General features: G+C 45.8%; 2 protein-coding genes and 2 non-coding genes across 6 annotated transcripts; 3 read left to right on the top strand and 1 right to left on the bottom strand.

The window, feature by feature from the left end:
• Nucleotides 1-26,955: 26,955 nt before the first annotated feature.
• LOC141111170 (uncharacterized) lies at nucleotides 26,956-37,157 on the bottom strand. Of its 3 annotated transcripts, none has more exons than XM_073603213.1 (4): nucleotides 37,009-37,157; nucleotides 32,355-32,513; nucleotides 30,412-30,508; nucleotides 26,956-28,727 (listed from the first exon to the last, which is right to left on the bottom strand). In XM_073603213.1, the coding sequence occupies exons 3-4, from the start codon at nucleotides 30,477-30,479 to the stop codon at nucleotides 27,203-27,205; spliced, it is 1,593 nt and encodes a 530-aa protein (XP_073459314.1). In that variant the 5' UTR covers nucleotides 30,480-30,508; nucleotides 32,355-32,513; nucleotides 37,009-37,157; the 3' UTR covers nucleotides 26,956-27,202. The 3 variants fall into 3 exon arrangements, with proteins under 3 accessions (XP_073459314.1, XP_073459315.1, XP_073459316.1); XM_073603214.1 differs by having other exon boundaries at nucleotides 36,937-37,107; XM_073603215.1 differs by lacking the exon at nucleotides 32,355-32,513 and having other exon boundaries at nucleotides 37,009-37,147.
• On the top strand, nucleotides 37,122-50,919 carry RPL27A (ribosomal protein L27a). Its single transcript, XM_073603217.1, has 5 exons — nucleotides 37,122-37,226; nucleotides 42,354-42,417; nucleotides 45,004-45,079; nucleotides 46,681-46,855; nucleotides 50,755-50,919. Exons 1-5 carry the CDS (start codon nucleotides 37,224-37,226, stop codon nucleotides 50,881-50,883), a joined length of 447 nt encoding a protein of 148 aa, XP_073459318.1. The 5' UTR covers nucleotides 37,122-37,223; the 3' UTR covers nucleotides 50,884-50,919.
• On the top strand, nucleotides 42,141-42,272 carry LOC141111567 (small nucleolar RNA SNORA3/SNORA45 family). The gene has a single exon (XR_012236454.1). It is a non-coding gene; the product is annotated as a small nucleolar RNA SNORA3/SNORA45 family (small nucleolar RNA).
• LOC141111566 (small nucleolar RNA SNORA3/SNORA45 family) lies at nucleotides 44,625-44,756 on the top strand. The gene has a single exon (XR_012236453.1). It is a non-coding gene; the product is annotated as a small nucleolar RNA SNORA3/SNORA45 family (small nucleolar RNA).
• Nucleotides 50,920-71,271: the final 20,352 nt, after the last annotated feature.

Raw genomic sequence — 71,271 nt, 5'->3', positions numbered from 1 at the left:
GGTGGAGAGGTAGGAGGACATCCTTATTTCCTTTATACCTTGAGGTGGAGAGTTAGGAGGTCATCCTCAGTGCCTCAATACTTTGGGGTGGAGGGGTAAGAGGGCATCCTCAGTGCCTCAATACTTTGGAGTGGAGGGGGAGGAGGGCATCCTCAGTGCCTCGATATCTTGGGCTGGAGAGGTAGGAGGGTATCCTCAGTTCCTTAATACCTTGGGTAGAGAGTTAGGAGGGCATCCTCAGTGCCGCAATACTTTAGGGTGGAGGGGTAGGAGGGCATCCTCAGTACCCCGATATCTTGGGGTGGAGAGGTAGGAGGGCATCCTCAGTTCCTTAAAACCTTGGAGTGAAGAGTTAGGAGGGCATTCTCAGTGACTCAATATTTTGGGGTGGAGGGGTAGGAGGGCTTCCTCAGTGCCTCGATACCTTGAGGTGCAGAGGTAGGAGGGTATTCTCAGTGCCTTATTACTTTGGTGTGGAGGGGTAGGAGGGCATCCTCATTGCCTGAATATTTTGGGGTGGAGGGGGAGGAGGGCATCCTCAGTGCCTCAATACTTCGAGGTGGAGGGGTAGGAGGGCACACTCAGTCCCTCAATACTTTGGGATGGAGGGGTAAGAGGGCATGCTCAGTGCCTCAATACTTTGGGGTGGAGGGGTAGGAGGGCTTCCTCAGTGCCTCAATACCTTGGGGTGGAGAGGTAGGAGGACATCCTCAATTCCCTAATACCCTGGGGTGGAGAGTTAGGAGGGCCTCCTCAGTGCCTCAATACTTTGGGGTGGAGGCGTAGGAGGACTTCCTCAGTGCCTCGATACCTTGAGGTGCAGAGGTACGAGGGCATCCTCAGTGCCTTATTAGTTTGGGGTGGAGGGGTAGGAGGGCATCCTCAGTGCCTTATGACTTTGGGGTGGAGAGGTAGGAGTACATGCTCATTTCCTTAATACCTTGGGGTGGACAGTTAGGAGGACATCCTCGTGTCTCAATACTTTGGGGTGGAGGGGCTGGAGGGCATCCTCAGTGCCTCAATACTCTGGGGAGGAGTGGTAGGAGGGCCTCCTCAGTGCCTTATTACTTTGGGGTGGAGCGTTAGGAGGTCATCCTCAGTGCCTCAATACTTTGGGGTGGAGGGGTAAGAGGGCATCCTCAGTGCCTCAGTACTTTAGGGTGGAGGGGTAGGAGGGCATCCTCAGTACCCCAATATCTTGGGGCGGAGAGGTAGGAGGGCACCCTCAGTTCCTTAATACCTTGGGGTGAAGAGTTAGGAGGGCATCCTCAGTGGACTAATATTTTGGGGTGGAGGGGTAGGAGGGCTTCCTCAGTGCCTCGATACCTTGAGGTGCAGAGGTAGGAGGGCATTCTCAGTGCCTTATTACGTTGGTGTGGCGGGGTAGGAGGGCATCCTCAGTGCCTCAGTACTTTGGGGTGGAGGGGGAGGAGGGCATCCTTAGTGCCTCGATACCTTGGGCTGGAGAGGTAGGAGGGTATCCTCAGTTCCTTAATTCCTTGGGGTGGAGAGTTAGGAGGACACCCTCAGTGCCTCTATTCTTTGGGGTGGAGGTGTAGGAGGGCATCCTCAGTGCCTCAATACTTTGGGGTGCAGAGGTAGGAGGGCATCCCCAGTGCCTTATTACTTTGGGGTGGAGGGGTAGGGGGGCATCCTCAGTGCCTCAATACTTTGGGGTGGAGGGGTAGGAGGGCATCCTTAGTACCTCGATACCTTGGGGTGGAGAGTTAGGAGGGCATCCTCAGTGCCTCAATACTTTGGGGTGGGGGGATAGGAGGGCATGCTCAGTGCCTCAATACTTTGGTGTGGAGGGGTAGGAGGGCTTCCTCAGTGCCTCGATACCTTGGGGTGGATAGGTAGGAGGACATCCTCAATTCCCTAATACCTTGGGGTGGAGAGTTAGGAGGGCATCCTCAGTGCCTTAATACTTTGGGGTGGAGGGGTAGGAGGGCTTCCTCAGTGCCTCGATACCTTGAAGTGCAGAGGTAGGAGGGAATCCCCAGTGCCTTATTACTTTGGGGTGGAGGGGTGGAGGGGTAGGGGGGCATCCTCAGTGCCTCAATACTTTGGGGTGGAGGGGTAGGAGGGCATCCTCAGTGGTTTATTACTTTGGGGTGAAGAGGTAGAAGGACATCCTCATTTCCTTAATACTTGGGGTGGACATTTAGGATGGCACCCTCAATGCCTCAATACTTTGGGGTGGAGGGGTAGGAGGGCATCCTCAGTGCCTCAATACTTTGGGGTGGAGGGGTAGGAGGGCATCCTCAGTGCCTCAATACTTTGGGGTGCAGAGGTAGGAGGGCATCCCCAGTGCCTTATTACTTTGGTGTGGAGGGGTAGGGGGGCATCCTCAGTGCCTCAATACTTTGGGGTGGAGGGGTAGGAGGGCATCCTCAGTGCCTCAATACTTTGGGGTGGAGGGGTTGGAGGGCATCCTCAGTGCCTCAATACTTTGGGGTGCAGAGGTAGGAGGGCATCCCCAGTGCCTTATTACTTTGGGGTGGAGGGGTAGGGGGGCATCCTCAGTGCCTCAATACTTTGGGGTGGAGGGGTAGGAGGGCATCCTCAGTACCTCGATACCTTGGGGTGGAGAGTTAGGAGGGCATCCTCGGTGCCTCAATACTTTGGGGTGGAGGGGTAGGAGGGCATGCTCAGTGCCTCAATACTTTGGTGTGGAGGGGTAGGAGGGCTTCCTCAGTGCCTAGATACCTTGGGGTGGATAGGTAGGAGGACATCCTCAATTCCCTAATACCTTGGGGTGGAGAGTTAGGAGGGCATCCTCAGTGCCTTAATACTTTGGGGTGGAGGGGTAGGAGGGCTTCCTCAGTGCCTCGATACCTTGAGGTGCAGAGGTAGGAGGGCATCCCCAGTGCCTTATTACTTTGGGGTGGAGGGGTAGGGGGGCTTCCTCAGTGCCTCAATACTTTGGGGTGGAGGGGTTGGAGGGCATCCTCAGTGCCTTATTACTTTGGGGTGAAGAGGTAGGAGGACATCCTCATTTCCTTAATACCTTGGGGTGGACAGTTAGGAGGGCACCCTCAATGCCTCAATACTTTGGGGTGGAGGGGTAGGAGGGCATCCTCAGTGCCTCAATACTTTGGGGTGGAGGGGAAGGAGGGCATCCTCAGTGCCTCGATACCTTGGGGTGGAGAGGTAGGAGGGTATCCTCAGTTCCTTAATACCATGGGGTGGAGAGTTAGGAGTGCATTCTCTGTGCCTCAATACTTTAGGGTGGAGGGGTAGGAGGGCATCCTCAGTGCCTCAATACCTTGGGGTGGAGAGGTAGGAGGGTATCCTCAGTTCCTTAATACCTTGGGGTGGAGATTTAGGAGGGCATCCTCAGTGCCTCAATACTTTGGGGTGGAGGGGTAGGAGGGCATCCTCAGTGCCTCAATACTTTGGGGTGGAGAGGTAGGAGGACATCCTCATTTCTTAATACCTTGGGGTGGAGAGTTAGGAGGGCATCCTCAGTGCCTCAATACTTTGGGGTGGAGGGGTAGGAGGGCATTCTCAGTGCCTCAATACTTTGGGGTGGAGAGGTAGGAGGACATCCTCATTTCCTTAATACCTTGGGGTGGAGCGTTAGGAGGGCATTCTCAGTGCCTCAATACTTTAGGGTGGAGGGGTAGGAGGGCATCCTCAGTACTTCGATACCTTGGGGTGGAGAGTTAGGAGGGCATGCTCACTGCCTCAATACTTTGGTGTGGAGGGGTAGGAAGACTGCCTCAGTGCCTCGATACCTTGGGGTGGATAGGTAGGAGGACATCCTCAATTCCCTAATACCTTGGGGTGGAGAGGTAGGAGGGCATCCCCAGTGCCTTGTTACTTTGGGGTGGAGGGGTAGGGGGGCATCCTCAGTGCCTCAATACTTTGGGTTGGAGGGGTAGGAGGGCATCCTCAGTGCCTTAATACTTTGGGGTAGGAGGGCATCCTCAGTGCCTTATTACTTTGGGGTGGAGAGGTAGGAGGACATCCTCATTTCCTTAATACCTTGGGGTGGACAGTTAGGAGGGCACCCTCAGTGCCTCAATACTTTGGGGTGGAGGGGTAGAAGGGCATCCTCAGTGCCTCAATACTTTGGGGTGGAGGGGTAGGAGGGCATCCTCAGTGCCTCAATACCTTGGGGTGGAGAGATTGGAGGGTATCCTCAGTTCCTTAATACCTTGGGGTGGAGAGTTAAGAGGGCATCCTCAGTGCCTCAATACTTTAGGGTGGAGGGGTAGGAGGGCAACCTCAGTGCTTTATTACTTTGGGGTGGAGAGGTAGGAGGACATCCTCATTTCCTTAATACCTTGGGGTGGACAGTTAGGATGACATCCTCAGTGCCTCAATACTTTGGGGTGGAGGGGTAGGAGGGCATGCTCAGTGCCTCAATACTCTGTGGAGGAGTGGTAGGAGGGCACCCTCAGTGCCTCGATACGTAGCGTGGAGTGGTAGGAGGGCATCTTCAGTTCCTCAAAACTCTGGCAGACTGGTTGGTGAGTTGAGCTATGGAATGTTCTGTTTTTGTCTTTCATATGATAGCCCTTCCATGTGCTCCTTGCTGTGAAGGCCAGTTATATGTTGGGGCAGGGGCAATTTGTTGGTTACTGGTGTAAATATGGTCCGGGGACACACTGTACACCTTTGCTGCCATTGTGCTCTTGCTGGGTGTCCAGTGTGCTCCTGTTCCTTTAAGGGGGATTGGGCTGCCTCCAGGCCCACCTGCCCCTCATCTATCCATTTAACGCATGTGGAGACGCTTATAAATTCAGTAGCGTTAGGACTGCAAGCATACATAGGGTGCTGTGAAGAGGCCTTGCAGCTTATGCATGCATTTGCAAATACGTGCTAACTAAACCCCTGTTTTTAACGCAGACTGTTTGACACTTTAATTTGGTCGGTTGGCAGACTGGTTGGTGAGTTGAGTTATGGAATGTTCTGTTTTTGTCATTCATGTGATTGCCCTTCCATGTACTCCTTGCTGTGATGGCCAGTTATAGGTGGGGGCAGGGGCCATTTGTTTGTTACTGGTGTAAATATGGTCCGGGGACACACTGTACACCTTTGCTGCCATTGTGCTCTTGCTGGGTGTCCAGTGTGCTCCTGTTCCTTCAACCACTTGCCGACCACCTAACGCAGATATACTGCGGCAGAATAGCACGGGCAGGCAAAGTCACATATGAGATACGTGACTTGCCTCCCGCCCACAGCGCCCAACACCCCCCCCCCCCCCCCGGTGCCTGAGGCGGTTGAACCCACCACTTCTGCAGCACCCGTACTTCCCCCATTCACTGGCCAACCCGGCATTCAGGTGGAAACAGTTGATTTTACGTCACTTGATTTTTATTCGATGTTTTTCACCGAAGATCTCTATAGATCTAATGTTGACCAAAGCAATTTGTACGCTGGTCAACACATCGCCCCTATTCCCCAGTCCAATCCGTGCTGAGGGGGAGGCCATTGATTCATGGCCACCCCCTCGCGATCGCTCCCGGCGAATAAGAATCTTCCTCTGCTGCTGTAATGCAAACAGCAGCAGAGGAAGTGATGTCATCTCTCCTCGTGTCGGTCTTTTCGTTCTGGCGCCGAGGAGAGAAGACATCAAGTAAGTGCACCAACACTGCACATTACAGTAGAACATGCAGGCACACTTTTCACCCCCCAGTCACCCCCCGATCACCCCCCTGTACCCCCTGTCACAGTGACACCAATAGCAGTTTTTTTTTTTTCATGTGTTGGTGTCATTTGTGACTGTTATAAGTGGTAGGGCAGTTAGTGATAGGCCCTTTTAGGTCTAGGGTACCCCCTAACCCCCAATAAAGGTTTAACCCCTTGATCACCCCCCGTCACCAGTGTCACTATGCGATCGTTTTTCTGATCACTGTATTAATGTCACAGGTGACGCTAGTTAGACAGGTAAGTATTGCCCTCCTACCTGTCAGCTTTTTATAGCGACAGGGACCCCCATATACTACCTAATAAAGGTTTTAACCCCCTGATTGACCCCTAGTTAACCCTTTCACCAGTGATCAACGCTGGTTAGTTTGTTTTTTATAGTGTCAGGGCACCCGCCATTTATTACCAAATAAAGGTTTAACCCCCTGATCGCCCAGTGGGTGATATCAGTTAGGTTTTAGGGTCAGATAGGGTCTGCGTCGCCCCAGGCAGCGTCAGGTTAGTGCCAGTACCGCTAACACCCACGCACGCAGCATACACCTCCCTTAGTGGTATAGTATCTGAACGGATCAATATCTGATCTGATCAGATCTATACTAGCGTCCCCAGCAGTTTAGGGTTCCTAAAAACGCAGTGTTAGCGGGATCAGCCCAGATACCTGCTAGCACCTGCGTTTTGCCCCTCCGTCCGGCCCAGCCCACCCAAGTGCAGTATCGATTGATCACCGTCACTTACAAAACACTAAACACACATAAATGCAGCGTTCGCAGAGTCAGGCCTGATCCCTGGGATCACTAACAGTTTTTTGGTAGAGGAAGTCACTCATCTGTCAGATTCAGGCTCAGAATACGATCCTGTAGACGACAGCAGCTCCATGACAGATAGCTCTAACAACGGAGTTGTGGTCCCTGCCAAGATCAGGCGTACCCGACCCCGTTCTTCTTCTGCTGTTGTTGAGGTGCAAGAACCGCAGGTCCCTCATATGGAGCAGAGCAGTACTAGCGCAGCTATTCCTTCTGGTGAACTGGCAAGCACCAGCGGCCTAGTACACCCCGGTCGTAGACAAACCAGCACTGCAGTAACACTTGGTGACGTGGCGAGTCCCATAAGTGCAGTTCAAGCTGGTGAGGTGGCAAACACAAGTAGTGTCCCGCTGCCACCAAGAAGATGAACACAGGCCCGCCGTGCCCATAGTGCCCTTCCTGCTGCATTCGCCAATCCTAATTGGGAACCCACCACTTCTGTAGCACCCGTACTTCCCCCATTCACTGGCCAACCCGACATTCAGGTGGAAACAGTTGATTTTACGTCACTTGATTTTTATTCGCTGTTTTTCACCGAAGATCTCTATAGATCTATTGTTGACCAAAGCAATTTGTACGCTGGTCAACACATCGCCACTATTCCCCAGTCCTCCCTTGCCAGAGATTGGAGACCAATTACGGTTTCCGAATTTAAGCTCTTTCTGGGCCTATCCCTCAACATGGGCATAACTAAAAAGAGTGAGTTGCGGTCATATTGGTCCACTGACCCAATTCCCCATATGCCCTTGTTCTCTGCCTCCATGACCAAGGCACGATATGAGCAGATCTTGGGGTTCATGCATTTCAACAACAATGAACTCTGTCGTCCTCGTGGAGACCCTGGATACGAGCGGCTCTAAAAAATTCGGCCCCTCGTAAACCACTTCAACCAACGTTTTGCAGACTTGTTTACTCCCCATCAAGTTGTCTGCGTTGATGAGTCCCTGATTAAATTTTCTGGCCGCTTGTCATTCAAACAGTACCTTCCCAGCAAGCATGCCAGATACGGGGTCAAGATGTATAAGCTCTGTGACAGGGCCACAGGCTATACATGTAGTTTTATGGTTTACGAGGGCAAAGATAGTCACGTAGAGCCGACAAACTGCCCTGACTACATAGGAAGCGCTGGCAAGATTGTGTGGGTCTTGGTGTCACCCTTATTCGGAAAGGGGTACCACTTGTACGTGGACAATTATTACACGAGCGTGCCACTTTTTAGTCACTTGTTTGATCATCAGATTGGAGCATCGTGGCACCATGCGACCTAATCGACGGAGCTTTCCCCAGCGGCTTGTAGATTCCCGTCTTAGGCTGGGGGAGAGAGCCTGCTTGAAGTGTAATAACTTGTTCACTATGAAGTGGAGGGATAATAAGAATGTTTTCGTTCTTACCTCCCTTCATGCAGACACGACGGTCCAAATTACTACGGCGACTGGTGTTGTGGAGAAACCCCTCTGTGTCCACGAATATAACCAAAATATGGGAGGGGTGGACCTCAACGACCAGTTGTTGGCGCCGTACCTAGTTGCCCGTAAGGCCAGATGCTGGTACAAGAAAGTGTCTGTTTATTTATTTCAATTGGCTTTGCTGAACGCTCATGTGCTATACAGAGCTTCAGGACAGACTGGATCCTTCCTTAAATTCCAGGAAGAGATTGTCAGAGCCCTTCTGTTTCCAGATAGTGCTCCACCTCACCATCCCCAACCAAATGCAGTAAGCCAGCTGCATGAGTGGCATTTTCTTTATGTCCTCCCGAGTACCCCTACCCAACGAACCCCCCAAAAAAGATGTTGTGTCTACAGCAAGCGCGGATATAGGCGTAACACCCGCTATTATTGTCCCTCCTGTCCTGACAATCCTGGTCTTTGCATTGGTGAATGTTTTGAGCGCTACCATACACTAGTTGAGTATTAGCGTAGGGTACAGCATTGCACAGACTAGGCACACTTTCACAAGGGTCTCCCATGATGCCATCGCATTTTGAGAGACCCGAACCTGGAACCGGTTACAGTTACAAAAGTTACAGTTACAAAAAAAGTGTAAAAAAAAAAAAAAGAGTAAACAAAAAAACACAAAAAAATATATAAAATAAAAAACAAAAATAGTTGTCGTTTTATTGTTCTCTCTCTCTCTCTCTCTATTCTCTCTCTATTGTTCTGCTCTTTTTTACTGTATTCTATTCTGCAATGTTTTATTGTTATTATGTTTTATCATGTTTGCTTTTCAGGTATGCAATTTTTTTTATACTTTACTGTTTACTGTGTTTTATTGTTAACCATTTTTTTGTTTTCAGCTAAGCCATTCAGCTGCAGCACGGATTTATTTATCTTGACAGCAACAGCGTTTGCTCCCACGATACATAAAGCCATGACTCCAGCGCTGTCAGAGGTGATTTCACCACCACAGTTAAAAAGAAGAGCATATATGCCGAAGCATGGGGGCAGCAGGGTCGGAGGAGCGATTTGCTCCTACCTTTTGCGGGTGGATGCCCCCATGCTTCGGCATATATATGTTTTAGGCACAGGTTGCGTTAAAAAATGTTTTATTTTTTACTATTTTTTTTGTATTTGCTTTGCAGGTATAGTATGTCTTACTGTTATACTGTAATGCTACTTTGTTTTATTGTTAACCATCATTTGCTTAGCAGGTACGCCATTCAGTTGCAGTGTGGATTTATTTATCTTGACAGCAACAGAGTTTGCTCCCACAATACATAAAGCCATGACTCCAGCACTGTAGGAGGTGAATTCACCACCACAGTTAAAAAAAAGAGCATATATGCGGAAGCATAGGGGCTGCAGGGGCGGAAGAGCGCTTTGCTCCCAACTTTTGGGGCGGATGCCCCCATGCTTCGGCATGTATAAATGGTGCATGTATGCCCATCATTAGAAGTTGGTGTATGAAGGGAGGTATTCTAATGGTGGGCATACCCACGATCAATCTCTTTTTTTCGTTCAGCCCACAGGCTGCATGAAAAAAAAGATTACAATATATGCCCAACAAGGTCCAGCAATGTACTGGTATGTTGCTGGACTTTGAGTGGTTATACCAGAATGATGCCTGCAGGTTTAGGTATCATCTTGGTATCATTCTTTTCAGCCAGCGGTCGGCTTTCATGTAAAAGCAATCCTAGCGGCCAATTAGCCTCTAGACTGCTTTTACAAGCAGTGGGAGGGAATGTGCCCCCCTCCCACCGTCTTCCATGTTTTTCTCTGGCTCTCCTGTCCCAACAGGGAACCTGAGAATGCAGCCAGTGATTCGGCCAGCTGACCATAGAGCTGATCAGAGACCAGAATGGCTCCAATCATCTCAATGGCCTAAGAAATCAGAAGCTACGAGCATTTCATGACTTAGATTTCGCCAGATGTAAACAGCGCCATTGGGGAATTTGGAAAGCATTTTATCACACCGATCTTGGTGTGGTCAGATGCTTTGAGGGCAGAGGAGAGATCTAGGGTCTTATAGACCCCAATTTTTTCAAAAAAGAGTACCTGTCACTACCTATTGCTATCATTGGGGATATTTACTTTCCCTGACATGAGAATAAAAATGATTAAAAAAAAAAAATGAAAGGAACAGTTTAAAAATAAGATAAAAAAGCAAAAAAAAAAAATTAAAAAAAAAAAAGCACCCCTGTCCTACCCTGCTCTCGCGCAAAGGCGAACGCAAACGTCGGTCTGGTGTCAAATGTAAAAAGCAATGGCACCATGCATGTGAGGTATCACCGTGAAGGTCAGATCGAGAGTAGTAATTTTAGCAGTAGACCTCCTCTGTAAATCTAAAGTGGTAAACTGTAAAGGCTTTTAAAGGCTTTTAAAAATGTATGTAGTTTGTCGCCACTGCAGTTTTAAAGCATGTCGTGTTTGGTATCCATGTACTTGGCCTAAGATCATCTTTTTTATTCCATCAAACATTTGGGCAATATAGTGTGTTTTAGTGCATTAAAATTTTAAAAAGTGTGTTTTTTCCCCAAAAAATGCCTTGAAAAATCGCTGCGCAAATACTGTGTGAAAAAAAATGAAACACCCACCATTTTAATCTGTAGGGCCTTTGCTTTAAAAAAATCTATAATGTTTGGGGGTTCAAAGTAATTTTCTTGCAAAAAAAAAAAAAAAAAATTTTTCATGTAAACAAAAAGTGTCAGAAAGGGCTTTGTCTTCAAGTGGTTAGAAGAGTGGGTGATGTGTGACATAAGCTTCTAAATGTTGTGCATAAAATGCCAGGACAGTTCAAACCCCCCCCCCCCGAAATGACCTCATTTTGGAAAGTAGACACCCCAAGCTATTTGCTGAGAGGCATGTCGAGTCCATGGAATATTTTATATTGTGACACAAAGTGCGGGAAAAAGCCAAATTTTTTTTTTTTGCACAAAAATGTCACTAAATGATATATTGCTCAAACATGCCATGGGCATATGTGAGTGAAATTACACCCCAAAATACATTCTTATGCTTCTCCTGAGAATGGGGATACCACATGTGTGAGACTTTTTGGGAGCCTAACCGCGTACGGGACCCCAAAAACCAAGCGCCGCCTTCAGGATTTCTAAGGGTGTAAATTTTTGATTTCACTCTTCACTGCCTATCACAGTTTCGGAGGCCATGGAATGCCCAGATGGCACAAACCCCCCCCCCCCCCCAAATTACCCCATTTTGGAAAGTAGACACCCCAAGCTATTTGCTGAGAGGTATGGTGATTATTTTGCAGACCTCGCTTTTTGTCACAATGTTTTGAAAATTGAAAAAAGAAAAAAAAGGTACATTTTTCTTTTCTTTCTTTTTCAAAAACAAATCAGAGCTGCAAAATACTCACCATGCCTCTCAGCAAAAAGGCTTGGGGTGTCTACTTTCCAAAATGGGGTCATTTGGGGGGGGGGGTTGTGCCATCTTGGCATTTTATGGCCTTGGGGGGGGAAGGGGTGGGGAGGGGTTCCTCCGGCACAGAAGGGGTGGGAGGGGGTGTGCTGGTGGTAGGGGATGGGGCAGGGGCAGGAGGGGCAGGGGCAGGTGGGGCGGGGGTGGACTTACCTTTGGCCTTTCGAGGTTCTTTTGGTTTTTCTGGCAGCTTTCTCCCGGATGGCTTACCCTGGCTTACGGCTCCAGCGTAGGTCCGGGTTCTCTGGGGGCAGTGTCTGAAGACATGCTCTGCCAATCCGCAAAGGTTGCAGGCTTTGGACCTCGGACAGTCCTTGGTCTCGTGGCCTGTCACCCTACAGAACTTGCAAGCAAGTTCTGTACAATCCTTCCCTATGTGTCCCGGCTGCCCACACTTGTTACAGTTGTAGGGTATGCCGGGGTAGAAGAGGATTCCTGCGGAGGATCCCAGGGAGAAGAAAGGCTGCAGGTGCTGGATGTCCCCCGAAGGGTCTTTCCTCAGTTTGCAGAGCACAGACCACTTACCTATCCAGAAGCCGTTGGCATCGAAGATTTGGATCGGGTCCTTCACCACGGTGCAGAACCTCTGGAGGTAGGTGGCTATGTCCTTTCCACTGGTATGGGGGTTCCTCATGGCCACTGTCACCCGCTTTTCGTCCCGTGTTATGGGGCAGTTCACAGTGAACTTCCGGAAAGGGGATTCAGGGCCACTGGTCTTCACCATCTCCCAGTATCTTCTGCAGACCTGGAACGACACAAAAGTTATAAAGAATATACCTCTTATGAAGGCCTGCACAGAAAGCGTCTCCGCTTTGCTGAACCCCTGTTCCAGGATCATCTTCTTTCCAAAGATCTCCGGGGTCATGTCGGGGACTCTTCCGTCCACCTCCTTCAGCTGCAGCACGACCGTCTGCTTCATCCATGGCTCCAAAGCTGGGAGCCCGTCTGCAGGCTGGTCTGGCTTGGCTGGTCCTGGTCGGCTGGTGCCGGCCGGGGTAGGGGCGGGGGTTGAGGCAGCGGCATTCCCGGGCTTGGAGGAAGTGGCTGGAACGGGGTTCTTCTTCTCTTTTCCAGTCTTCTTTTCGCTCTTCCCCATCGTCAAGGATTTGGATGTCGCTTCAGATGTTTCTTAGGCGGCTTCCTTCTGGTTCCTCGACGTCTTCGCTCTTTTTCGTAGCCTTTACAAAGGCTCTAGCATCTACTGCCCGGAGGTAGTAATGCGGAGTGGGGGAGGAGGGAAGACCGCAATCTCGTTCCCTGTGGGGGCTAAGCCTCTAACCCAATAGCAGCAGGTAGGTGAAGCTGAATTTAATCAACGATCCTACCAGGCCGAGCAGAGGGTACCCCACAAGGACCAATTAGCTTGGATAGATGCAAGTGGTTCTCAACGTCCTAGCTGTGAAGCAGAGACACCCCTAAGGGCTAAAGTCGATACTACACTTGATCTTAGCCAAAAGGCCGAGAAGCGAAGAACAACCATATACCCCTTGGACTCAATTGGTGCTAATGGGGGGGTGGTTATCCTCATGGTCCGCTACCTGGGTTTAACCCAAGCCACTACTTATCTTTCTTACTGCTATATGCTTTGGATAGCTAGATAGATATACTTTATTGTCATTGTATACATACAACATTTCTCCGGGTACTCTTTACAGCAGCAATAAAACATTTCTCAACAAAACCACACATACATACTCCTAGCACATGCCCACATATCTATTTAAATATATCAAAATATAAAATGTTATTTAAAAATAAATAAAAGAATATTAGAATTCTACATAAAATTCCTAAAACACTGTACCTGAAGGGATTATGGACAATACGGCCCTAGGGAAAAAACTATGCTTTAAGCGATTAGTGTGCGTTTTAAGTGTTCTATATCTTTTCCCTGATGGCAATGGGACAAACACACTGTAACCAGGATGGGTTGGATCAATACTAATAGATTTTGCCCACTTTTTTAATCAGCTGGCATATGCTGTATCCAAATTCGGTAGCTCTGTTCCTATGATCTGCTGTGCTGTTTTCACCACAAGAGACGGGCACTTCTTATCCTCCGCCCTGAAGCTGGCATACCACACTACAGTGCAGTGGAGAAGAATACTCTCAATGGTACAATGATAGAAATTGACCAGAAGCCTTAAGGGCAATCCAGCCTGCTTCAGTCTCCGAAGGAAAAACAGTCTCTGCTGCGCTTTTTTTCACTAGAAAAAAAGTATGAGACCATGACAACTCCTTTGTAATATGCACTCCCAAAAAAATGTAATAGTGTCCACCCTTTCCACCTCCTCACCACCTATATAAACCGGGCAATGATTGATCTTTCTTGATCGCCTATAATCCACTATTATTTCTTTAGTTTTTGCCGTATTGAGTATTAAATCATTTTCTCTACACCACTCAACCAAATGTTGAATTTCCTGCCTATAAGCTGTCTCGTCATTATCTTGTATGAGTCCCACTAAAGTGGTGTCATCAGCAAACTTCACTTTAGTGTTAAACACATGTATGGGAGTACAGTCGTGCGTGAACAATGTAAACAAGGCCGGACTTAACACACATCCCTGTGGTACCCGTATTCAAAATAATAGTGTTAGACATCTGATCTCCTATTCTCACCATTTGTGGCCTGTTTGTTAGAAAATCCATAATCCATGAGTGCAGCAATGGACATAGGCCCAAAGCTTTTTAACTTTTCCACGAATTTGTCAGGAACTACTGTGTTAAATACAGAGCTAAAATCAATGAATAACATCCTAACATATGTGTTAGGGTGCTCAGGATGTGTCAAGGCAGCATGCAATGCAATAGCAATTGCATCATCTGTGCATCTATTTGCACGATAGGCAAACTGATACTTATCCAGATCAACATTAATGCTTGCCTTAAGATGTGATAATACGAGCCTCTCAAAACATTTCATGACGATAGGAGTTGGGGCAACTGGGCGATAATCATTTAAGCATGATACCACTGATTTTTTAGGTATTGGGACAATAGTATTAGATTTAAAACAAGAGGGTACTGCAGCCTGCTTCAATGACAAATTAAAAATATAAGTAAAAACACCTGCTAACTGGTCTGCACATCCCCTCAGTATACGGTCTGACACCCCGTCTGGTCCTGCTGCCTTTCTGATGTCAATCTTCCTCAAATTTGACCTGACCTCATGTATTTTTAATACCAATAAATGGTCGTCCTCCACTAGTTCTTTACTATGGTTTTCACATCTCATATTTTGACCCTCAAAGCAAGCAAAAAATCGGTTTAAGGTGTCAGGGAGCACTTTACAAACCTGTGTATTCCTAGATTTAAAATCTACCATTGTTTTCATTCCCTTCCACATGCTACAAGAATTTTGATTTTCAAAATAAGATTCAATGTGCTGTTTATATCTACGCTTAGCCTCCTTAATGCCTTTCTTTAATTCATTCTGAGCTTTCCTATAGGCCATAGGGTCGCCCGATCTAAAGGCCACATCCCTTGCTCCAAGCTGAGCCCTTACTTTACTATTCAACCAAGGCTTTTGGTTTGGGAATACCTTAATAGTTTTTGTAACTAGGAACATCTCCATACAAAAGCGAATATAAGCTAAAACAGATAAAGCATATTCCTCTAAGTCTGCATCCTGTGCAAATACATTCCAATCAGTTGACTCAAAGCACTCTTGCAGGAGTGAATTTGACTCCTCGCTCCAAGGTGCTGTATTAACACCTTATGGCTAATTGCAATGTGATCACAAGCTGGAATGTACGGGGGCTTGGAGACAGGGTGAAGCGACTGGTGGTGCTCCAGATGCTTAAGCGTCTGAGCTCCTCCGTGGTGTGTCTACAGGAGACTCATTTGTCCCCCCTGTCAGACATCTCCGTTTTCCACCAAGATGTTTGGCACTCAGTTTCACTCTGTCTTCTCTTCCTACTCCAGAGGAGTCAGGGTATTGGTTGGCACGAGCGTGCCCTTTGCATGCTCAACCTCACTTGCTGACCCACATGGTCGATATATATTTCTATTGGGTACACTCAATGGTTTACAATGCATTATCATGAATGTGTATATCCTCCCTCCTTTTTCAGTAGAGGTTGTCAAGCTAGTGGCTAATTTTCTAGCACATCACCCCAATATACCTGCACTCGTTGTAGGTGATTTCAATAATTATCTTGATGTAGACCTTGACAAATATTCTAAATGAGCCCAATCACATACCCTGGGAAGGAGCCAGACCCCCTTTTCCTCGGCTTTTGTCAGAACTGGACTTACAGGATGTTTGGAGGCTACAGCACCCGCAGATCAAGTGCTACTCATGCCACTCAGCCTCACATGGAGGACTTTCTAGGATCGACTTTGGCCTAGGTAATAAGGCAATGCTCCCACTGGTTTCATCAGCACAATATGGTGCTAGAACTGTCTCCGACCAGTCTCCATTATGTATCAAATATCTAAAGTCAGGGGTGGCCAAGAGGGTCTGCTGGAAAATTAACCCATTTTGACTGTCGTTATTTCCTAACCCTGAACCCATACATCATAACCTATCATTTATACGCATTAATAAGCCAACGGCTAGCCCTGGTATTTTCTGGGATACACTGAAGGCTTTTTTAAGAGGTCAATTTATTAAAACAATTGCTGCCATTAAAGACAAAACAGGGTCCTGGGAAAGATCCCTGCCTTGGGAAGTTGAGAGGGCAGAGTCGATGTCTGTCGACTTCCCCTCTGAACAAACCGAAAGAGCTTGGAAAGAGGCTCAAAATGCCGCAAAACATATGGTTTTGACGAAAGCTGAAAATGAAAGGTTCTTTCTTCAACAGAAATATTTTGAAGAAGGGGAAAGTACAGGTCATATACTAGCCTTGATGATACAATCACAAAGGGGATCCTCATATATAGAGGCTATTAACAATCCATAGAGAGACCTGGTCACCTCTCATGCTGATATATTATCATCTTTTCGCGATTTCTATGCTGATGTTTCACCAACTTTGGAGGAAATAGGATCCTTTCTTGACAAGAGCCACATCCCACAGCTCTCGGTATTGGCTGTGGAGCTGCTGAATGCTCCCATTGCGATTGACGAGATGCTTGAGGCACTGGCACTCTCCTCTCCTGGCAAGTCCCCAGGTGCAGATGGCTTGCTGGCGGAGGTATACAAACACTACTCTGAAACGCTGATTCCTCAGTCGAGGGAGATAATCCTGGATGCTTTAGAAAAGGGGCGCCTACCCCAATCTATGAATGAAGCGATAATTATCTTACTGCTAAAACCAGGCAAGGAGGCTGAATCACTAGATTCCTATAGGCCAATTTCACTGCTAACAACAGATGTGAAATTGCTAGCCAGGGTTCTGGCTACTAGACTGGCTAAAGTTATCCACAAACTTGTTCATAAAGATGAATCTGGGTTTATACCCATTATGTCCACAGCCCTTAATATCAGAAGACTGTTTCTTAACCTCCAGCTACCTGTCGATAATCCGGGCCAGAGAGTAATTCTATAATTCGATGCAGCTAAGGCCTTCGACAGTGTCAAGTGGCCTTACCTGTGGGAGGTGCTGAAATGCTTCGGATTGGTGCATACCTTTATTTCCTGTGTGAAATTGCTATATGCTGCCCCTACGGCTAGGATTCGTGTGAATGGAGATCTCTCGGACCCATTTCCTCTTTTTAGGGGCACAAGACAGGGGTGCCCATTATCACCCCTGTTATTTGCATTAGCCTTGGAGTCGCTGGCGGCTGCCATACAGTTATCCTCGACTATTGCAGGATTCAACAGAACCTCGGCTATCGAGAAAATCTCCCTTTACGCGGATAACACCCTCTTGTATTTGGGGGATGCGAGCACATCCCTCACCAATGCTATGGAGGAGATCCAGCACTTTGGCTCTTTGTCGGGATTCTCCATCAATTGGAGCAAATCCGTTCTGCTGCCTCTGGATGATCCACTGGTCACGTTGCCGGCTGGTGCAGAGTCCCTCAAAGTTGTCTCCTCGTTTAAATACCTGGGAGTGTAGGCCTCTGCTAATCTGTTGACCTATCTAGAGGAAAATATACTACCCCTATTCAAAAGATTCCAAATGACTTGTAACACCTGGTGTAAATTACCATTGACGGTAATAGGAAGGATAAACTTAATTAAAATGGTATGGGACCCCAAACTGCTATACATTATGCACAATTCCCCTCAATGGATAACGCATAGATGGTTCATGCGTATAGATACCCTGTTCAGATCTCTGATATGGAAAAAGCAGGTGGCAAGGATCAGCCTTTCCACTCTGCAGTATGGCAAAGATCGGGGAGGAGCAGCTGTTCCTAATCCTAAGCTTTATTTCTATGCATCTCAGCTACAACACCTGAGTGGTCTTGGATCACCCGATGATTCTGACCCGATTGATGGCCTACTGCGAACTGGAACAAGCATTTCCTCTCTCCTGGCGGGTTTGGAGGCGGGCTTACCCCACCTGCCATAAACAGCGCCTACTGTTATCCTCCTAAAAAAAACTCTGGACTACTGTTAAGAACAGTATAGGGGTTTCGGGATTCCTTATGGAAACCCTGCTATGGGAAAATGTTAATCTGGCAGAGATATGCAATCTAGAAGGGTATCAATTATGGAGAGCTGCTGGTATTTGTAATATTTCCCAAGTATATAATAACAATGTGTTGAAGTCCTTTACGGATATTCAAACAGAATTTAACCTACCCAGACACCAATTCTACAAATATTTCCAATTAAGACATGCTATCCAAGCACAGGGCCGTATATACACACTAATGCTCTCTAGCCACCCACTGATAAGGGTCATGTTTTATGGTCAAGAGAAAAAGGGCCTGATCTCACATATGTACTCAAGCCTACTGGCATTGACACAGGACCCTGCAGCCCTACCGTGTAGAAGGGGTTGGACAGAGGACCTAGGGGAAAAAACTGAAGAAACATGGGAATTATGCTTGCAATCCGGGCCAATCACATCAGTGTCACAATCACATAGGTTATCTCAGCTATTCTTGTTACATAGGGCCTACCGCACTTCCATTCAGTTTCAACGCTGGGAAAGGAGGGACTCCCCTCTTTGCCGTAAATGCAATAGGGAGGAGGGATCTCTAATTCATCTAATCTGGCGCTGCCCCAAACTACACCGATACTGGGTCGAAATAACTGAATCTTCCACAGTTTACCAGGTTCGGGTCCCTTTGGAGCCCATGGTGTGTATTAGGAGCTATTGATGAAGAAATCTATCCCCCACCTTCCTATATAGCAGTGATCAGATTGTTATATCTTGCCAGAAAGGTAGTGGCCAGATTCTGGCTATCCCCCCACGCCCCCACGAAAAAAACAATGGGTGGACCAGGTTAATTACATCCTTGTTAGGGAGCACCTAACATATCAGCATAGAAATCTATCTTGTAAATTTTACTCCATATGGCAAGCTTGGTTGGAAACTCCAGGACTAGAACCTCCGCAACTAGTTTTACATCGGCTGCTACAGGTCTGAAATATTATGACCAAACGTTAGCTGTTTAGAACATGTTGAAAGTGAATAGACACAAAGTCTGGTATGGATATCACATAGCAAACACATTCAATCCCTGTATGAAAATAGGAGAAAGTCTTACAAGAGCAGGTAGAATATGAGCGATTTAGGTCTCTATTTGGCCCGTTGGCCCTCAGTTTTGCTGTGTGAGTGGGAGGGTGTCACCTCACCCACTTGGCATAGATTCTTTTTCTTTTCTTTTCAAGATATGTCGTTGTACTATATGTGATGTCGTGGATTTACGTCATTGACTTACATTTCGCATAACCTGTTGATCTGTGGATTGATTACGTCTTTCTTATTTCTGTTTTGCTTCTGTTATGCAACATGTAATAAACTTTCTACGACACAATAAAACTTTTTCTGATTAAAAAAAAAAAAAAACATTTGCCATTCTGAAGCTTCCCTCCAACCACTTTGCATATTATTTAATATATACTGTGATTCTGTACTTGCCAAATATGCTGCAGGAATCTCCCTCCACTGAGTCTGGTTGCAATCATTTTAACTGTGGGCAGCTGAAGCTGCTGCCTGTTCACTTCCTGGATTTACACAGCCACCCACCTCCAGCTCTGCAGCTCTCATTGGCCTTCTTATGACTTACCCCCTTCCCTTCCTGGCAAACTCTCACCAGAGTGAGAGAGAGAGCTGTGCAGAATGTCATAAGCCTAGGCTAATGACCAGACAAGAAACAGGAAGTGGGCTGTATAGCGTATTTACTTTTTTACTATCCAAATTTAAAACAAGGACAGAAAATTTAATAGATGGAAAGATGAAAAGATTACTGAAGTTCTGTGTTACAGACCTAGCCAGGACAGAGGCTTTTGGAGGGGACTGAATGCAAGCCTCTTGCCCACCGATCAAGGGCCCTGGCATTTGGGGGAATGGTGCTCTCTGTGAGCTGTATGCCTGGGGACCCTGGAAGTGGTGTTACTTTGGATTCAGGTCCATGTCCCCCCAAGACACACAGACTCTGGGAACCTTTTATATGCCATATTAGAATAGTGACTGATTCATACCGTTGGGACTCATACTGTTAGATGCTAATGTCATCAACTCTAGCCACCTGTCTGCTATAATGTGTTTATTGTAAATAAGTCTAGTGTGGGCTCTAAGAGTCTTCCACCCATTGTTGTTTGTGTTAATTAACTCTGCTACTGTGTGAAGCTCGGTGACCGCAAGTCTGTCCTAAAGGTCATGTCTCTTAGTCACTTAGGCTGTCTAAAGGATTAGATAATTAGCTCATGTTAATTAGGTTTCTGGATACAGTTTGTATTGTCATCCTGCTGTATATATTTGTGTGAGATCTCAAATAAAGAAGGCTATTCCTGATGTACTCCAAGACTGGTGTTGTCTGGTTCTTGGGGGTTCCTATAGCCAGATCCATTGGACTCATGTTCCAGGACTTAGGAAGCGGTATACTGACAGAAGCACTCAAGCACAGTGTGCAACGTTTCGTTACACTCTGCTTTAAGTTCCATCTCATGTGTATGATAAGTATGTGTGACAGATCACGCTGAAACAGTAATGCCCCGTACACACGGTCGGATTTTCCGATGGAAAATGTCCAATCGGAGCGTGTTGTCGGAAATTCCGACCGTGTGTGGGCTCCATCTGACATTTTCCATCGGATTTTCCGACACACAAAGTTGGAGAGCAGGAGATAAAATTTTCCGACAACAAAATCCGTTGTCGGAAATTCCGATCGTGTGTACACAAATCCGACGGACAAAGTGCCACGCATGCTCAGAATAAATAAAGAGATGAAAGCTATTGGCCACTGCCCCGTTTATAGTCCCGACGTACATGTTTTACGTCACCGCGTTTAAAACGATCGGATTTTCCGACAACTTTGTGTGACCGTGTGTATGCAAGACAAGTTTGAGCCAACATCCGTCGGAAAAAATCCTAGGATTTTGTTGTCGGAATGTCCGAACAAAGTCCGACCGTGTGTACGGGGCATAAAAGTGATTAATTGACTCGGATGGGCCTGATGTGCAGTGAGGCGTCCTTTGAAATGGGCTATTGGAGTAATGAAGGTATAGTGTGGACACACCTTGTCTTGGTCTCGGGCTGCCGCTTTCCTGATCACATTACAGAGAGCATGCAGCTGATGACAAACTCATTGATAGGTGTTGAGGTGCGCCCAGTACAGAGGTCCAAAACACTCACAGATCTTATCTAAAATGTTTATTCATAGAGTACATCAGGTAAAGCCAACGCATTTCAGGGGAAATACCTTCCTCTTCCTCGGGGCTAAAAACGGTGGATGTGAAAGGACTGGCACTGAAATGCAATTAGGTAACTAAATGATGAATAAACATTCTGAATACGATCACTGAGTGTTTTGTAGAGGGCGCACCTCAAAATACGTCCCCGAGTTTGTCAGCTCATGTCTATGGCCAGCTTTAGGCATCATTCCCACGAGGCGGTTCCGCTGCCTTGGAGTCCGCCAGCTCAGCGGGAGATCTCTCTGCTGATCTCCGTTGAGCCGGCGGATGACAGATCCCTCTCTGCTCACTGAGTGGGAAGGGGCTTGTCGAGCGCCGATCCGATAGGGACGGATGCGAATGAGGGGCATCTGTCTGCTTTTAGCGGCTCGGACCGGGTCGGATGTCAGCGGACATGTCACCGCTGACATCCGTCGCTCCATAGACTAGCATGGATCGCCCGGTCAGGTCCGCCGTCAAAACTGACAGGCGGACCTGAACAGTCCGACAGTGTGAAAGGGGCCTTAGAGATCTGTTCACAGGGGACTCTTCAGCCACAAAGACATAAACATACAGCAGATTAAACATAGGAATTTTATTATTATTATTATTATAGCTGGTATACAATCATGGCAAAAAGCAAGCCAAACAATGCACACCTATTTACATACAAATTATCCACAACCTAATAAACAAATATACAACATATGAGCTAAGTACACACAATGGCCATTTCCAAAACAGACACAGAAATTGCTTGGTTGTTTCCCCAATATATTTATATCTATGGTGTCCACATTATGACTTCCCACATACAGAGCCATCCCTACCTGTTCCCTACCAGCCGTGTACAGGCGGACTTCAGATCATATATGAGCACTGTGTGCAGCAGCCATTTGTAAGCTTTAGCTTTTGAAGTTCACTTTCCCAATCAACTTTGATTATTTTTAATGGAAAAGACTAATAAATTGCAAGAATGGACTTTATAGGCACACACATAGGATAAAAAGTATTTGAAATTTGAATTGGATAAAGTTAAAAAGGTAATATACAAAACATTAAAAAAAAAAAAAATCATACTAATGATGATATAAATACACGACCCCGGGGACTCAAATAACACCTCCAAATATTATAATCTAATTCAGTGATGGATTAGATTATAATATTTGGCGGTGTTATTTGAGTCCCTGGGGTCATGTATTTATATGTCATTAGTATGATGTGTTTTTTTTTTTTATGTTTTGTATATTACCTTTTTAACTTTATCCAATTAAAATTTCAAATACTTTTTATCCTATGTGTGTACCTATAATGTCCATACTTGCAATTTCTTAGTCTTTTCCATTGAATATCGGGACGCTGGCATACTGCTATCAGTGTATCCATAGTGTCACCCTGTGAGAATACATGTTAAATTCCATTTTTTTTACATTAATTATTTTTAATCCTCATTCTTCTAGCTATAGTGAATAGATTAGGAAAGTAGATTATAATAGCTTTTTTTACATTTCTTCAGTTACTTCCTGGTTTCTTGCCTAGGCGAATGATGTAATACATCCCAGGAGCCTTCAGGAGGGGAGGGAAGGAGGAGGGGTTTTCTCAGCTAAGCACAGCCTCCTGCATGCATACTTATTGTAAGGGCAAATGGATTTTAGGAAGTAAATGCTACATGAATCATTTGTCCTTACTAAAAATGGCCACAGACAGAAATGCTGGGGGGTGTCTTGTGATTTCTCAACAAAACACATGGAGACAGGGATGGACGTTCGCTATAAATAATAAAAATGAATTATATTGTGTTTTTGGTTTGCTTTGCTCAGATACAGTGAAGATTCACTTTAACCACTTGCCGACCAGCTGTCGTACTTATACTGCGGTAGGTCCTCTCTCCTGCGCTAACCCACATAGCTGTATGTAGGTTTGTGCATGTGAGATTGTGGGCACGCGCCCGCTGGTCCAGCAGACTCGATGTCCACCAGCCGTCCTCAATCGCTGTATACAGAGGCAGAATGGGGATCTGCCATTGTAAACAAGGCGGATTCCCGTTCTGACAGGGGACATCTGAGAGATCTGCTGTTCCCAGTCATCGGGAACAGCGATCTCTGTCACGTCCCTGGCTGCCCCCCCCCCCCACAGTTAGAACATGCTGAGGGAACACATTTAACCCCTTGATGGCCCTCTAGTGTTAACCCCTTCCCTGCCAGTGTCATTTATACATTGATCAGTGCATTTTTATAGCACTGATCAAAAAGTGTCATTTGGGGTCAGATTTGTCCGCTGCAATGTCACAGTCCCATTAAAAATTGCAGATTGCAATTACCAGTAAAAACAATTAAAAAAAAAAAAAATAAAAGTCCCTAAATCTATCCCATAGTTTGTAGAGGCGATAACTTTTGCGCAAACTAATCAATATGCGCCTAATGCGTTTTTTTTTTAACCAAAAATATGTAGAATACATATTGGCCTAAACTGATGAATAATTTTTTTTTTTATATATATATATTTTTTTTGGATACGTATTATAGCAGAAAGTAAAAAAAAATGTTTTTTTCTCAAAATTGTCACTCTTTTTGTTTATAGCACAAAAAAGAAAAACCAAAGAGGTGATCAAATACCACCAAAAAGAATGCTCTCTTTGTGGGGAAAAAAGGACATCAATTTTTTTGGGTACAACGTCGCAATTGTCAGTTAAAGCGACGCAGTGCCGTATTGCAAAAATGGTCTGGTAATTAAGGGTGCAAATCCTTCCGGGGCTGAAGTGGTTAATAAGATTACTGATTGTCATTTGCTAGCATGCCTTTAACAACTTTGAGTAGAGCTGAACCCGCTCACCGCTTGTTTAAAACTGAAATACATAGAACACTGAGGAATACATAGAAGGCTGTTGCTTTCTTCCTTCTGAAAATACTACTTGCCTGGCTGTTGGGCTTTAGGAAGTAATTTGTTCCTGGTTTATCAAAGACAACAGCTTGCAAGCGTCAAAAGGAAAGGACAGTGGCAGCAAGCGTGTTTCCTTATACTTTCTATAAGCTACAGCTTTCCACTCCTCCCCACCTGACTTAAAAGTAGAATTCCAACCTAAACCCAACTAGTCCTAAAAATGCCCCCTCCCCCCTCCTATCAACTATGCTGACTAACCTGTGTAAAAAAGATGTATATACTCACCTATTTTCAGCCTGCTCTGATACGGTCACGTGATCCAGCTCCACTGTGTCAGCCAGTGGCAGCTGCAGGGAAGAGAAAGGAACGCCAACAACAGCTGGGACATGGGAGCCTATGGGTGATGTCACAGCCCTTGTCGAGCGATCCGCCGCTTGCTGACATAGGGGATCACATGACAGGACCTGAGCGGACTAAAAATAGGTAACTATATATCTTTTTCACACAGGTAAGTCAACATAGATGTTGAGAGGGAAAGGGACTTTTCACAACTAGTTAGGTTTAGGCTGGAGTGCTAACCCAAATCTCTGTATCAGCTGCAGCAGACAGGTAAAGTACGTAGAGGGCTTCCTTCACCTGGTTAAGCAATTTCTCTGGAAACCAACAAGTGTGGAAATAGTCATTATTGGCACAAAAATACATACGAAAATATAAATTGCATCAATGTATCATTTCGTATCTATGGGCCCCTTTAGGCTTCTATAGCAATTCCCAGCCTCCAAAATTGAGGAAGCAAAATGTTATCACCCAGACTGCAAACATTTCTGTAATTGCCCCCCTAAACCCCCCCCCCCAGCCATCCCTGTACCTGCAGAGGTCACCACATGAAGAGAACATAAGAAAAAAAACAAAAACACACTAGTAAAGAAACTTTGTTGCAGAGCAGAGTACCGCAGCCTCAGATGGAAGCTGTCCTATAACTCAGCAGTTGTATACTGGCTCTGAGGCAGTGAATTCCTGCACACCCAAAGGAATCCAAAAATGACAGCTGCCTCCCAAGGCTTCTCATACAGGTATCTGCTTCAGTTACATTTATTTGTTGTAAGCCCATTCATTTCCATAACAGAACTGAGTACTATATGCTCCTGAGCCCTTTTCTGATATCAGCCATACAGAAAGGCACAAGTCAGTAGAGGACTGGTATGAGTATCACGACCAGGCCAAGGTGTAGGCAGAAGAGGTGGCCAGCAGGATTGTGGTGCAGAAAGGGCAGTACCTGCAACCTATGCTGCTGGGGTAGTTCACTCACATCTTTCTGGGTGGTGGTGAACTTTTGCTTTTTCAATTTGGGTAATAAAGGGTCATGTCCAATCATGAGTATTAGGTTCCATTCACACAGGTGTTTAGCACACCCTGCGATTTCAAGCGGCAAAAATCTGCAGAGTCCTAAATCTGGAATAACAGCTGTGTATGAATAGCTGTGATTACCTGCAGTGATTGTGGCTGGTTGCATTCTGTCTGCGCCCAGCCATGATCCCCACAACAATTCTGGCTGGCTGAACAGTCACAAATATCAGCCAGCAAAATGCAACGACAGGCTGACGGCAGCCACAGCTACTCGCACACACCTGTCCATTCCGGATGCAGGAATCTGCAGATTCTTGCTGCTGGAAATCGCAGGGTGTACTAATCAACCCTGTGAATGGACCCTTAATGGCAGTGCCTTCCTATACAGCTACATCATTATATGACTGGTTTTTAAAAGATGCTCAACTGCAAACAGCCCTTAAAGAGGAGCTCCAGTCTCCCCTCAAAAAAAATGAAAAGTCGGCAGCTACAAATACTGTAGCTGATGACTTTTAATGTAAGATCAGTTACCTGTCCATCTTAGGTAAGGGAAACCGGCAGTGAAGCCTTCTGGCTTCACAGCCTCTTTCCTACTGTGCATATGCGAGCCGCACTGCGCTTTGTAAGTGGTGCAGGCAGAAGGCTGCAGGGGGAAGGAGGGGGACCCGAACTGTCAAAATCAGGTAGCCAATTCCCCTCCCCTCCGAAAAGTGCCAAATGTGGCAGTGGAGGGGGGGGGGATGCAAACAAGCAGAACTATTGGGTGAGGTTCCGCTTTAACTCTCCTATGGAAGTTAAATGCAAACATTTTCATAAAGGTCTTGTTTACACTTGCTTTTCTCTCCAAAGTGAACTGCATTTGGATTTCTCTTTAAAAAGCATTTGACAGGTGGTGAGGAGGTGTTGTATCTTCTCCTCACTGGCTGTTTTAACCACCTAAATGTGGGACTACCACACCGCGACCAGGTGCATTGTGTATGGTAGCAGGGTGGTTGCAGTGCAGCCCCATGCATTTTAATGGGTCACATTTGGCGGACGGTATTGCCAAGAGCAACAGGAGGTTGGTATAGTTCCTGCCGCAGCTGAAAAGCATTGCTGACATGGCATGTGCACATTCCGAGCCGCTCCCCTTCCAGCTAAAGGGAGAGCGGTTGAAGGGTGGTAAAAGCGTGGCTCACTCATGGGGTTTTACCGCCTCCCAACCGCAAGTGTATAATGTTAAAAAGACTAGAGAATCCCTTTAATGTGCTGAGAGCTGAAAGTGACCTTTCCATGAAAAATGTAAGGTAAGCACTACTGCCAGCTCCCAGCCACCCAAACAAACTGTAAATAAAACTTTAACAATAAAATAATTCCTAAGAAATAAGATAAAAATCTACTCCCGTCAGTCCCGGCTTCCTAGGGAAGTTTGGGCGTCATCACCGCTCCTCACTGCTGCCTCCAAAGCCATTGGAGATACCACAAGAATGCACTCCTGCAATGAGCTGGGATGTATTTTCGCATATCGAATGCCCAGCTATCGCAGGAGGCAGCTGTAAGGCACAGTAACGTCACCCAGCCTCCCAGAAGAAATTCAGGTTAAATCTTTTTTATATTTTCTTTATTTTTAAGGTTTAAATCTATTGCTAATCTTTGGACAGTGGGGGGGGGGGGGGGGGGGGGGGGGCTGGTAGGGAAGTGGGCCTTCTGTTTTTTTTATAGATGGTCCCACTTAAAGAATTCTTTATGGGTCAGGCTCAGGTGAACCGTATAAGCACGTGCTTTCTAGAGATCCCTTTGCTGGTAATTAGCCACCAGAGACAGGGTCGCTAGTCTGACATGGCTCTAAGTGGAATTGTTTTTCTCATTAAAGCTCTTAAATGAACGGAGACAGAGTTCACAAGTATAAAAGTCCACTACTGCGTTTGTGGCTCTGGCAGGGCTTCATGCAGCAGCTCCTCTTCTCGTGAAGCCTCAGATTCCAATGCCACGGCCTTCAATGCTCCAGCCAAGATATCTTCCTGTGACAACAACTCACCCTGCGGGTCCTCGCCCTGTTCCGCCTCTGCCTGCATTATCAGCTCTTGCAGCGCCCCCTGGTTGGCATCAAGTGAAGTCTTCCAGTGCCTCAGTGACACTGGGTGTGGCAGGGACAGAAACAGCCTGCAGAACTTGTACGCCTTTGGGGAAACTTGGTACAGGCTTAAGGCAAAGTCCTTCAGGAGGTTGCAGTACTGCATAGCACTGTATTTCCTGTGGTTTTTCAGCTGGGTGGTAAACAGGGCCAGTGCCAGTCCACTGCAGTGCTCTGATATCACCCTCTCTGGGTCCTTCTCTGACAGGTTGTTCCGTCGTAATTCCCCCAGCGTCTGTTTTAGGCCCTTTATCTTCACACCCTGTCGCAGCACCTGCTTCTGTAAGGTCTTGATTTTCTTCCGTAGTTTAACAATTTTTGGGTTCACGACAGGATTGGGGATGGGGGTGTGGGCAGGGGCAAGAGCAGAGGCGAAGACTGGGGCTGGGGCGGGTGCCGGAATGTCGTTTTCCTTGTCACTCACAGTTAGTGACGTATACGCGTGGTCAAATGGGATATGATCTGCCATATTGTCACTTGAGGACTGGTTGTCACTGCTAGGGGCCTCGCTTGTCGCCATGTTATCACCAGGGCATTGGTTATTGTTCATTGCGGCGGCCTCTCTTGCGGCCCTGGCCTCCGCGGCACGCATCTCGCAGTGTGTGTCCTCCAGTTCGGCTAATATTAGAGCCACTTGCCTCTCATTTTGCGTAGTGCTGTTGACGTCAATTTCTGTCATTCTGTCATGTCTTGGCAGTTGCTCACCCCTCGTTTCCAGCACACGCTTCTCTGTTTTTTCTGCCATTGTAGGTCCCCAGGTTTCTATTTGCTCTTGGCTTTGGGTTTCTGCTGTCTGTTCCCCTCTATGTGTTTGAGCCTCTGGCCCTTTCCCCTGCGCTTTGTCCATTTCAGTTGCTCCCGGCTCTTTGTCCAGTGTTTCGGATACCTTCTCTTTGCTCTGAGGTTCTGCCGCTGGAGTCTGATCTTGTTTTGGCGGTTCCTGGTTGTCCTTGCTTGGTGTTGCTGCATCCTGCATTACATTTTCCACCACTGGGTGCTCCTTCATCTGGTTCTCACTCTGAGCCTCCTCCATCTGCATCTCACCTTCCGTTTCATTTGATTCTGAGGCACCACTTGCAGAATTTTTTGTGCATTTCCTCTTCTTGAACTTTTTCTTGCGTTGGGTAAACAGGGGCGTAGGCACTGCGTCCGTCCGCAGGTATGGGCAGGCCGCCCCGGGGCGGATCATGTAATCCTTCTCTGTGAAGTGGTCACTACAGACTTTGCTGTGAACGGATGGTTTCCAGTCATCTCGCTGCACGGCTTCGATCCACCTGAGGAGGCGCTCTGGATCCTTCATGGGGAACCTGCAGATTGATGAGAACATTTTTAAGGAAACCCATGATGAAAGTAATAAAAGGGGCTGTCATTTTAAAACACAAGTCCAATATTTACATTTGTATTATTTCTTTTTAGTCCATTTTTTTAGGCAGACAGGAGTTCAGTTTTAACCCATTGCGTCCCTGGGCCTTTTTCTCCCTAAATCACCTGGAGCATTTTTTGTTTTTGTTTCAGCTATGTCTCAGTTCTTTTACAGTTTTTATACCTTGAAGGGTTTGTAGTCTACATATTTATACATTTATCTTTTTATGTGGACAGATATGGCTTTAAATTGGTAGAACAATTGGATACATGAATTTTTATTTTCTTGGGAATAAATTGTAAAAAAAAAACAGAAAGTAAATGCATTTTCCTGTAAGTTTTCCCAACATAGTATTTACATAATTGAAAAACAGATCTTCCTCTGGAAAAGGAAGTTCCACTTATCACTCCCGCCCCATTATTGTTGATTTTTTTTTTTCTAGGAGCGGGTACCTATTTCTGACAGCATCCCCCACCCCAACCAATTCCGCCCGCAACCTCCTGGGACATTTCACAGGTCCCAGGAAGCTGCGGGACCAATCTGAATGCGCATCACGTTGTATACATCCGAGGTGGGAAGCCAGCTGTGAAATGCCAGGAAGTCACAGCTGGCCTTCCACATCCAAGATGGCGGTACTGGGGACCCAAAAATACCAGTGAAGAACTAGCTTGAGTGATGACAGTGCTAGATCCCTGAGCTGGTGAGTGACTGTATAATAAACGCCAGCAGCTACAGTATTTCCCTTCATGGGGGGGGGTCTGGATCTAGTCAGTGGAGACCTGATCTAGGCCCCCCATGCTGCTGTGCAGCAACAGATAATGTCTAATAGTGATCTATTGCTGTGGGCACAGGCTGGACAGAGTTGCAACAGCTCTGCCCGAACCTTCATACTGACAGGAAGTGCCAAAACATCATTGGTGACATTAAATCCCTTCCAGTGTAAACAAAACATTGAGGGGAATTTACCAAAACTGGAGCAGCCAGAATATAAAGAGGTTGTGCATGGCAACCAATCAGCTTCCATCTTTCATTTTCAAAGCTTAACTAGACAAGCTGATGACAGAAGCTAATTGTTGCCATGCGCAGCTTTTCCAGATTTGTCTGCTCCAGTTTTGATAAGTTTGCTATATATGCTCCTATATGCCCACGAGTTGATAGTTTAAGCTCCTGAGCTTAGTGCTGAAGACAGGCTGTCCATGATAACCGACGGTTCCAACCTGCACCCCCAGGGTGCCCAGAGCACTGCTGATTCCCAATGTTTTAAAAAGGCACCAAGTGGTTCAGGCTCCGTTCACACCTTGTCGCTCCAAATCGCAGGCGGAATGGGCACGATTTAAAATAGCAGCAAATCTCGGAACGCCCGTGCGATCCCCGTCGCGTGACACCTGTTGCCCAATAGAAGTTCTTGTACTTCTTTTGGGCGACAGGCGTACCGCCATTCTGTTTGCACGATTTGTCGGGCGACAAACGCGGCAAAATCTTGCTGCAATTGGGGTGCCATTAGAAGTGACAAGGATCGCGCGGGCGTCCCGCGATTCGGAACGCCAAGATGTGATTGGAGCCTAAAGGATCTATACAATTATTGACTGCAAAAGCATTCACTGGAAGAAATAGGATGAGCGGATTACCTGAAGAAATGCTTCCCGCAGCCTTTGTGCATGCGGTTCTTGCACCCGAACATGGCGCAGACGGTCATTTTGCGCCTCTGTGAATTGTTCAGGTCCACTAGAAGGAAAATAAAAGACATTATGTACAGAATATAAATAAATGTATTTGTTCCCAACTGAACATATTGCCCATTCAGAAGTCAAAAGCCTCATACACACTATCAGATTTTCTGCTGATTTTTTCCTTCAGATTTACCAAAACCATATAATATGAGGTCAAACCTTAGGAGTTTCAATTTGTGTGCAATCAGGCAGGCCCTTGCACTACATGGTTTTGGTAAATCTGAAGACAAAAATCAGCAGAAAATCTAATAGTGTGTATGGGGCTTAACTAGTATATGTCACATGATAATTAAATTTGTATCTAAACCCAAGGAAAAAAATGTGGTAGATATGGTGGCTGCATTCATTTTTTTAGGCCAATAATATTTTATGCAAGTACAGAAAATATCGGTTGATCCTGCCAGAAACCCAGTGTCCTTTTCACTTCCTGTTTACTGAATTGAAATCTCAAACAATGTTATCAGCTTTCCTGACGATCCTTTATAAACTACAAATCCCCCTGCCCCCCTATGCAATAGAGATGAGAAGAGGGGGAGGTGTTTGTAGTCCACATCAGGGGAGCAGCTCACAGCAACAACACTGCACCCTCACAGATATAGTAGAGTGAGCATTGTCACCGTAGGACAGGAAGCGTGTTACTGGCTGGATCACCAGGTTAAAATAAAATGGAAAAAAAGCCTGAGACTGGGTTCACACTTGAGAACGCAGTGGCTCACAGCAGGAGTCCGGTGCATCTCCATGCACCCTTTGAAGTCCGATTTCAGGCCGAAATTTGGGCTGAATTTGGACCTGAAATGGACCAAAAGACATACAGGACTCCTATGTAATTTGCACCGGAGCCGCTCCGGAGATGTGTGAACCGGCTCCATAGAGAGTTGATCACAATCTCCTGCTATACTAATTGGATGCGTGGAAATCCACATCCAATTTGCAATAGTGTGAACCCAGCCTGAGAAAGAAACACAGCCAACACTCAAAGAACTGGAAAGCTGCGGTATATTACATTTTTTGGGTTTTAGATACATTTTAAAGACATTCTAAACGTTGTCCATTCAGAGTAAAGTGACAGGCTCTCTTGATAAGGCACCCCCACCCATTGATGCCTTCCTTGCACACCACTCCGTTAGCCTGTGTGGGCGGTGACTCAATTCCCAGTGTAAGCCTCATACTGGAGAGTGTGGCAAAGGCTGAGCATCAGGGTATGGGATGGGTGTCCAATAAAGAGCACCCGTCACTTTTCCCAGCAGGGGTCCTGATTGGTACATTCTGTGGTTTATTACAGTAGCTCAATGCTCCCAGGGAGTAAGAACCCTTTCACACAGAGCCGCCCCGGGCGTCAGCGGTAAAGCGCCTATTTTTAGTACCGCTTTACCGTCGTTTTAGCGGCGCTATTCGGCTGATAGCGGGGCTGTTTTAGCCCCCCGCTAGCGGCCGCAAAGGGGTTAAATCTGCCCGCAAGATGCCGTCAGAGCGTCGTTTTGCCAGCGGTATCGCAGCGCTGCCCCATTGATTTCAATGGAGAGCAGCGGTGAGTTCACCGCTCCTTCACCGCTCCACAGAAGCTCCTGGCAGGACTTTTTCTGATGTCCTGCCAGCACACCGCTCCAGTGTGAAAGCCCTCAGGCTTTCACACTGGAGTGAATGGAGCAGCTGTTTTGGGGCGGTTTGCAGGCGCTATTTTTAACGCTATAGCGCCTGCAAAACGCCCTCAGTGTGAAAGGGGTCTAAAGGTCAAACCTTTTGTTATTATATAAGATCTATCCTGTGCTTATATGGGTGGAACCCAGCCTAGATCTTATGGCAGCGAGGTTTCTATCAGGAAAAGAGAACACTGTACTTACCTCAACAAATGATGAGTTATCAGTGCCCATGAAACTGATGTAGTGGTCCAGAGATTTGAACTCCCCGTTCTTCTCCCTCTTCTTTATGCAGGGCTTCTGGGTCGGATCACGGCTATTCTCTGTGCCAGCGCTAACCAATCAGATTCCACCCTGGCAGTCCTACAGAAAGAAGGGGAAGAAGAGCAAGAATTTAAAATCCCTGGACCGCTACACCGACTGCTCCGGTCAAGGAACATGCCGATAGGAGGAGAGAGCAGAGAGACAAGTTTATTAGTCTTTTGCCTTTCCTCCTGTCCAGTCACAGGCTGGGGGAGGGGGGTGACCTGTAGGTGCTTCTTCAAGTGTAAGTTCACCTGTTCAGAAAAGGTGAACACCCTACTCCCTCCAGTCCTGTGATGGTGGAGGTAAACAGTAACAGCTAGGGGTCTGTTAGCAACGTCCTAGGAGTTTTCCAGTCAGGCTCTTATGATATGAGAACTCCTTGCTTGCTATTTAAAATCTTTAGAATGTATGGATTCCAAACATGTGCAATTCGTTTAGTTCTGAATTAATTTTCTAACAAATTTTGTCAAATTCGTTAATTCCGACATTTTGAATTTCCAAATTTCCGAAAATTCGAAATTTCAGAAATTATGAATTTTCGAAAATTGGAAAATTTCAGAAATTAGAAAATTCAAAAATTTGGAAATTTGTAAATTTGGAAATTCCGAAAATTTGAAAATCCAAAAATAAGAATGAAAATCTGAAAATTCAAAAGAATGAAAATCCGAAAAAATAACCAACTAATAATAACTATTAAATTATAGGTATTGGAATTTCCTTTCAAATTTGTCTGTTAGTGAACGTAACAAATACGAATTTATCCAAAGTTACAAATTATGTGAAATAACGAATGCCATATCTAAACGAATGGAACGTAACGATCTAATAATAACAAATAACAATAATATAAATAATAAAACCTTTTTATTATTATTTATTATTAATTTGTTCCATTCCATTTGTTTAGCTGCGGCATTTGTTATTTCAGATAATTCTTAACTTCGGATAAATTCGTATTTGTTACGTTCACTAACAGCCAAATTTGAAAGGAAATTCCAGTACCTATAATTTAATAGTTATAATTTTATTATTTTACTGATTTTCTTTCTTTTTTTCAAATTTTCAAATTTCAAAATTTTAGAGTTCAGAAAATTTGAAAATTTGGAAATTCGAAATGTCCGAATTTCCAAAAAAAGCAAAAAAAAAAACAAAAACGAATGAAACGAAAACTAACAAATTTTTTGTCAGTGCACGTCTAATGGATTCTCCATAAAAGATACAGACAGCAGATGTAATCATCTGCTGTCTGTGTCTTTTATGGAGAATCAATACATTTTGAAGATTTTAAATAGCAAGCAAGGAGTTGCGGACCATCTTTTCTCATGATTGCTACTGCAGCTGTGCGACTGCCTTTCTGCACCCGGGTAGCTCTAAACAATCTTCTGATCGTATTGGGTAGTATCATCCTACTTCTGCTCTAATTTATGGGCTTCATTATATACCTAAATGGCCTACACCTATAGAACGGGCATTATTCAACTTTAGTCAGAGCTGCACAGTTTATTTTTATCTACAGACGCCTCTTATTTGTATAGGCAGCTTTTTTGGTAAAGGTGAATTATCCCTTTAAAATTGTTGTAAAGGCAGAAGGTTTTTTTTAATCTTAATACATTCTATCCATTAAAGCGGAGTTCCACCCTAAAGTGGAACTTCCGCTCATCGGATCCCCCCCCCCCCCTCCGGTGTCACAATTGGCACCTTTCAGGTGGGAGGGGGGTGCAGATACCTGTCCAATACAGGTATCTGCACCCACTTCTGGGCTTAGATAGCCTCAGAATATCTGCAGATCCCCCCCCCCCACCCCCGTTCTGGAAAACTCACAGTTCCCAGAACACAACGGGGACCAGTGCAGAGGCCCAGCGCGACTCGCACGTGCGCAGTAGGGAACCGGGCAGTGAAGCCGCAACGCTTCACTTCCCGATTCTCTGACCGAGGATGGCGGCGTGGGCAGCCGAGAGACGAGCGATTGATCAACTTCGGCTGCCGACATCGCTGGACCCTGGGACAGGTAAGTGTCCATTTATTAAAAGACAGCAGCTGCAGTATTTGTAGCTGCTGGCTTTTAATATTTTTTTTTTAAGGTGCAGCTTCCTCTTTAAAGTAGGAAAACCTTCTGTGTGCAGCAACCACCCTCATACTTACCTGAGCCCCTCTCTATCCAGCGATCTACACGAGTGCCTCGGCCATCCAGGAGTCCTCCTGATTGGCCGAGACACAGCAGCAAAGCGTCATTGGCCCCCCTGCTGTCAATCAAAGTCAGTTAGCCAATGAGGTGAGAGAGGGGGTGGGGCTGAGCCGTGGCTCCGCATCTGAATGGACACACAGAGATGCGGCTGGGGTGCCCCCATAGCAAGCTGCTTGCTGTGGGGGCACTCAGCAGGAGGGAGGGGCCACGAGAGCCGAAGAGGGACCCGAGAAGAGGAGGATCAGGGCTGCTCTGTGCAAAAACCATTGCACAGAGCAGGTAAGCATAACATGTTTGTTATTTTTAAAGAAAAAAATAAGACTTTACAATCACTTTAAAGCGGGGTTCCGGCCGCGAAAAAAAAAAATTTCAAAGTCAGCAGCTACAAACACTGTAGCTGCTGACTTTAAATAAGTAGACTTACCTGTCCTGGGTGCCTGTGATGTCGGCCGCCCGAGGCCCACCCGTCCCTCGGGTCCCGGCACCACCATCCTAGCTAAGGGAAACAGGCAGTGGAGCCTTACGGCTTCACTGCCCATTTCCTACTGCGCATGCGCGAGTCGCGTAGCGCTTTGTGAATGGGACGCGATGTGTTGTGGGACACACACAGTTCCCATAACACACCGCGCCCCATTCCCCAGAAGACAACGCGGGGAGGAGAAGACAGAACTTCACCGCGGCGTAGGAAGAGGCAGATTTAGGAAGACTGCCTAGCAACAGCCATTTCAGGTGTGTTTAAAAAAAATTTTTTTTTTTTTTTCTTCCAATTTTTTTAGGGATTTTTTGGTGCGATTTTTTTTTTTTTTTGTGGTGGACCTCCACTTTAAAGAGGAAGTAAACCCTGATGGGTTTTACTTCCTCTTCTTTCCCCTGCAAAGTAAAAGCATAATGGCCTACATCGCATACTAGCCCATTATGTTGCAGTCACCTGCAAGCGAAGCCCACATCCATCTTCACCCCTCTTTCTTCCGGGGCCGGGACTCCAGCTCTGTGACTGGCCTGAGCCACATGTGAGCGGGAGCCGGCAGTCACGGCACAGACCCTTTAGAAAACGCCACGATCATGCCCTTTCTTCAGTGCGCATGCGCTGATGACGCCGCCGCAAGCGTATATGGTAAATATCTCCTGAACCATGCAGGTTTAGAAGATATTTCCAGTACCTACAGGTAAGCTTTATTATAGGCTCACCTGTAGGGAAAAAAAGGTGTGTAAGGGTTTACAACCACTTTAAGGGCTCATTATACGCCTGCTTTGCTCTCTGAAGAGTGATCAGTGTGTGCTTCGCTCTTCAGAGAGGCTTTGATGCACTTCCTCACCACCTGTTTTAACCCCTGAAATGCTGGGCTGCCATGCCCCAACTGTGCGTGTTGTCCAAGACAAATATCCCCAATGCACACACTCCTGAATATAGCTGAAGAGTGAGTGGGTGTAGCGAACACTGGCTGGAGACCAGGAGTAGGGATGAGCTCCGGCGTGTTCGCATGGCGCACGTGCCGAGCCCGCCAGGAAGTCGGCACGGGGCAGCGCTAATCACAAGCAGTGAGACATTTCCCGATGTGCGGCTGCAGAGATCGGGAAATGTCTCACTGCTTGTGATTAGCGCTGCGCCGTGCCGACTTCCTGGCGGGCTCGGCACGTGCGCCATGCGAACACGCCGGAGCTCATCCCTAACCAGGAGGACTTCAAGGCAAGAAACGTCACCAGCACACCAAGGAAATCTGTTTTGTAGCCATGGAGGACCCTTCATCAGGCTTCTTCATGGATGTGTTCACACCCAGCTACCACCTTCCCAGCTAAAGGGGGAGAGCTTGGGGGTGGTAAAAAAAACATCTCTACTGCAGGGTTTTATTGCCCCCTCCCCATCCTCTAGTGTAAAGGCATCCTATGATAGGACTGGAGGAGGTCAGCCTGCATCCTCTGGGGGATGGGAGGAAGGCAAACATTGCTCACTTCCTATCTGGCAAACATTGCTCAGTTTTGGGTAGATTAGGGAATAGTAAAGATTATTATTTCAGCAGCCGGTGACCCACTTGGGAGATTTTCCTTCATTTCCTGTCCTGGGGACACAACAGGAAGTGAGAGGAAATCCCTACCCAGTGAGCAGAATGTATAATGCATGTAGAACGGTGGCCTTCCCATCTCTGGCACCACCAGGACACACAGAGAGGGTGAATCTCCCCAGGGGGGACACAGGGCAGCAATACAAATCAGACAAGGGTCCTCATCAGAACTGACAAATGGATGTTGTGTGGAGTTGCCCCATCCAGCCCCCCTCCCCCAGGCCTACTTTGTGACCTGTGAGGCACGTCTCCATACACAGGCTCAGGGTGGCCCCTAAGTCACTACGGACTGAACGACCCACTCTACCAGATCACGTGTCCTCCACAAAATGTCCGCCGCTCGGAGCCGCCAGCCTCACCGCGCTCGCCCTAGTGTCCGCGGCCCGCTCCTTATCGCGAGATCTTCCCAGCCCGGGCGAGATCTCGTCCCTCGCGTCATCGGGCCGGAAGTACGCCCGAGACCTAGCTCTAAGTTCTCGCGAGAGCTTCCGGGATCTCTCTCTTTCTCTCGCAGCCGCCGCCATGGTAGGTAGCTGGGAGCGGAGCGTGGTGTGAGGGACCGGGGAGAAGAGCGCAGGGGGGACGGGAGAGAGTTCGGGGTGTACAGGAGGGGTTCATAGAGGGACAGGACTGGGTGAGGGGAGAATTGAGAGGCCGGGCCAGGCAGCCATGTGCTTATACAGCGTCCATACACACGTCCCTGCCCGGGCCCGTGTGTGAGGAGCTGAGCGGTTACCCCTAGCAACCGGTCTGGCAGCTGATTGGTTACTAGGGGCGCCTAGTTCTGTGTGGCGGCACCTTCTGTGTGATTGGGGGCCCCGGAGAAGCTGCACGATGGAGGAATAGAATCTCTGAGAACTCAGACACGGCCTATGTGTGCGGCATGGATCAAAGAGAGATCTGCCATAGGGATTACACGTCTGGATGGATCAGGGCCCCTGTCAGGCTTTTATTGCTGTTTCTCTATTGGGGAGATTCATTGCCTTGTCCTGGAGACCATTGTGATGAGGGATTCGGAATGGAGGGGGGGGGGGGGAGAATCTCCCAATATGGACAGCCATGGAGGGATTTCCATCTCTAATTCAGATTCCTGATCACTTCCTGTTGTGTTTTTAGGACAGAAAATAAAGAGGAATCTCCCCCAGGCAAAACCCTTTCACTGCTGGTGTTCTATCGAAAAATACCCCCGATAGGTATATGCAGTAATCAACGTCACTACAGCTGATATGTTGATCAGATGGCGGGACGTCAACACAGCGCGGTTTATCATACTGAAAACGCCATCCGTATAGGCAAAACCTGCCCGGTGTTCTGCCGAGAAAGTTCCCCTCGGCGGATAATGACCCCCCTGTAGTGTGCAGGCGCAGCGCTTGCGCAGTAGGAACAACAAGGGAGCCGCCGAAAAGAGCCGAAGCTGAACACCTGAGTCAGCTGTACACGGCGCCTGCGTGCCAACACTATTTTAATAAAAAAGACTTTGTAACAGGCCCCTCGCTACGCTCGCCACGCTTCGGGCACAGCCTCGCTGCGCTCAGCATATTATTATTCTAACTCTATGTCCACTTGGATGGTGGGGCTTTAACGTGGACATAGGGTAGAATGTAGTGCGCAGGCGCTGTGTAGAGCTGGCGATCAGCTGTTCATCTTCGTCTATTTTTGGCGGCTCCGTAGTCGTTCGTACTGCGCATACGCAGTACAGGGGGGTCCTTATCCGCCGGGGGAACTTTCTCGGGAAGACACCGGCAACAGCGAGGCAGAATCTGACCAGTACGTTCTCCCTCTGGTGCATAGCGTTGAAAACTGCCTCGGACAATGTGCGCATGCGCTGTTAATATCATGCCAGCTGATCAACGTATCAGCCGGAGTTTTGTTTGTCACAGCGCATGCAGAGGCCCATCAGATGCATTTCTCTATAGAACACCGGAGCTGTTTTTGCACGCGGCTTTAAAAAAATAGGCCCAAAATTAAAGTTTACATTAAAAAAAAAAAAAAACCCCAAGCAGACCCCGGAGAATAAATTAATGGTAGTTAAGGATGATCTGAAATTTCAGCAGCTGAAAATGATGTTTTTGACGCTAAGGGGAAAAGGTGCAGAAAACGCACACAATTTTGCCTTGATTTTAATATGCTTATGGAGTTTTTCATATATCATGTGACTTATTGCATTTGAACAGGGAGGTGCATTTTTTTTTCTTTCCTGACCAAAAAAATGCAACAAGCAGGATTTTTAAACCACACAACAGAAGCACAACGGACTAGTGTGAATGGATGCATGGAATTTAAAGGGATGCATTTTTTTATTTTTTTTTCTGGGCAAAAGGTTCAGATGGCTGCCAAATTAATTTTTAAATTCACGATATTAAAAAGTTAAATATAATACTATTAGATAACAAATATATATGTTCCTTAAACTGTTGTTTTTTTGGCCAAGTGCATCCTGCATATTTGGTTTCGGCACCAAAATTTCCATTCGGTGCACCTCTAGTGGTAGTTCCAACTGTAGTTGTGCAGAGTAAATAAATACCCAACATGTCAAACCTTAAAATTGCATGTGCCCCGTGTAACGGCAACCGATTTCACTGCCCTAAATTTTCCTTAGGTTTTATTTGAGACCCTATTAGGTTCAAATGGGGGGGAGGTTGCGTATAACACAAACTTTTTGTACACTTAATTTTTTGCTAAATGTTTTTGTTTCATCACATAGGGGACTTTTTGTCCCCATGATTCTTTTTTTTTTTTTTTTTTTTTTTTTTTTTGGTGTCCGGTTTCTTTTGGGCTCCAGTCACACGACTCCACAAAATCACAGGATTTCCAGTGCAACTTTTTATCCAACTTTTACAGTCAATAGACCTGAGTTGCATCAAAAGTCGCACCAAAGTAGTGCAGGCATCTTTTCAAAATGGCTGTGACTTTAAGTCGCACTGATCTGAACGGGTTCAATTGAAAATGGCTGTGACTTGTCATATCCAAAGTCACATGACAAGTCACACAAGTGTGAATGGAGCCCAAAGCCGAGTACACACGATCAGAAAATTGGAGGAAAAAATACTACTTTCAATGCGATCGTACGATAATCTGATCATTGGTACAGAACTTTTATGTATTATCAGGGGTCTAACAGATCCCCGATGTCTCACTCGCCTCCGTGTGTAATGCAGATCAACAGTCCATTTGTTTCTTTCCCTGCTGTACTGGCTGAGGAAAGTGACACGGGACCCTAAAGTGATATTAGACCTTCATATCTCTCCGCTGGCCTCCAAGTTTGATTTGATGCTTTTACAAGCCAGTAATGGACTGAAACCTGAAGTGACAAAATCATTGTTGCCGTTGACTAGATGCTGCCGGTCGCATTCTTATTGGGCTTCCTGATCTGCCGCCTGTAAAGATAATCCAGCGGCTGTATAGCCCCCCCCCCCCGGCTTACTTTTGCTAGAAAAGAATCGCTGGCTGCAAAAAACAATACTGGGATCATGACTGTTACTGTAGTCCTGATCCCGGTATAACGTCTTGAACTGTAGGCCATTTATAAACCGCCTAAGGACAGGGAAGTGGTTAAAGCACTTAATGCAGTAAGTAAGATTAGGAAATAGCCGCCTCTATCTGGGCACAGAAGCTGTCTGTTTTCTATGGCCCTTCTCTAACTGCAGGTGAACACAGCTTCATGAAACACCCAGACTGAGTGAAGACTAAGGATGAGCTCCGGCGTGTTCGCATGGCGCACGTGCCGAGCCCGCCAGGAAGTCGGCGCAGCGCTAATCACAGGCAGGGAGACATTTCCCGATCTCTGCAGCCGCACATCGGGAAATGTCTCACTGCTTGTGATTAGCGCTGCCCCGTGCCGACTTCCTGGCGGGCTCGGCACGTGCGCCATGCGAACACGCCGGAGCTCATCCCTAGTGAAGACTCCACTAATCTGCACAGGTGAACACTTAAAGGCTTAGTTCACTTTATGTAAAAATAAATGCACATCTTTTTACAGGTAAAAAAAGTGCATTCACTTTTTTTATACATTGCATCCTATAAGGTATTGCACCTGCGATCAGCAGATCATGGGTGTACCGCCGATATGGGCAGGCAGTTACTAAATGGCAGGAAGAATCCACGAACTGCGACAGCGCTCATCAGCACTCTCACAGTTATTTAGTACAAGTTGTCAGCTGCAATGGCTTACAGTACTTGTTTTCTATTCATTCACAGGAAACTGAATGACACAGAGCTGTGGGTGGAACCCTGCATAGATGCACTCTCTTCAAATTGTGACAGCGGGGAGAAGTTTACTCGCCTGATGTCACAGAGCAGGGAGTGCGGTAGGTGGGGTGATAGGAGCATGTTACCCCTAAATATGAGCGTAACATGCGCCTAAAGGTGAACGTGACCTTTAATGTGGTAGTGACATTAAAGGTCTCATCACAGTTCAGCACCCATTTACATCATTTTACAGGCTGTTATTCAATGTATGCCCAGTGCAGTGACCAGCAGGAATCCATTGTTTCCAGTAGGCCCAATTAACAGCAACATGTTGGGGGGGAAAATGCGTCACAGCTCAAAGTATTTTGGTCTCTGCTATGGGGGGAAAAAAAGCATCAATGCATGTAAATTCCTGTGAGTTTAAGGCACTTAGGCTGGGTTCACGCTTGCTGCGTCTCATGGGGGTCTGGTGCGTTCCTGTACACCGATTTCAGGTGCGTATCGTGCCTGAAATTCAGCCTGAAGTTACACCTGATTCAGAGCCAAAGACGCACAGTAGCCTTCTTCAATCCGGACCGCGGCTGCCTTGGCACTCTCCTGTTATGCGCATTGGATGCGGAGAAACCCGGGGAAAAGCGTGAACCCAGCCTTAACCTGTGAAATGGTGACAAACTGCGGTACCTAACCTTATTAGGTGGTGCTTTAAAAGTCCTTACTGGTCATCAGTTTAGAGTCCAGTGATTGGTGGCCCTGGCATTGCTGCTCACACTGGCATGTGCAGCGATACCTACTTTGTGATGCAGTCTTCCTTTATTACATCATGCGATAGCCTAGTGCAGGTGACAGGCTGATTATGCCCCTTTCACAGCATTTAGAAATGATCAGCCGGCTTTACAGCCACTGGTGGGGAATAAAAAAAATGAATAATAAAAAATGTAGAAAGCAAAGCCAGTAGTCTGTTTTGACGTAAGCATATAGTACATCAGTGGCAACAAAAGTTAATGTCTGCAACTAACTTTCCAGAATTGAAGTGTGAACGGTCTATAGTAATGATCTTTCTAGTGGGGACACAATCGATCTAGCAAGTTCACACTGCTCCTCCTTTATGGAAAAAGAAAAGTTTGGGGTGTAGTGATGTTTTCCTTCTCCATACACATGTCCTATAATGTGATATTGGCTGTATGTTGTCTGGATCTCCACAAATGTTGCGGATATGAGGTTTGGTCTGATTGGTGCATTTTATTGGAATTGCCTGAGACTAGAGTCACACCTCTGCACTTCTAGTGGCTTTGGTGTGCTAGAGTTCTCGGAAAGTGATTGCTGAACTTTATTCGCTGGTTGGTTCTCCATGTAGCTCAACCAGTCACCAGTACAGCAACATCTGACACAAGAGAATTTACTGATAGGTTTATCCAAGATGCCAAGGATCAAAGTTGTGCTGATTGTGTTTTTGTGTTTTAACAGCCTACTAAGCTAAGAAAGACTAGGAAGCTCCGTGGACACGTCAGTCATGGCCATGGTCGTGTTGGTAAGTATAATTTCAAATAGAAGAGCCAATCCACCTAAAGGGCTATTTCTGGGAAATGCTGGAATGTTAAATCGCTGAATGGTTTTATACCTTGGGGAGGCTGACAGAATTCTATAGGGACTTCCATGTCTGTAGGCCTGCATAAGTCAAAGGTGATCCTGCTCTACCTGCTGATTCTTTGATAAAACATTCTGTAGAAGAGATAAATGCATCTAAAGGCAGCTGTAGGTCCTTTAGAGATGCTGGAAGCCAGGGGGTAGCTTGGCCCATCAGCTTGCCTAAAACTGACATATCACTTATGGATAGTATGGATCAATTGTTTCAACTTGAGTGTAATGTATGACTGGAGAAAACTGAGGTTTACCAATAATAATAATAATCTAGTTATCCTACTAGTGAAGGCTGGAAAAAGATGGCTTGTAATAGGACAACTATTTTCTTGGTTTCTGAGGTCTATTTTATGATCCGGAACCAAGATATGACATATCCCAGGATTTGTGCTGCAAAAGTTCTTAAAACGCATACAGCTGGTGCATCAATTTACAAGCATTTTATTTTGTTGGTGGTGGCACCTAAAATACTGAATTGACAATCCAGAGATTTCTGGATTAAAGTTAATATGTCAGTTTGGTAGCAGTCTGCTGAAGCCAAGGTTCTATCCAGTAGAAGACTGCCAGGGCTCAACTGCTAATTATGGCAGACCTTCCTCTTGTGCATGGTGCTTCAGGTATAGAACTGCTACTCAGTGATGGGTCGTGGGAGCTTTGGCTATTGCCAGGTAACAATTGTGACCAGTACCCTTTAATTTGCTGCCTTCCATCTTAGCTAGAATAAGACATGGATCACTTGGGATCCTATTTAGAAGTTCAGGTACCTTTTTTTTTGTTGGTTCGTGATTCACTCAGGCCCTTTTTGTGATGGTCTTATGTCCAATCGGGTGCAGCGGTGCAAATAAGCAGGATGTTTATTGTAAAGAGGTTATTAATAGGGGTCGACCGATTATCGGAGCGGCCTATATTCACATGTTTCAATGTATCGTTTGGAAACGTACCGTTATTGCTTCAAGTGATTGTACTGGGGTGATAGCTGCAGGTACCATTTTAGAGTGGACTGTCAGCTTTCTTGTACTGATAACCGATGTGGCCTGTGCAGCACCCCCTTAACCATTATTACAAGCAGCGGGGGAGGACGCTCCCACCGAGACACCCCAGTGACCAGCCTGCACGTCCACTGGCTGGAGACCCAAACAAAGTCAGAATCGGCTTTGATTAGGTCTCAGATCTAGTAACCTGATAGCTACGTCATGACATCACTTCCGGATTACTTGCATCCTAAAGGCGCCAGTTTAAAAAAAAATAGAAAGTATTCAAAACCCCGATCTTGGCGTTTTGAATACTTTTAAGTGCAGAGGAGGAGTTTGGGGTCTTATAGACCCTAGATTCCTTCATAAAGAGTACCTGTCACTGCCTATTGCTGTCACAAGGAATGTTTACATTCCTTGTGACAGCAATAAAAGTGATAACAAAAAAAATGAAAAGAACAGTGTAAAAATAAGTTAAAATCTAGACTCGGCACCTGATATCGGCTATTAGCCCGAAAGGCAGCCGAAAAATTTGTATCGGTCGACCCGTTTTTATTAACCACTTGCCGACTGCGCTATAGCCAAATAATGGCTAAAGTGCAGTCGTCCGTTTCTGGGAGGGTGTCTATTGACATCCTCCCAAATCCCCGCCCTCTCGTGTGCTGATTATTAGTGCAGCCTATCGGTGACCATTAGGGCAGGATGTCAGTGCAGAAGAAAAATTGCATATTTGCAGAAGTTTGTAATAGAAACTTTTTTTTGGGTCTTTTTCGTTCAGCAAAAAAATAACCCAGTGGCGATTAACACCAAGAGAAAGCTCTATTTGTGTGAAGAAAATAACAATTTCAAATGAGTTCAGTGTTGCATGACCATGTAATTGTCAAAAGTGCAACAGTGCTGAAAATTGGCCTGGGCAGGAAGGGGGTGAAAGTGCCCAATAGGCAGGTGGTTAAACCTTGTGTGTTTGTGTGCAGGGGACTGGATTTAGGGGTGAGAAGACAATCACCTTTCATACATGAGGCTAATAACTAATCAACTTTCTAATACTGTTGGAATTTTGGAAACATTTGGATCTGACAAACAACTTATCGGGTCTTTTCTTGTCTGCTTCTGGTGCCCAGTGTGTGTCGAGACTAGAGTCACACCTCTGCACTCCTAGTGGCTTTGGTGTGCTAGAGTTTTCGAAGAGTAATTGCTGATCTTTATTCACTGGTTGGTTTTTCATGTACCTCAACCAGTCACCGGTTCAGCAACATCCGCCCACCGCTCTGTTCTTCTGCAGTGTTCTGTATGGGGAGGAATGGTGTGTGAAAAATGAGTTCTACTTGTAACTGCTGTGGTGTCCAATGTGCAGATGCAGCAGTAACAACTCTTACCGTTTTTGTATAAGCAGAAAATTACAACATATTTGAATTGTCCTTGGAAGTTTTTATATCACATTACACAGCCAGGTTGGGTTAGTAATTTTGTTGGTACTAAACCTATACTGACTTCTTTCCTTCTAGGCAAACACAGAAAGCATCCTGGTGGTCGTGGTAATGCCGGTGGTTTGCATCATCACAGAATCAACTTTGATAAATAGTGAGTGGTCACATTTTATTCCTTCATGATGTCCATTTACACTTGTGAAGTTTATTACAACTTTAAAGAATATCAACCCAACTTATAATAATCCTAATATGTACCAGCTGTACCATGTACTTGTATGGAAAATTATCCTGTTCTTTGTATTGCTTCCTTTGTGTGAAATCCCCGGTGTTCCTGCCAGTCCCTTTTTGTTTTTCTAGGCATGAGCACAGTGTGGTCAGATTTCTGGCTGTGCTTAAAGTGGAGGTCCGTCGAAATGTGTTCTTTTTTTTTTTTTTTTAAGTCAGCAGCTACAAATACTGCAGCTGCTGACTTTTAAAATAAGGACACTTACCTCTCCAGGGCGCCTGCAATGTCGGCACCCGAAGCTGATCTCTCCCATGGCTCTCGGGTGCTGCCGCCACCATCTTCGGTACGGGAATCGGGAAGTGAAGCCACAACTACGCATGCGCGAGTCGCTCTGCGCAATCCGAATGGTCCCTGCTGTCTCTGGGACCCGTGTGTGTCCCAGCACACAGCGCGGGGGGGACGGGAAGAGGCGTAGACTCCCGTGGGAGTCTATGCCCGGAAGTGGGTGCAAATACCTGTCTTTTTGTGTGGAACTCTGCTTTAAAATCGGCCTGCTCTCTTCCAGTGATCAGACTTGTGCTGACACGCCCCCTCTGCACAGCCATTCATTGTAGAGACCAGTGTCCCGTTTCTCCTCCCCCAACTCTCTGAGCTACTTATGCAGCTGAGAATAGAGGGTATTTCAAAAAAGGGGATAAGTACATTTGTTTTCATGTATACAGATATTTTGCCTTTCATTTCTCTTTTAAAATGAATGGGTTATTTTACATATACTTTAATGTCAGTGATTCGACATATAAGCATTCTTTGTAAAATGTACCGTCAATGGTTTCAGTTCATATATACAAATAGGCACCATACTGCACTGCAGCCCTTAACAGAATAACAGCATGCAGGACCGTTCTCTGATCCAGAGAACTTACTGCTGTCCTACACAGACATATGGCCCTGCACCCTTCTGGGATGCATGGTGTGTATCCCAGGAGTCCTGTGATGGAGAAGGGTTACATCACCAGGAAGTTTAGTAGACAAGTTTCCACAAGGTGGGGGGGGGTGGAGAATCTTCTGTAAGAGGTAGTGGGGAAAGACTGAGTTCTAAAAATTCCTAGAAGGTTCACTTCAAGATCTGTTAAACATGCCCCCAATCCTCCTGCAAATTCACAACCCATTCCCCACTAGCAATTAGATCTATTCCCCCCCCCCCCTCTTCCGTTACTGCCTGTAAACTCCTCCTCTGCCCAAGCCTGACTTGTGGGCATTCCTATTGGGTAGCTAAAGCAGAGCTCTGTTTCTCCCATCCTCTCTGCTGTGCCCCAACCTATGATATGCTGTCAACTGCACTGGTGCAGTCTAGTGAACTACACAGAGGGTAATGGCGCATACTTGTTTGCATGTCGTTTTTTTTTCCCCCAAGACAAGGGTTACCTAAAATTCTGCTATTAAATTGACAATATCAGACAAATGCATTTTCCAGCTTTTTGGGTGTATTTTCAGAAGCTGTATAATGTGTGTAACTTGTTTTCCAGCCACCCTGGTTACTTCGGTAAGGTCGGCATGAGGCATTACCATCTGAAGAAGAATCAGCATTTTTGTCCCACAATTAACTTGGACAAACTGTGGACTTTGGTCAGTGAACAGACCAGACTGAACCACGCCAAAAACCCCGATGGACCAGCACCAGTCATTGACGCAGTGCACGCCGTAAGTGGTAATCTTGTCTACATGGGGAGGGGGGAGATTGGGGATGACTACAGCTCTACTATTTGTGCTCCAGTGTTGGGGCAAATGTCTTATGTATATAGTACTTAATCAAACCCCTCATTTTAATGGCAAAGTTAACAACTACACAATCCTGAATACCCGGTCTATCGATTTGGAATCGCTGTGATTCTGCCTGCAATTTCAAATTGCAATGCTGGCAAAACACAGCACGCGTGTGTCACTCATTTTTAATGGCACTTAAAACAGTGAGGTTTTGTCACGTGCAAACCGCATCACGCAAAACTTGTCATCCAAAAAGGAGCAGAAGGTTATTTTGGGCAACAAACTTTCTTCAATGCTATTTGGCTTGCGATAGGCATGGCAAAACTTGGCGACTTGAAATCACAGCGATTCTGCCTGCGAACCCAAAGCGCCAGATGTGAACGGGGCCTTATATTCAGTAGCTTCTACTGCACTTAAGATGTGTGTAAAGTTATTGATAGCAATTTTATGTACAGGACAGATTTGCAAGGAGAACAATGCATGGCAACCCACAATCATTGGGTGGCCTTACTCTACTAAACTGATGTACACTCTGGTCTTGTAAGTTAAAGGTGTATTCCAGATAGGACTATTTTTGCGTTGTTACATTAGTCCAGCTTGGACAAACGCGTGTGTGTATAGATATAGATATCTAGATAGATATCTAGATAGATATATATATGGATAGATATATATGGATAGATATGTATGGATAGATATATATGGATAGATATATATGGATAGATATATATCTATATAGAGAGATGGAGAGATAGGTAGAGATAGATATTTAGTGCCTACCCGGTCTGCCTTTAGGGGATCCCTGAAAGCCCACTTATTAAGGGAAGCCTACCCCACCTCCACCTAAGAACTGTACCCGACTTACCTCCATCAGATCATCCCCCGCAGCGATTACATTTTGTACCATCTCCCCCTCCTTTTAGATTGTAAGCTCCAGGGCCCTCCTGTTATTTCTGTATTGTAATTGTACTGTCTCCCTCTACATTGTAAAGCGCTGATCCCTGTGGAGGCTGGAAATCACTGTAGCAGCCACCACTACTACAGTGATGACTTCCCATTCTAGTTCCAAATGGCTGCCCTACTGCTTCGTGAACAAACACAGATGGTCACTCGCTCAGTGTTGGCACCATTCAGGGAACACTTTGCACTTTTCTCAATAAATGCAAAGCGTTCTTTATCAGAGATGGTGAGGCAGGGTGGCAATCTCCCCTTTTTGTTCAGTTGCCTCCATGGACCGCATTTGAGACAAGAAATCACCAGGTCAAATGTTAAAGTGGTATTAAACCCAAAACTAAAAATGTAATGTATAGCAGCTTACCAATCACTAGATGTGGTGGCTGCATTCCTTTTTTTTTTTTTTGTCTTTTTAGGCTTTCCCCCTCTCTTCACCTAATGATCTGGCCAGTAACAAACCTGCTGTATTAGAGCACCCCCACCCTGGATGGAGAAGCAGCATTGTCCATCCTGGGGGGGAGGGAAGTGTTGGCTACACAAGCAGGTTTAGGTTTACTAAACAAATTGAAGACAAACTCCATATAAGTAGTTACAGCAACAGTTTGTTTTTTTTTTCTCCTTTTTGGGATAAAGATTTTAAGTAGATAAATTTGATCTTTGTAAGCACCCCTGGTAAATGGTTTTGTCCCAGCCCTCTGCTACACCTGCAGGACAGCTTGTTCTATGAGAAAAACAGACTTACTAGCCAGATCACTAGGTGGAAAGAAGGCCTAAAAAAACTTATGCAACCACCACATTTGAGAATTGGTAAGCTTGCAATACAATGAATAAGTGCAGCGCTAAGGTTGCAGAAAGCAAATTTGCATAAATGATATAAATCAGACTTAAAGTGGATGTAAACCCGAAATTTTGATGTCATAATGTAGAGTATAAGATTTCCTATCGTTTGAGCCCAGTCTTGCCACAAAGAGTTAATCCATCTCTGAGCAATCCTCTTTTATTGTTCAGTGAGATAAATCTTGACAAACAGAAAAACTTTGTCAAATCCTCCCCCTTGCTGTGAGTGACAGGTGATTTACATATCTCTTGCACTAGCCTAAGACATGCATTATTTTTTAATTCCCACCCCCCACTCCTTTCTTCAGCAGCTCTGCAAGGATTGGCTGTTCCACACCTCAGCATGATTTGGCATGTTGAAGTCATGTGGTTACTTTCCTGTCTTTTCACTGGATGTTAGAGATCAGTGTAAGAAATACACAGGAGAAAAATGCATGTTGACAAGGAGTGTAGAGGTGGGCGGGGAGTCTACTGACATCTGACAATAAACCTAATAAGCTCTGCAGACTTGGGTGGTGTAAGCCCCACCAAGTCAATAAGATCTGGTAAGCTTCCCCCTGTTTATGGTGGTGGTACTTCTGTTTTTTCCTTCACAGTTAATACCGGTGATTGGAATCCCCCATATGTCTAACTGGACTGCACATCTAATTGGATTTCTTTGGACTTTATAATTCACCATTTTCGTTTTTTTAACTTTGTTTATTGTGCAGTTATTATACTAGCACATTTTTAAGAAATTACTCTAATTTTTTCTGAGTTTAGAATTACATTCATTATGTGTTAATCCTTGTTTATTTGATGTGTTTCTGTTCATTATTAACACCCTGATTTCTATCTCACCTGATTTATGGTATAGTCACCATACCTGCATTTTTTTCAGAAATTTCACTTTTTCTTTGTTTGATTCACATCTCACTATGTATGAACCTCTGTTTATTTGAAATATTTATGTTTAAGTCACATTTATATAATTTATTTATGCAAATTTGCTTTTTGCAACCTTAGCGCTGCACTTATTTATTCAGTTTTTGCTTTTTGTCTACAAGCTGTGCTGGCTGCTAGGTTGCAGGTTCACAGCGCAGTATTCCTTTAACTTTATAAGCTTGCAATACAATGTTTGCTTTTGGGGTTTAATACTACTTTAAATGGAGGTGCTGCCGACTCTACCTTCTTCCATCCAAAGTTTAATTTCCTGGAACCTGGGAAGAGAAGCTTTTGGCTCACTGGATATCATTCTCATCATCCCTTCACCTACCCCACTGCTGTGGAGCTGCTGGTGGTGTATTCCTTGTTTCCTTGCCCTCCAGGACTCCTCCTTGGTACAGGGAGGAGGAGGACTGGTCCCTTTGGTGCTTGCTAAAGGCCGTGTCTGAAAGAGTTGCCCTATTGACAGGGACTTTCGTAGGTCTGTGTAAATGATAGGGGCCTGCTCCATTTTCCAGCAGCTGGCTTTCCTGTGGTATATGCATTGCTGTACTGGGGGTGAGTGGTGATTGGGTCATGCAGAAGGCCTGCTGAAATGCACCTTAGCCACTCCGAGTCTTGCTGACACAATGGAACTTTTGTATGCTGTAAGATCGGTCGTTCCTACTTTATAATCTGCTCAACATCCCTGGGGAAAAATAATCTAAAACTATGTATTGGGGCTGGGGAAAAAATCGATTTAAATCTTGAAACGAGTTGAGAGGTCAAATCGGTTCAAAATTTAAGCAAATCGATTTTTTTTTTTTTTCACCCTGCTGGTCCTGAGGAGCTGCGGGCAGGAGTTTTTAGGCAAGGCCGCGGCTTCTGCCTAGTCCGCGAGGCCGGACACCGCGGACTAGGCCGAAGCCACAGCTTCGCCTAAAAACTCCTGCCCGCAGCTCCTCAGGACCAGCGCGGTGTCCAAAAAAACTCAATTCAAATCAAGTTTTTTTTTTTTTCTTCTTTTTTTTTCTTTTTTGAAAATCGCCCTACTCTACTATGTATACACATTTTAATGAGTTTTGATAAATCTTTTGCTCGTAGGACCCAAGTGACTCTTTACTCTCTCGCTCTTTTGGCAGGGTTTTTTCAAGGTGCTCGGCAAAGGCAAGCTCCCCAAGCAGCCAGTCATTGTAAAAGCCAAGTTCTTCAGCCGACGTGCCGAGGAGAAGATTAAAGGTGTCGGTGGTGCTTGTGTGCTGGTAGCATAAAAGCTGTATGAAACAATTAAACTTCCATTCTGTACATTTGTGGTGTTATCTCTTCCTGCTTCAGAGTAACTGTTTTACATCAAAACACTAATTATATTCCCAACTGCTTCTGGGCACAGTATACTTCAGAGAAGGAAGAACTGCATTCATGAATCTGGTGTTTAAGAAGCTTTGACAATACAGTTTACAAGAAGCAGTAGAGATGGCTGGGGCGTTCTGTGTCTCCATGATAAAATGTGATGTCTGCATATAGAAGAGCATGCTTAACGCTAGAACCTAATGCCCTGTTTTGCCCTGTAGAGCTTTCTGGGGGCTCATTATGCAAATAAAGAATTTCTAGGTCAGAAAACAGAATAACACATGCCCTCTGGGCCTCATTTTATAAAGCAGTGGTATGACTTTAAAAAAAAAAGTGCGCTTACAATCAGAGTGCAAAACCTCATGAAGTGAATGTTTGAATAACCTATGTATATAAATGAATACAAAGTGACAAATTGAAAAAAAAACAGTGAAACAAAGTCTGAAAACAGAGTTTGTAAAAATCTATTAAATATGTTCAAAGGTGTTTAACCACTTCCCGCCCGGCCCATAGCAGATGACGGCCGGGCGGTGGTTCAGCTATCCTGACTGGGCGTCATGACGTCCAGCAGGATAACATGCCGCCGAGCATCGCGGTGATCGGTGGAGTGGTGTGTCAGTCTGACACACCGCTCCACCGATCTTGGTAAAGAGCCTCCGGTAGAGGCTCTTTACCATGTGATCAGCCGTGTCCAATCACGACTGATCGCGATGTCAATAGGAAGAGCCGTTGATCGGCTCTTCCTCACTCGCATCTGACAGACGCGAGCAGAGGAGAGCCAATCGGTGGCTCTCCTGGCAGGGGGTGCAGCCCCCCTCAGATCACCACACTGGACCACCAGGGATCGCCACTAGGACCACCAGGGAAGGGGCAACATCTGGACAGCCAGGTATGTACCCCATGGCCATCCACATGTGCCCAGTCAGTGCCCAATCTGTACCAATCAGTGCCCACAAATGGGCACTGATTGGCACCATTATGTTGCAGTGATGCCCAGCAATGCCACCCTTAGGGGCATCACTGCAAACAATCAGTGTCATCGGTGCCACCTGTCAGTGCCACCCATAACTGCCCTGTCGGTGCCGCCATATCGGTGCCCGTCATTCAAGAAGAAAACGTACTTATTTACAAATATTTTTAACAGAAACAAAGAAAAACTTGTTTTTTTTTTTTTTTTCAAAATTTTCGGTCTTTTTATTTGTTGCGCAAAAAATAAAAACCGCAGAGGTGATCAAATACCACCAAAAGAAAGCTCTATTTGTGGGAACAAAATGATAAAAAATTTGTTTGGGTACAGTGTTACATGACCGCGCAATTGTCATTCAAATTGCGACAGCGCTGAAAATTGGCCTGGGCGGGAAGGTGTCTAAGTGCCTGGTATTGAAGTGGTTAATAACAAACTATGTGAATGAAATGTGTTCATTCATCCATCCATGAATGGATTAACTGTGAAAAAGACAGTGTCCAAAACTGAAAGGAACAGTTAAATTCCAGGCAACCTTATCCAGCCTTCTTTCCACCATGTTTAAAGTAATAGATGGCAGCTTACCAGATCCTAGGATCTAAATACACGTGACTCCACAAAGGGAAATTAGCTGTGAAGGATTGCTCTCTAAGACTCAAACTGGACTCCTGCTCCACCCGCAGGTACAGACGTCTCAACTAGGTCCACAGACTTGTGTCCCCACCAAAGCAAATGGGCAAAAAGGTTCCCGATCAGTCACTGGGCTATAGCTAGAGCACCGACTTATGCTCAGTTGATACCCTGTGGAGGAGGTAAAAAAAAAAACTCATAGTACATCAACTCCTTAAAAATCAATTAAGTATAATAAAAAGTTGCACTTACAAAAATTGGGTTAAAAAGAACAAAACCGTATGAGCACGGCCGCCTGCAGTGCAGTCCGTGCTCCAAATGCCACACTAGCTCCTTATACAACGCGTTTCCACTGTATAGGCATCGACTGGGAATGGAGGCAGCCTTTGTTTCACTGGTTTATTTAAAATTTTTGTCACTTTGTATACATTTGTTTTATATCCATAGGGTATTCAAGCATTCACTTCATGAGATTTTGCACTCAAGTATTCTTTAGTATCCCAACTTTCCAGGGATTTTATGGTGCAGCAGTCTCAACACAGTGACCAAGCGCACCCTTTTTAAGTGTACATTTTTTTTAATAAGTAGCAATATACAAAAAAAAAATCAGCTGACAGGCTATGGAAAAAAAAAAAGATACATGAGACATAACGCTAGGTTTAAATCCAAGGAGAAGTGAAAGGTGATTACAGTGAACAAAATATTCCAATAGGTAAGCTGGACTACCCTATCAAGGTAATGCACAGGTGTTCCTTAAAAAGGATATAATCTGTATAATAACAAAAAAAAAAAAAACATTAAAGTTGGGGGCCACCAGGCCTCAGAACTATAGAGCCGTTACAGTATTCTCAAATTTCACCTGGTAAGCTATAGAGACGATACAGTATGAGAAGAACTTCTAGGGCAAAAGAGAAGGATGAGGATGTTGAAATGGAAAAGAACGTCGTAAGAGGGATAAGAAAAGTAGGATGGTCTGAGAAGTGTAAATATTTTTTTAATGGTATGAGTTTAGCACAGCTAATGTTTTAAAGTTTAATCTCTAGGATATAGGCTTTTTAGTATACTATTGTTCTCCCAGCTTACTGTTGGTATGCATGTTTTCTTCTAAGGTGCAATCTGCTTGTGACCTCATTAAATGGTGTCCAGTAATTTAGGATGCTGGGAGGAGGGTGTATCACCTTGCGGAACTACATGGGGATCAGTCTTACACCAGTTTAACCACTTGTGCAACAGGGTGGCTGTTCTGCGCATGATCACGTATATTTACGTGATTCCGCACTTACGCCTAGGGGCTCGTGTCGCTTCTGCTGTGGTTGGTCACAGCAGAAGCCGAGCAACAGGTACTGGTGAATGGATGTCCGCTGGCACCGCTGATCATTGGGAAGAGAGACTGGACTGAGCTATGCTTATGTAAACAAGGTAGATCTCCACCCTGATAGCAAGAATGTAATGGATTTTCTTTCCCTGCAAAAGAAAAATTCATCACATCCCTTTAGTAAAAGCACCTCAAAGTACACAAACACTGGCTAGGCACACAATAAACTATTTTATCGCCCTAGATGTTTCCCCTTTTTCAGCCAATGTCAGTACAGTGACAGCGCATATTTTTAGCACTGATCACTGTATTGGGGTCAGTGTCCAATTGTCCGCTGCAATATTGTAGTCCCGCTATAAGTCACTGATTGCTGCCATTACTAGTGTAAAAAATCCCAGTATACATCTCATAGTTTGACAAAAACAGAATGGCAAAGGGAAGGGTACCGAAACACACTGATAACTAAAAGTCTGTAAAGTCCAGGAAGTATACTTATGCAGTATTAGGGGTAGCTCCCTTGAGAGCGAAGCAGTCTTTGGAAGAACAATGGGAAAAAACAAGGTGCACCAAAAACAAAGTGCAGCAGAAGATGCAACGAATGGTATATTAAAATTGGCCAAACGGCTACTCACACTAATTTAAAGATCAATAGGCATATAACAGTATAATACTGTGGTCACTCAGCGGGTCCCTGGTGGATGGTGGTGTGTAGATGTTAACATGAGGAGATGAATCACCGGCCAGACAGCATGAACACATTCAGAGTCACATTGGAAGTGACTTCAGAACATGGAGATAATGTTTCAAAGCATCCGCTTCTTCATTAGATCTAAATGGCTATTGATCAATATATAGCTAAGGCATGCTTGTACTCGCTGCACCGATCATCCACAATCGCAATTGCCCATCAAATGTCCCTTTTAATATCTAGCCTTAGGGTCCTGCTCTGGTCCCCCTCTGTGCTCCTCCAACCCACCCCCCACTCCCCCCTCGTGCCGTATCTGTCAGGATGGAGAGCAGAGTAAGGAGCTAGTAAATATAGAATTTACCGGCTCCTTCCTTTTCTGAATGAGCAGAGTCAGTCCATTCATAACTGAGCATTGTAACCTGTGTTTACGATGCTTCAGTTTATGAATGAACAGGAGCCTCTGCATTCATCTTCAGTCCAGTGGAGGCTACAGAGAAAGGGGCTGGAGAATCTGTCCTTAGTCCTTTTCCCTGTGTCAAAGGGGAGATGTTAGGAGTCTGCTTAGACCCCTGATATCTCACTAACCCCCCCAACAGGGCTGATGAAAAAATGAAATTGTAAAATACATTTGTAAAAAAATGTTTAAATACTACTGACCGTCCAGCCATAAACGCCCATTGGGGAGCAGTCCAAAATCTATTTTCCCAAGTGTACATCACAGGGCACTTCATATTCATGACTACTTGAGTTATGCTGCTACCTTCAGGGGAAAAAAGTCTGGTAAGGCATAACCCCTCCCAGCTCAGTAAAACATCCATTTTTTTTGGGGGGGGGGGGGGGGCAGGGTCATTAGTACCCCATTTCCTAGCCTATTCTGAACATCCTCAGAAGATCCTGCCAACAGGCAGTCCCTTAAAGTTTTTCTGAAAGCATTGAATTACTCAATGATTGCCTTGAAACCCTCCATAATGCAGCTATCCTAGGTAGGTGCCATGTCCACAGCTGTTGGTCAGTGGAACTTCTCTAAAGGAAAAAATTGAGCATCTGTGCTGCAAGGGTAAACGCTTGTTTGGACCATCCGTGGATGCCATCTTCCAGAAGGTGACGGGGGGGGGGGGGGGGGGGAGTGTGCTCTTACCCCTAAGAAGGTGGCAGAGGTGATGGGTCATAAACTGGTGACACCTTCACAATCTAAGAAGAATTCCTTTAGTAAGCATAAGCCTATGTCTCAGATCTGTAAGAACAACAGGAGGCAAGTCCTCTTCAAGTAAAGGGGCAACCCCACTTGAGTGGGTGGAGGGACATCTGTCGGCCCTGACTCGGGAAGTCACAGATGATTGGAAGTCCAGTGGTTACCAGCTGGAGTTTCGCTGCTTTCCCCCTCCATGCTTAATGCCCTTAGGCCTTGTGTCTTCTATTCTAACCTGTGAAAGGTTCCCAAGCCAAAAATGTCTGACCTATTCTCAACCTCGGGTGTCAATAGTATTGGACAAACATCGAGAGTTCTTAAACCTGCTAATGCATCTGACTCCTGAGACCAGGTCAGCTCTGGAATGGTGGATATGTGGCTTTTGATGAATTGGAAGGTGTTCTGGAGAAACTCTCAATTTAGGGAAATTGGTCATCGGAGGAGCAGAAAATGTGGCCCAGCATCCTGGAACTTGGGGACTTGACTGACTCGTCAACTGTGATCTGTATACAGGTATCCCCGTCGGATGTTGCTATAGCATACATCAACCATTAGCCACTTCAGCTCTGAAAGGTTTTACCCCCTTTATGACCAGGGCATTTTTTGCTATTTAGCTCTGTGCTTCTTTAACTGGTTGTGCGGTCATGCAATGCTGTACCCAAACAAAATTTATCAATATATTTTTTTCACACATGGAGCTTTCTTTTGGTGGTATTTTGATCACCGCTGGGTTTTTTATTTTTTGTGATCTTAATGAAAAAAGACCGAAAATTTTGAAGAAATCAAAATTTTTTTACTTTCTGTTATGAAACATATCCAATTAAAAAAAAAGTCACATTGTCATAAACTTTGGCCAAAATGTGTTCTGCTTCATGTCTTTGGTAAAAAAAAAAAAAATAATCCCAATGAGTATATATTGATTGGTTTGCGTGAAAAGTATAGCAGCTACAAACTATGGTGTGTACATACAGTGGAAGTCAAAAAGAATCGTCCCCCTTTAAAATCACATTTTCCCAAATCGTCTTCCAGGACAGCCCATGAGATATAGGCACCTCCAACAGGAACAGGAAACGCATCACCAAGTACACTTTAAATTTAAGTCTCTCTGCTGAACTTGTCAGTTTTTGTGTTTCCTCTGGCCGGAGGAGATGCATCACCCGGAGCCTACCTGGGCCAGGGAGGCCTCTGTATTTTTGCCTATCCTTTTCTTCCACCCACACCTTTACCCTACAGTGCCTTGAAAAAAGTATTTATACCCCTTGAAATTTTCGACATTTTGTCAAGTTGCCACCAAAAACATAAATGTATTTTATTGGGATTTTATGTGATAGACCAACACAAAGTGGCACATAATTGTGAAGTGGAAGGAAAATGATAAATGGTTTTCAAAATTTTTTACAAATATCTGAAAAGTGTGGCGTGCGTTTGTATTCAGCCCCCCCGAGTTAATACTTCACTGCAATTCTTTTTGGGGATGTCTCCTACCACCTTTGCACGCCTAGAGTGACATTTTTGCCCATTCTTCTTTGCAGAATAGCTCAAGCTCTGTCAGATTGGATGGAGAGTGTCTGTGAACAGCAATTTTCAAGTCTTGCCACAGATTCTCAATTGGATTTAGGTCTGGACTTTGACCGGGCCATTCTAACACAGGAGTATGCTTTGTTCTAAACCATTCCATTGTAGCTCTGGCTGTATGTTTAGGGTCATTGTCCTGCTGGAAGGTGAACCTCCAACCCAGTCAAGTTTTTTGTAGACTCTTAACAGGTTTTCTTTTAAGATTGCCCTGTATTAGACTCCATCCATCTTCCCATCAACTCTGACCAGCTTCCCTGTCCCTGCTGAAGAAAAGCATCCCCACAACGTAATGCTGACACCACCATGTTTTACGATAGGGATGGTGTGTTCAGGGTGATGTGCAGTCTTTTTTTTTTTTTTTTTTTTTTTAACAAAAGTGAACTTTATTCATAGTCAGTACATACAGATCAGTTTACAATACATTGCAAATAAGATTAAAGTGTTTGAGTACAAGAAGTTATTCTCAAGTAGATATAATATCAATAGTCGACAAGTGTGTAACCTAAATAAAAACAATAGGGGGTCAGTAAGCTTACTAAAAGGACCCCCCCCCCCCCCCCAAGTCAACAAGTCCTATGTAAGTACAGTATATAAGGGGGGGGGGATGGGGGAGGGGGGGGGGGCTGAGGGAAGGAGGGGAATGTCAGGGCCAAAGGGAGAGGAAACACATGGGGAAAGGGAAAGAGGGGGTAGAAGGGGGGGATGAGGGGAGAAGTAAAGGAGGATATACGCTAATGGTTCCTATTTCGTAGTCTGCCCCACCAGTCTGCATCCGGGCTGGGGGGAGACATCTCCAATGGCAAGGATCTTCAGGAGTCTATCCAGGAGGGCCAAATCTTGTCGAACTTACTTGGACAGTTTCTATTGATATATGTTATTTTATATAGTGGCAATACAGCATTCAGAGTGTTCCTCCAGGTGGTGATGGTGGGCGACAGCCCAGATTTCCATTTTTAACAAAATCTCCCTACGGGCATAGTATGTGGCATATGCCATGAACAATTTCTTGTACTTTCCCACACTGGGATCATGCTTTAGGTTCACTATTCCCCTATTAGCCCACACCTGCGGATCTGGCACGCTACAAAAATGGGGGAGATTAGGCATATGGGGAGAGGTAGAACCCGGGGAGCGGCATACTGTCCTGACTCGATGCCAGACCGTAATGGTTGTGCGCATTAGGTGTGTCAGATTGGGGTGGGCCCTAACTCCACGAAACACTAGGTTACTAAGTGCAGCATACGATCCCAGGATCGCCGCTTCCAGGGTCACCGCCGGATTATCTCTAGGTTGTGAAAACCACTAGCGGACTGTCTCTAGTATGGCCGGCCAGTAATATTGCTGGAAGTTGGAAAGAGCCAAACTGCCCCCGCCCACTGGTAATTGTAGCGTGGACAGTGCCAATCTTGGCACCCTGCACAGCCATATAAAGGCGGATACTATGGATTTCAATTTATTAAAGTATGACGCCAGGATCAGGAGTGGGCTATTTCTAAAAAGGTACAAAAATTTTGGAAGGAAGACCATCTTTATTAGATTTACTCTACCTACTGGGGTTAGGGGCAATGACCTCCAATCTGTGCATCGCTTTGAATAATTGGCCAACAAGGGAGTCAGGTTGAGGTCCATATATCTGGCTACTGGCCCACCCATACGAATCCCCAGATATTTGAAATTATCCACCCAAACAAGTGGACTCTGCATGGGTGGTCTAGGCCTGGTGGGATTCAAGGGGTAAATTAGCGTTTTATCCCAGTTTACTCTAATACCCGAGTATTAGATCCGAACTCGTTAACTAGTTGCAGGGCTGCCGGGAGTGAGGAGGAGACATCATTTAAATACAGGATAGTGTTGTCTGCATATAAGGATATTTTCTCCTCCACCACTTCCACCTGAAGTCCCCGGACCTCAGACGCATTCCGAATCCGCGAAGCCAAAGGCTCCACCGCCAGAGCAAACAGCCCGGGAGAGAGCGGGCACCCCTGGCGGGTACCTCTACCCAGCGGGAAAGCCCATGAGAGGGAGTTGTTAGTACGCACGCTAGCACTCGGAGATGTATACATCATACGCAGCCATTTGATAAATGTCGGTCCGAACCCAAATTTCTGGAGGACAGCCCAGAGGTACTCCCATTCGACCGAATCAAAAGCTTTTTTCGGCGTCCAAGGACACCATCACCCCCAGGCTGTCCCCCCGGAGCCCTATCCATATGTGTCAGCAGTCTACGAATGTTGATGGCTGTCCCCCTGCCTTGCATGAACCCGGACTGGTCTGGATGTTTTAAAGCTGTGATTACTGAATTCAAGCGGCCCGCCAGTACTTTAGGAAGAATTTTTAGGTCAACATTTAAAAGCGAAATTGGCCCAAGAGGAACACAGCTCAGGGTTCTTGCCAAGCTTGGGGAGGATAACAATCACCGCCTCTGACATAGAGGGAGGCAATCTACCACCCTCGAGTGCTTTGACAAGGACCTCAGGAAATGTGGGAAGGAGATCGTCCGCATACTGTTTATAGAACTCCGCTGGGTACCCGGTGTCTTCCCACTTTGCAGAGATTTTACCGCCACTTGGATCTCTTTAAGAGTTAATGGGCTATCCAGTTTTTCCCTGGCGGCATCTGTAAGGTATGGTAAATCTACCTGTGCCAGATACTCGCTCATCTCGTGTTCTGTAAGCTAAACCCTGGTGTTATAGAGTACTTGATAATAAGCGGCAAACTGGGCATTAATTTGGGAAGAGTCAGTCAGGAGCTCCCCACTGGTTGACCGAATCCTGGATATGGACACAGGGGAAGAGTGTTCCTGTGTCCCTGCTCAAAAATCCTCTGGCTCTGATGAAGCAGATGTATTTTTGTGGTAGAAATACGGATAAGGGACACATCTCTCAGGGCTTCCTTAAGTAATGAATATGTCTGAGGGGAGCGATCTCCAACGTATGCGGACTCCAGCGCCTTAGCCCTATCCTCTGCCTCCTGCAGCTCCCTGCTGGCCCCCCTTCGGACATTGCCAATGTCTGCCTGGAAAATACCCCTCATGCATACTTTAAATGCATCCCAGGTGTCAGGGATGGGGACAGATCTATCTCGTGAGTTCCAAAAGTCCTGCATGTCGGCCCTACCTGGGATGTCCACCCTCGAGTCAGACAGCCAAAACCGAGAGAGTAGCCAAAGGCCCTCTGTCGGCGGGCATGATAATTCAAGCAACAGGGAGACTGGGGCATGGTCCGAGATCCCTCTAGGCAGGATAGTGATGTCCTTCACCCTAGAAAGGACAGGCCCCCCAGATAACACCAGGTCAATCCTGGAAAATGTTTTATACGAGGCCGAGTGACAGGTAAATGCCCTCAGTTGGGGGGTGCCTCCAGCGCCAGACGTTTGTGAAGTTAAAAACTTCCGCCTATGCCTTCAATTCTGTGGCAGAGCTGGACGACTGGGTGAACTTATCCATTGCCGGGTCCGGGACCATGTTAAAGTCCCCTAGCAGCAGGCCATTATCCGTGGCATACTGTGTCATTTTGGATACTATTTGGTATAGAAAGGAAATAAAAGCAGGAGGAGGAGCATACAATCCCACAATAACCACCTCTAAGTTCATGATATGGGCATGGATAATGACATATCTCCCACCAGGGTCCACCTCTAGCGCCAACAGGCGGAAGGGTAGGGATTTGCGTATGAGTATACTCCCTCCCCTGGTGAGATTTGAATAGGTTGAGTGATATGAGTGGCCCATCCAGGGTCTCCGTAGGCTCATGATCCTTCCCCCTGTCAGGTGGGTTTCCTGCAAAATACAAATGTGAGGGGACTGTCTTTGCAGAAACGAACACCAGTGACCTCTTAATCTTAGAGTTCAGACCCCTGGTGTTCCAGGACACAATTTTACACACAGACATTAAGCTTCACATACCGTTCTAAAGAAGGGAGAGAGACTTCTGGGGCCCACTGGGCTACCACCACGATCAAACACCTGCAGGACAATACCCCCGCAATGCATTAAACATTTAGTACATAGAGAAAACTGACTCAGATAAGTAGTAAATTGAACAAACCAAACAAAAACCCAAACCCCCCCCACCCAAAACAGGAGGGGGCCTTTCTCCCAAAACATAAAGGAGCAAGAGGCCCCTGTGGGGGTGCAATGTGCAAGAAGGCACCGGAGTCCCGTCCTCTGGAATACAGTTCATGGAGCGGATATTGGAGTCCGGCAATTGAGGATCAGTGCAGTCTCCCAGCCGAAACTGGGGGCAACGTACTTAAGATTCTGAACATAATTTGAGTGGTCCGAGGACAACTTGCCAACATAGTAGAATTATTCACCCCGCCCCCATAGTGTCTGAGGATGAAATGTCCTGTATGATAGGCATACCAATGCATAGTCATGGCATAGCTTAGCCAGGCAACTTAAACCGGGAGGGGGGGGGGACCTACAGGCACCAAGGAGACAAAGTCAGTTACTGCAAGGCCATAGAGCAATCAGTGCAGCCCCGCAGCCCCTACCCTCCACCTTCCCCATCCCGTCAGTGGCGTGCTAGTCCGGATCTCATCAGAATGGCTCAGGTGGCCAGTGCATGGGATATCCTCAGGGTGCAAATAAGAAGGTCTGTAACACTGCACACCACCCGATTCAGATTGTCCCATATCACAGGCAGGCAGTTAGATCTTCTCAATAAGGCAGTCTATGCAGCAGCAAAAGAAAGGTGAAAAAGGAGTATTTCAGTATCTGCGTACCGTTTCAATCCAGGATGAGGCCTCCGTGGGTGAAGTAAAGAACCGGGTGGTCTCCACATCTTCCACCCGTAGCCTTGCTGGAAAGAGCATACTGTATTTGAGCCCCTTGGCCCGTAATTTGGCGCGCACCGCATCAAATGATTTGTGCTGGCGTTGGGGCTCTGTAGAAAAGTCTGGAAATATCATCAGCTTCGCATTTTCAAATTTCAGCTCCTGTAGCGCTCTGGATTCCCTCAGCACCATGTCTCTGTCCTTAAAGTGCAAAAGTTTGAAGATGAATGTACGAGGGGGAGAGCCCTGTGGCCCACGTGTAGCTGGCATGCGGTGCGCCCTCTCTATAGTGAAGAAAGGGGAGAAACGTGCCCTCGGCAGCAGCTCTTTAAGAAGGCGCTCAGTGAAAGCCGTGGGGTCGGTACCTTCTGACCCCTCTGGGAGGCCTACGATGCGCAAGTTATTACGCTGATTCCAGTTCTCGGCGTCCTCTGCACGGCCTCCCAGGGCCTTCACTCTGGCGTTCAGTGTGTGCAGATCTCCAGTGTGTTCCCGCACCGTATCTTCGGTCGCCGACACCCGCTGCTTCACCTCCGCCACGGAAGGAGTCGAGATCTCTGTGGATGAAATCCACATTCGTCTGCAGGTGGTCAATCTTATCCATCAATGCCACCTGGCCTGTAGCGATCGTCTTCATGGAGGTCGTGAGGTCCGCCGCCGTTGCAGGAGGAGAGTCCACGGCCTCCGTCTGGGACGCCATGTGAGTAGTGATGGCGGCCTGGCCTCTGGTCTTGGCCCTGTCCAGTGGTGCCCCTGCTGACTTTGACCTCCGGGATTTACCACTGGGCATGGCCGGAATCCCCGCTGTGTCCTCTAAGTGTTTCCACTGCAAAGTTCAGCCCTGGCACCGGGATAAAGGCAGGATTAGTGGCCGGACTCCAGGAGCTCTGTTACTGAGCGTCCTCTCCTGTTGCCATCCCGGACACGCCCCCCTCCCCGTGATGTGCAGTCTTAGTTTTCCACTACACATGGCATTTGGCTTTTAGGCCAAAAGGTTCCATTTTGGTCTCATCTGACCAGAGCACCTTCTTCCACATGTTTGCTGTGTCCCCCACATCGTGTCTCGCAAACTGCAAATGGGACTAATGGCTTTCTTCTTGCAACTCTTCCATAAAGGCCAGATTTGTGGAGTGCATGATTAATAGTTGTCCTGTGGACAGATTCTCCTACCTGATCTGTGGATCTCTGCAGCTCCTCCAGAGTTACCATGGGTATCTTGGCTGCTTTTCTGATTATTGCTCTCATTGCCTGGCCTGTCAGTTTAGGTGAACGGCCATGTCTTGGTAGGTTTGCAGTTGTGCCATACTCTTTCCATTTTCGAATGATGGATTGAACAGTGCTCTGTGAGATGTTCAAAGCTTGGGATGTTAACATAACCCTGCTTTAAATTTCTTCACAACTTTATCCCTGACCTATCTGGTGTGTTCCTTGACCTTCATGAGGCTGTTTGTTCACTAAGGTCCTTTAACAAACCTCTTGAGGTCTTCATGGAACAGCTGTATTTATACAGAGAGTAAATTACACACAGGTGGACTCTATTTACGAATTGACTTTTGAAGGCAATTGGTTCCACTAGATTTTAGTTAGGGGTATCAGAATAAATAGGGCTGAATACAAATGCACGCCACATTTTTCAGATATTTATTTATATAATAATTTGAAAACCATTTATCATTTTCCTTCCACTTCAAAATTATGTGCCACTTTGTGTTGGTCTATCACATAAAATCCCAATAAAACACATTTACGTTTTTGGTTGTAACATGACAAAATGTGGAAAATTTCAAGGGGTGTGAATGCTTTTTCAAGGCACTGTACCTGGATCCATTTGGAGCAGCTAGTAGGATTTTCTGCAAGATTGGCCTCCAAGACCACTCCTCAGTACGGGAAGGAGGTAGCTTAGTTCCCTTTCTCCTTCTGTGCCTAGGGAAGGCCATGTCTGGAAGCGGCATACCCTCTTGACAGGGACTGGCACAGGCCGCATGAGTTCCCAGGCTAGGTGTCTGGGTGCGTTCACTGTAGGGCACTTTTTGGCGGGGGCTAGCGCAGTAGCTGCATTAGGTTTTTGGCATGTCTGGGTTCCTGTTTGACCATACAGGGACATTAATCCTGGTAGGGTAAAGTCATTTCCAGGTGCCGGATTCTCTGGTTCCAAGCCTCATTGTTGGGGAAGGGCTGGCTGGTGCCTTTTAATAGCGTTTCCATCAAGGACAGGCAGTCAGGATGCTACAGGTGGAGGAGCTAATACTGCATTTTTGATTCTTCAATGCAGACTACAACTCGCATACACGCGCCCTTGGCACCAGCAAGACACAGGTAAGATGGAGGTTACTGTACCTACCTACTTTCACTTGTGTTTGCGCCTAGATTTTGCTCTACTTTAAGGAGAGGATGATTCTTTCTGTGAGTATAGTTGCTAATTCTCTGGCAGTAAGGGAGCACAGTATATTAAATCTTGTTGTTAGTTATTGTCCTTAGAAGACGCGGATGTCCCTTTTAGGGCTATCTAGTAGGCTGGACATTCAGGGTAAAGTGTCTGTTTTTTTTTTTTTTTTTTGCATGCTAGTAATATTAGTTACCAGTCTGTTTGCATACTAGCAGGTGTTTAGAGTTTGTGAGAGGAAAGTTTTTTTCTAATCCACTCTAGGCTCGCAGAGCACATTAATTAGCCCTAATTGCTTCTATTATCTCTTACCTGGGTGTGGCTGCTACATAGGTATTGTTTGGCTTGCCTTTATACACATGGTACAATCTGCAGTCTGTTAATACAATTCAGCTGGCAGAAGTTTAATCTCCACCTGTCTCTCAGAACCTTCCATTCCCACTAGAGCAGAGCTGGGAAGGATGAAGTGTAAACTCCTAAGCTCTTGATGGAGAACTGGTTACGTGGTATACTTTGTCCTCACTCACTTGGGATCTGACTATCCAATCCTCAGTGGAGAGGTCTGTCTCAGGGTAAATTTACAGCCTTAGCACAGCCTTAGGCCTAAGGTTTTATGTTGTTTTTTTTTTTTTAACAGAAAAATTTTTATTAAACAAATCAGCATTACAGTACAAAATAAGTTAGTACATTTGGTGGAAATAGAATAAAGACAGTAAGATCTACCATCATTCGGTAGCCACTATTTATCAAATATTCTAGCTGTGCAGATGTCAGATATATCACTTAACAGTACACCTTAGTGCATTATAGTATTATAAAATCTTAGGTAACATTATGCAAGTAACCAGTATTTTGATTAAGCCTGGGCGGGGGGGGGAAGGGGGAGGGAAGGGGATGAGGGGGGGAACGGGGCAAATGGAGAAGAGGCATGGGATAAAGAATGTCCTCCAATATGTCCCACGGCTTGGTTAGGGGGTAGGGGGTTCAGGGACCCCGGAAGCATCTACCGAGGAGGACCAGATTTTATCAAATTTCCCTGGGCATTGCCTACTTTCATATGTCATTCTATACAGAGGAAGTACCAGGTTCACCGACCTTCTCCACGAGGCCAGAGTGGGAGGCTCTACTAGTTTCCATCTCAGTAAAATTTCACGTCTAGCATAATATAATGAGAAGGTAAGACACAATTTACTATACCTACCTCCCTCAACATCTTCCAAGTAATTGAGTAATAGTATTTGAGGATCAACCGGTATATTTAAACCTGTGACGTTACTCCGTGTGGATGCCACTACTGTCCAGAAGGGTCGAAGTTTGGGACAGGACCAGACCATGTGCCAGAAGGTACCCACCTCCTGCCTGCATCTTTGGCAGTTGGGATTCCTTTGATGGTAAATGCACGCCAATCTCTGTGGGGTGAAGTACGCTCTGTGTAGGAACTTAAATTGTATGAACCTATCTTTTGCAGCGATCATGGAAGGAATGTAGGAAATTAAGCACTCCTTCCACTCTTCTTCATCCAAAGAAGCAATATCCATCCTCCACTTTTCCCAAGTTTTAGTTAATTTGGTATCATACTCTACTGTGAGGTATAGATATAATGTTGAGAGAGGCTTCCCCATCACACTGGAAATTAAGACCCGTTCAATGGAGTCTGGTTCCAAAATGAGGGGGGCAGGGAACTGGGCTTCAAAATTGTGCTTCAGTTGCCAGTACCTGAATTGAAAAGAGGACGGGATAGCGAATGACTGTCTCAGAGCCCGAAAAGTCATAAGCCTACCATCTTGAACTATATGTTTTAAGGTAAGGATTCCCTTTTTTGGCCATAGAGAGAGGTCCGGTATACTATAAAAGTGAGGAAGCATAGGGTTACCCCATAGGGGCATGTGTGGTGAAATATGATTAGGTTTCCCGTATATCTTCCTAGCCTCCTGCCAGACCCTCACGGTGGTTCGCATCGGAGTTGTCATGGACGAACTGGCTCTAAGTCCACGAAATGGGAGATTGCTTAGGGCAGCAAAGTGGGAGATATAGGATCTGCTTGGCCACCCTAGGTGGCCTCCCAGCCCAGACACAGTGTGTCAGCAGACTCTCCAACCTCCGGAAAAAAGTCTTGGGGATGTGTATGGGGGTGTTGCGGAAGAAATATAAATATTTGGGAAGGTAAATCATTTTTAGCAGATTAACTCTGCCGACAGGGGTCAATGGAAGGGAACGCCATGCAGCAAACCTAGCCGTTAGTTGTGCCATGAGTGGTCGCAAATTGTTGTCTAGATAGTTCTGGACTTTACCACGAATTTTAATCCCCAGGTATTTGAAGTCATCTACCCATTTGAGCTGTGGACGTGGCACCCTAGGGGTCGAGGGATGGAGCGGGAAAAGAACCGAATTGTCCCAATTAACGCAAATCCCAGAGTACCCGCCGAATCGGTTAATTAGTGCAAGCGCAGACTGCAAGGAGGACGTCGCATCCGCTAAGTAAAGCAGAGCATCGTCTGCATACAATGATATTTTTTCCTCAATTGAACCTACCTGGAGCCCCTTTACACCAGGATCCGCCCTCAGCAATATAGCCATGGGTTCCATTGCCAGAGCGAATAGGCCTGGGGAGAGGGGACAACCCTGTCTCGTGCCCCTAAATAATTGGAACTTGCCTGATAGGCAGCCGTTGGTACTAATTCGCGCTGAAGGGCCATGGTATAACAGGCGGAGCCAGTTCGTGAAACCCGGGCCAAACCCGAATCGTGAGAGCACTTCCCATAAGTAGCCCCACTCGACGGAGTCGAAAGCCTTCTCTGCATCGAGTGAGGCCACAATTCCCCTAGTCGTCTCATCTGCCCTATCTATGTGAGTGTGAAGGCGTCTGATATTGATGTCAGTACCTCTTCCGGGCATGAAGCCTGTTTGGTCCCTGTGGATCAGGGCAGTAATGACCAGATTAAGCCTATTGGCCAATACTTTCGCTAGTAATTTTGCATCCACATTTAGGAGGGATATTGGGCGATATGAGGAGCATAATGTGGGATCTTTCCCTGGCTTGGGGATCACCACTATGATCGCTTCACTCATTGTGTCCGGGAGTTTCTCGAGGCGCATCGATGCAGAGAAGAGGCCCTGAAATTTATCAACTAGTTCCATGGCATATTGTTTGTAAAACTCCACAGGGATGCCATCGGGTCCCGGTGTTTTCCCTGCCTGCATTGATTTAAGTGCCTGGATTATCTCCAAGGACGTAATTGGGGCGTCGAGTTTGTCACGATATGGTACTGTAAGAGTTGGGATATCAATGTCATCTAGATATGCTACCAGATCCTCCCCTCTGTAGTCTGCCCTGGACTTGTAGAGGGATTCGTAGAATTCTGCAAAGCAACAATTGATCCCTTCTGGTGAGTGGATCAGCTGTCCCGAGGGATCCCTGATATGTGAGATGCTCATCCCTCCCGTCTGCTCTCTAGAGAGCCAGGCCAACAGATGGTCTGACCTCTCCCCTTGCTCAAAGATCCTTTGGGATTGAGCTAACATTTTCTTCTGGGTAAGAGAGGCACGGAGACGAATAACCTCCTTCGTCATAAGTTGTAACTGTGAATAGTGTATAGGGTCTCGAGTACGAACAAAAAGAACCTCCGCACTACTCGCCTCTCTCTCAGCCTTTATCAAGTCTGCCTTACGCTCCCTCCGAACTCTGGCAATGGTGGTCTGGTACTGCATCCTCATCGTGGCCTTAAAGGCATCCCACACTACTGTGGGGTCAGCCGAGCCTACATTAACCGCCCAGAAGTCAATCAACTCAGTTCTGAACTGGGAGTCCACAGCAGTGTCCGAAATCCAAAATCTAGAGAGCCTCCATATTTTGTCTACAGAGCCCAGGGAGAGGTCCAATGACAACAACAAGGGTGCGTGATCGGAGATTCCCCTAGGCAATATTTGTATGTCTGTGACCCGTGGGAGGACCAGGCTCCCAGCAAAGACTAAGTCTATACGGGAAAAAGTTTCAAAAAGTTATAAATTGATTTGCGTTTTAATGAGTGAAATAAATATTTGACCCCTTCACAAAACATGACTTAGTACTTGGTAGCAAAACCTTTGTTGGCCATCACAGAGGTCATACGTTTCTTTTAGTTCGCCACCAGGTTTGCCCACATCTCAGGAGGGATTTTGTCCCTCTCCTCTTTGCAGATCCTCTCCAAGTCATTAAGGTTTCGAGGCTGATGTTTGGTAACTCGAACCTTCAGCTCCCTCCATATATTTTCTATTGGAATAAGGTCTGGAGACTGGCTAGGCCACTCCAGGAACTAAATGTGCTTCTTCGTGGGGCCATTCCTTTGTTGCATTGGCCGTATGTTTTGGGCCATTGTCATGCTGGAATACCCAGTCACGACCCATTTTCAATGCCCTGGCTGAGGGAAGGAGTTCTCACCCAAGATTTGATGGTACATGGCCCCGTCCGTCATCCCTTTTGATACAGTGATGTTGTCCTGTCCCCTTAGCAGAAAAACACCCCCAAAGCATAATGTTTCCTCTTCCCATGTTTGAGGGTGGAGATGTTTTTCTTGGGGTTATAGGCAGCATTCCTCCTCCAAACACGTTGAGTTGATGCCAGAGAGCTTGATTTTGGTCTCATATGACCACAACACTTTCACCCAGTTCTCTGAATCATTTAGATGTTCATTAGCAAACTTCAGACGGATGCTTTCTTGGGCAGGGGGACCTTGTGGGCGCTGCAGGATTTCAGTCCTTCATAGTGTAGTGTGTTACTAATTGTTTTCTTGGTGACTATGGTCCCAGCTGCCTTGAGATCATTGGCAAGATTCTCCCATGTAGTTCTGGGCTGATTCTTTACTGTTCTCATAATCATTGAAACTCCACGAGGTGAGATCTTGCATTGAGCCCCAGACCAAGGGAGATTGAGAGTATTTTTCATTTCCGAATAAATCGCACCAACTGTTGTCACCCTCTCACCAAGCTGCTTGACGATGGTCTTGTAGCCCATTCCAGCCTTTTTTAGGTCTACAATCTTGTCCCTGACATCCTTGGACAGCTCCTTGAACTTGGCCATGGTGGAGAAATTGGAACCTGATTGATTGCTTCTGTGGACAGGTGTCTTTTATACAGGTAACAAGCTGAGATTAGGAGCACTCCCTTTAAGAGAGTACTCCTAATCTAAGCTCGTTACCTGTATAGAAGAAACCTGGAAACCAGAAATCTTGCTGATTGATAGGGATCAAATACGTATTTCACTTATTAAAATTCAAATCAATTTATAACTTTTTTGAAATGCGTTTTTCTAGATTTTTTTATGTTGTTATTCTGTCTCACTGTTAAAATAAACCTACCATTAAAATTATAGACTGATCTTTTTTTGTCAATTTGCAAACCTACAAAAATCTCAGGGGATCAAATACTTTTTTCCCTCACTTTATATTGCATAAAGTTTTGATACATTTATGTAATGTCGGGGAAAGCATGTCAGCCCTTGGTTTTGGTCTGGTGTTGCAGCCAGTTACACTATAAGTCCTTGTCAGGATATGCGTTGTATTCATGTACTTCTGATGTCCATCCCATTCCACAGTGTAAACCAGGGATATGCAATTAGCGGACCTCCAGCTGTTGCAGAACTACAAGTCCCATGAGGCATAGCAAGTCTCTGACAGCCACAAGCATGACACCCAAGGCCAGAGGCATGATGGGGCTTGTAGTTTTGCAACAGCTGGAGGTCCGCTAATTGCATATCCCTGGTGTAAACCATCTAGGTAATGTCTTATACAGCTTGGTAACACTTGTTTTGCAGAGTTGTGCAGCCAGTTAGTGTATTAACACTAGGACCGACAGGACATGTATGGTTCTTGTGCTCTTTTGGTGTTATCCATCCTAGACCACAGTTTTAGACCTCTACATGACTTCCTTGTAGTAAACGTTTCATCTATTTAAAACATATAGAGAATATCCTGGGCTTGCTCTGCAGCACTAGTGTATTGGTAGAACAATCAACACTACATCTTTTTACATGTGCTTTACTTATGAGCGCTGGGGGTATCTATCTTGTACCACAGTGGTTCCCTCTTCATAGCTTCCTTGCACATGGGTAGAAACTTGGTTTATCCAATGTTTTAAGGCATTTTATGGAATGTCACTTCTTTGCATTACTTCACTTAGTGTGGAGTGTTGCAGCTAATTTACATTTAAAACCCTAAGTCCATTTTGCATGTCATGCGTTGTGCTTATACATTTTGGGTTGTGTCTATCCTGTATCCCAATGTTATACCTCTTCCATGGGTTCATGTGTAGATGGTGTATTAGTTTATATTGCAGCATTTATGTAGTGTGTGTCCTTGTACTAAAACAAATGTTGGTACAGGGGGTATAACCATATTTTGCATTGCAGCACAGTGGCTTAGTGGTTAGCACCTTTGCCTAGAAGCACTAGGGTCATCTGTTCAAATCTAACCATGCGTCCTGCATGTTTTCCAAGTATGCAAGTGGTACCACCTCACTGCTCAAAAACTAATGTAAAAATGTTGACTTTCAATACACTTTTTAGATGCATGTCCCTAATACACCCATACTTGATCAACATACTTGTTGGAGGCCCTGCAATATTGTGTAAGGAGTAAACATGTGCAATTCGTTTCGGTCCAAATACAAATTCAAACAAATGTTTGGTTATTCGGATGTATCCGAATCTCCGAATAAAAAATAGTAAAGATTTTGCGTTGAAATCCATTAAAATTTGTTTTGTTTATTCATTTTCTAACTAATTACAACTTTTCAAAGCAATTAGAATTTGAATTG

This window comes from Aquarana catesbeiana, linkage group LG10, assembly GCF_042186555.1.
Source record: "Aquarana catesbeiana isolate 2022-GZ linkage group LG10, ASM4218655v1, whole genome shotgun sequence".
NCBI lineage: Eukaryota > Metazoa > Chordata > Amphibia > Anura > Ranidae > Aquarana > Aquarana catesbeiana.
This window is presented reverse-complemented; position numbering and strand designations above follow the sequence as displayed.

What these genes read in the sequence shown, in the direction of transcription:
- LOC141111170 (XM_073603213.1), bottom strand. Translation starts at nt 30,479, where the DNA reads ATGACCGTCTGCGCCATGTTCGGGTGCAAGAACCGCATGCACAAAGGC. An exon ending in TGCGGGAAGCATTTCTTCAG is followed by an intron (nt 28,728 to 30,411) that starts GTAATCCGCTCA and finishes ATCAATCTGCAG; the next exon opens with GTTCCCCATGAAGGATCCAG.
- RPL27A (XM_073603217.1), top strand. An exon ending in TCATGGCCATGGTCGTGTTG is followed by an intron (nt 42,418 to 45,003) that starts GTAAGTATAATT and finishes CTTTCCTTCTAG; the next exon opens with GCAAACACAGAAAGCATCCT. An exon ending in TCATTGACGCAGTGCACGCC is followed by an intron (nt 46,856 to 50,754) that starts GTAAGTGGTAAT and finishes CTCTTTTGGCAG; the next exon opens with GGTTTTTTCAAGGTGCTCGG.